Genomic DNA, 72,089 nt, shown 5'->3' on the forward strand with positions numbered 1-72,089 from the left:
ACTGAACAGCTAGGTACAGAGTGCACATGGTAGAGTGGGTTAGTCATTACAGATCATGTTAGCATGGGACTGCACTTAAAAACTAATCTGTGACCACTGTGTGCATAAAGGTGTTCAAAGAGCACGGGGAATGTGTACATGTGAACATGGCCAGTGTGTTACTGAAGGTGCTCCATTCCAGGCCTAGCTCAGCTCACCCAACCTGCCAAGGAAGGAGCAGAGCAGGTATAAACAATGTGAAAGCTGTAAAAAGACTAGATGTTTTTAGTAGATCAGTTGTTACATCACATTACCTAAAAAGTGTTCCACTACAAGAGAAATATGTATCATAATTTTTCTGGCTTACCAGCTTGTGTAAAAAAAAAAATTATAACCCACTCTCATAACATACATATGCTTACCTCAATCTAGGAGAAAAAAAATAGTAAAAGGTTATCTAATGGAATGTCATTGTCTGATAAATTATATTAAAACAACGCATAAGCCAGTATACATCATAAGAATCTCTTTTATTTGTTGCAATAGAAAGAAGCATACATCATTCCATTAAGTGCAACTCAAATTGTACACTAACAGAAAGATCAATTCAGACATCTATGAACATGTCACAACAGGTTTCATTACATTTTGCTTTGCTGGTATTGCACTTGGAATGGTTTTGAAGTAAGGCACAGTGAAAACAAAGTCATTTAGTGCTTCTACAGCAGATGTCTTTTTTTAAACACATGCTACATAACAAAAAAGTACTTCTATCTAATGTACATACACACAGAAAGAAGGAAGCATGCACTGCAGGATTTAGATTCAACATGTCTTGTTTCATAATATACAAATAAAGTAGGTAAAGATGTAAACAAATTGCATGCACATAAACTACAGCAAAATATTTAATACAGTATCTGAAAGCTATTATGCTTAAATAAAAAATATAACTTATTAGTACTCAGGTTTATGTGCCATTTTTGTCCTATAGAGATAAAAATTCTTGGGCTGGGGCAGGGATTTATGGGTGAGCAGGAAGGACTTTCCTGCTTTCAGTAGGTTTATTTTTTCACTTAACATATTGGCAGCAGTACATTGGCAAGACAAATATGGCTTTTGCAAAATAATATCTAATTAAAACATAAGAAGCACAATTGCTTTTGGGGTCCTGCATCCTGGTATTTTCCAATCAAGAATAAATCAGTATGATCCAAGCTTTGAACTGGGAAAGCTATGCACTCCAAAAGAACTTTGTAGAGACATTTCAACTCTACAAAAACCAGACACTTTCTCAAGCGTAAGCTCAAAAACTACACACAGATGAACTTGAATGACTCAAGCTTCGCTTTCCACTTCAAATGCTACTGAACAGGTTTCTCTCACAGCTGCAATAGCTGAAGTGCTGTTAGATTGTCTTCAGAATTAATTAGATGCCAAGAATGGGTTTGCTTATTTTCACACAAGCATATAAGAAACTAAATAAATTAACTGCATAATTTTTTGTTTCACTTTATCTTTGGCATAGGATAAGCCATTTTTCAAATCAAAACACAGGACATGTCCCACTCTATTTTCTATCTGAAAACGCACATTTGCTGCTGCCTGGGTGGCTAGGGAAAAATTATTTTGCAAAAGGCACAGTGTTTAGTGTGACATTCTTTCTGTATCCCCAAAAAAAGTGTTTAATTAGACCAGAAACAGTTCTACACAGTGGCTTCCCAGAAGCTGTCCTTTTTTCTCAGCCACTGCTTTCATTGCTAGATCCAGGCTTGGAAAATTCACGAGTGCCTCTCCTCTGGGCTGGCCACTAAAGTCGTGAAGCATGAGGATGGAATCTGGGTGGAGCTGCAGTGGTACAAGAAGACAAAAGAATAAAACCTGTTAAGACCAGAGATCACACCTGGAAACACAGCTGTTAATGCTGTGCATCTGGTTCACTCCACTGCTGTGTATATTGCATAAAAAAGAGATTGTCGATGTGAGAATGGGAAGAAAAGGGACCAAAGAATTCAATTTTCAGTTTGGCAAACAGCGACAGCTCTTACTCTGCTGCTGTGCTGAACACAATGTTGTAGACTTAATTCTATACAAAGGTTTTGCTAGAAAAGTAATTCAGATTAATGGTTGATAAGAAAGTAAAGACTTCATGTTAATAAAGAGTAAATGGAGCAAGAAAGTCCAGGCATTCCATGAAAAATTCTTGTACTATGCAGATTGCTGGCCAAGTGACAAAGACATGTGAATACTCACAAAGTTAAAAAAAAAATAAATTAAAAAATGACAAGACCTCTGTGTTAGAAGGATGAAGTGAACTTTACACAGCTATAGAGCACAAGAGAGATTGTTCTGCAAAACAAAGTAAAATTTGGTGCAGTCCAACTGAATTAAATAGGTCTTTACTGTAATTTTAACAAGGCTAAGAAAAAAACAGGATAGCAAATGAGATTATTTAGTATTTGGAGTCAATTTACTTTGAAGTGCATTTGCCCTCATGGATATTTAAAAGACAGTTCCAAAATGTTGGGTTTAAAGAAGACATCTGTCTACCCTATGGCACCAAGGTAGGCAGCCATTTCTTATAACATGCTGGAAGTCCCTCCAAGTTAAGTTTGGAAGCCCTATTTGTTGGATACAAATGAATCTCTGAAGTGTCAAAACCAAAGATTGAAGGATCAGAAGCTCAGAATACAAGGTTAGTTTGTTAGAGAAATCAGCACCAAACAAAACACATACTGAAAAACCAACCAGTTTTATGCGTAATAACCCAAACCAAGTTAAGTTCACATGACATATGTTTTCATGAGTTAAAAAATTTAAGGGTTAAACTTTTTATAGAATATGTGCATGCTAGGTATACTGCAAAGAAATATCAGACGACTTAGTTATTACCCATAGCACTTTCTGAGCAGCTTTACATTCAAAGATACAAAAGCAAAGCAAGTACATGCCGCCCAAGCACTTGTCAGGCATTAGGAGTATTCTTCAGATATAAGCAACAGTACACTTTAGAAACTAAAAGCAGGTATAAGAGTTAGTACAGATTTCCTATAATTTCTTCTCACAGAACCAAAGTTAGTCAGGAAATAGCGCGCAGAAAGAAATTCAGACACAAAAAACACCATGCCTAAAGCCCAGATCAGGTTTGGAATTAATCTTGGTTTATTTCAGAATAACACTGTGCTCATTAAGAAAGTTGTACACAGTTTGGGTTGAGCCACAAATCTGTGCTAAAATATGGTCTGCTTTCAACCAGCTCTTTGTTGTTAATCCATATTGGGTCATTTCCGTCAGTCCTGGACATAAGTTAAATATTGCAGTTTACAGTCAGCTGAAAACAGACATGGAGCACAGTTGGACCTGTAGGTGCAGAGGAGGGCTTTAAAAAGTAGTTCAAATAGCAGCACTGGTGTAATACCAATATCAGGATTTGGAAATTCACATCATAAGAGTTCCATAGAAAGTTAGTAGAGAAGCCTACATGTTCTGCAAGCAATATATTTAAAGTAAAATACAGCCCTGTGTGATACTACTGAGGACTGCTTAGAATTCAGGATGAGCTACTCTGTGAACTGTTTTCTAGTCAAAGATTGTTTTCATCTCATGCAGTGTACAATCTGCTATGCTGCTGATTTATTTTCCAGTTACTCTGAGTAAAACAAGAGAGCCAAACAGATTGCCCAAGGTCACATAAACATAGAGAATCTCAGAGTGATAATGGGTTTTCTGTATGAGACCAGATTATGCAGCCTGTGTATCTTCTCCCTAACAGATCTAATTGTACCATGAGAGAACAACTCATTTGAAAACAACAGAAGTGACGGAAGTGATGGTGAGTATATGAAGATAACTTTATCAAGGCCCAGTATCTGATTGCCATTTTTTGTACTGAAAGTTTTCTGTGGGGTTTTTTGTTGTTGTTTTGTTTCAGGTTGGGTTTTGTTTGTTTGTTTGGGGGGGGGAGTTTGGGTTTGGATTTTTTTTTTAAGAAAAAAAAAAAAGTAGTAGCTGGTCAGTAGCATTTTGAGTAGAATACAATAGTACTGGCACTTCACAAACTCCAAGTTCTCTTTTGAGAATTTTCATACTATAATTTTTTTAAAAATTATGTGTTAATACCAAAAATGCAGGTAAATCTATCATTAGCAAATTTAGTCAGTTGTATTAGAAAGCCACTATACGAAAGAAGCTTCTACTGAAAAAAAGAATGCAACAGTTTACATTGTATCAGAGAGACCAAGAAACAGCCAGCTACACCCTACAGGAAAGAAAGTCAGAGGTTTGGGGGCTTTTTACACACACACTTGTATGTGCTTTGTAGCCATACCCAGAGGAAAAAAAAAAAAAGTCGTCATCCGCTATGCTAAAAATAAAGTATTGCACTGAAAGCTTCACATACAAATCAAGGACTAATAAATCCTTACGGAAATTTAAACACATCATCTACGCAGAACCAGGCAATCACATTACTTCCACCACTACTAACCTATCACCTACAGATCACAATTGGCCTGTTTCCTTAGGTTAGTTGATTTTTTTAACAGGACAAAAGCAGAAAGATTAAAGCAAGAATCCCAATGCAAGCTAAGAAGGGGAATAAGCCATAAACAAGAACTTTACCACTAAGCCATTCTTTCCCTTCCCATTCAACACTGGAGAAGCAGCTTCTGTCAGATGATCTTACCTTCTTCAGAAGTTACAAACAGTTACAAACAGACCCACTCTTTCGGTGCTTGTAACACACTCCTTGCTTGATCGCTCAGCTGAATAAGGCCATTGTAGTCATCAGGTGCATACTACAGTACAAGTGCGACATATGATAATCAGCAAGAGAAGGAATAGTTCTGGTACAGCAAGCCACACAGATGATCATTTCCAACCATAATTAAGCACATCATCCGTAATAACTGGCAGGAGACAGCGAATCTGACAGATAACTATTTTTATATGCAAGATAAAAAAACCTCTGGTTTATGCAAGATATAAAACTTCTGGAATTACTGATTGTAAAAACAGATTTAAAGTAAACTCATACGGGGAATATTCTAAATTATGTATTTGAACTGTTCCTTATCAAGGAAAGGAAATAGCCCAGACCACAACATGCTCCTTTTTCCCCTTCTACTTTATGAGACAGAAGCATCAGTACCAAAACTCTTACGTTTGCATAACCATGCTTCCAGTAACAAGTCTCACTGGGACAGATGAGCACCTTCCAGACTGGGAACTGAAGTGGGGTGTTACAAATCTCATTCAGATCTTTCACGCAGTCATGGAAATAAACTGCAGCTTTCCTAGGGTAGAGTGATAAACACTCTAGCTGCATGTAATACTTGCATTACCTAGACTACACCTGCATACTTAAAGAAAATCCCAGCATGAATACACTTCAAGATAAAATAGCATTTATACTAATATAGGAAAAAGAAATAAACTATATAGTGCAACTGCATTGTGATAGATTTGTAGCAGAATATTAAGATACAGTGCAAAGTACAGTCACACCAGTAAATTAAAACAAAAACCCCACATGTGAATCAGGTCTAGGAAATATTTGATAACCTAAATCTGAACAGTAATGTATACTACAGGGCCTGGTACAAATATGAAATCTATAGCCAGAAAACAGATCTTGGGGAATATGAAATGTTGTTTTGCATCTATCTTGTAATCTTTCCAAATTACATATCCTGGAAAGTGACTGAGCATTCTTGCACATGGCACAAAGGCTACTGGAGTGGCTTCTGTGATCCAGAAGACAAATATTTAGCCTAATACAAGTTACAGAATATCATTTTGGTGGCAAGAAGTTTCCTGTCTCTCCCAGAGTAGCGTTTTAGAGGATTGACAAATGCACACAATGTAGGGATACCATGCTGTCTTTCTTTTCTATTTCTGTAATACAGAGTCTCCTGCCAGTTTAGGGAGAAGAAAGTATTATTCTGGTATACAAAACACATTTTATCTATACAAAGTGAAGTTGAAAGGAAAAAATACCAACCATCACAGTATACACCTTCCACAGAGACAATAACCAAGAGCCCAGAGAACATAAAAGAAAAGAACCTCCCAGAATTTTGCTACTGAATTCTAGCCACCTTCACATCTAGACCCATGCCATTAAGTAAAAGACAAATACAAGAAGTACCTTCTAGATAGTCTCTGCCAGGGCAACCAGGCCGTGCAAATATTAGATTTATCAGTTTCCAGACCTGCCCTTGAAACAAATCTACAAAATGCAAGTTTACTCTTTGAAGGAATGTCTCAAGATAGTACATACTTTAGATTATCAGTAGATGTATAGTAGGCAAAGATCTATAGTTTCTTGTGAGGGAGTATTTAAAAGGTTGTATTTGAAATGCACAAACAACATAGAGGGGAAGGGGGGAAGGAAAAAAAAAAATTAAAATACCCAGCAACAGAAGCAACTTCTAATCACAAGATTGGTAAAAGGCTGCAGTTAAATAAAATAGAAACTGTGGAAGAGTAAGTTCTTTAAACATACAGATTTTGAAAAGTAGTACTGCAAACCAAGCTAGAAAATAAGGTGGGGGAATTCTTATTCCCTGTGTAGGAAATGGAAACTACCCTAACTTGCCTAAGGAAGTACGTAATCATGAATACTTCTGATTCTGTCTGCATTTCAGAAACCTATGAGAACAAAACAGAACATCCAACTGTGCAGGACAAAGTGTACAGCCAAGGGTAAACCTATAAGCTCATTGCTCATAATAGAAATACAGTTTTGCTAGCTTCACCTCCAATGCAATAGGCCCAGTATAATCATCTGAAAGTTCGCTAAACTAGAATCTTGTACTTTCTTTCCCATCCAAGTGTGACAATACTGAGGTAATATAAAACTCCACATTGTATATTCAAATACCTACACTTATCACACAAACAGCTAGCAAAATGTTACCAAATACTGCAATAGTCCCCCTTAAATTTAAAGTGGAGTAAGATTAAAGCAGACCTCAATGTTAGTTTATCCACTACCCTCATCTTATCCCACTATCATCTCATTTCCACCTTCCTTTCTTCTCTGAACAGAAACACAGCCTCTTTCCTCAGAGCTGCTGCATTCTTCCCTCCTCCCTGTTAGCTCACAGCTCTTGGGGGGAGTTGGACTTCTGTTCCAACCTAGAAGTTTCTATTATTTCTCACTCAGAGGTTTCCTCTTACTCTCAGTATGTCAATAGTAGCATTAAAATATAGTAGTCTAGATGATAAAAAGAGGGAAGCTATTTTCTAGAATGACTGAAGAAGAATGCAGAAGTAAATTCAGACAATAAAGCAATTTCTTTTAACATTGAGTAGCCATCAAATAGTCTTGCTTAGTCTAGTAAAGAAAATTACACAAAACACCATTCAAATTGAGAGCTCCATCAGAAAAGTCAGCTGCAGAGTGAAGGTCATTAAGACATACCTCTCAGCATGCTCTCTGGTTCTCAGCATATGCTATAATAGCTTCTTCTAGTGATCAGAGATGAGAAATAGGATCCAAGAAAGCTGGAAACTAGGTATGGGATAGGATTGGCATTTAGAATCACAATTAGTAGACAGAAGCAAAACAGAACCTTTGCAAACAGTTACTAAATCTGGTGTCAGTGATCAGCTCTACAGCAGACTGAAAGATGACGAGAAGAGTATGCATACATATATATATATATATGTATGTATGTATGTGTATGTATATATATATATATACACACATACACATATATATGGGGGAAAAAAATCCCACAGCTGAATGGAACAGAGATTCCATCAAATAGTGAAGAATGGCGCTTTACGTTCCCTGCATTCTTCTTCGGTTATCTTGCTGTGACAATGGGGAGTTTCATAGCTGAAGACAAAGGCAAAATGTTGTTTCCCAAAGGGCATGTTGGTTCTTTACAGAATCAACACTTTGCCTTACAAGCATAAGATAAATACCTTTCTAGATATTAACATTTGAAGTGGCAGATATTTTAACTCATGTATATTAAATTATGTTGTAATATAGTCTATAATATTCAATAACATATGATAATAGTTGACAGTAGTGACAGATATATGTTAAATAACATCCCCCCCCCCCCAAGGAGATGAACATTTATGACTGTATCCAGTACAGTAGCATCTCCTAGGTAGACCACCTGCTATGCTTACTACAGAGCAAAATCATAGTTAAAAAACCAACCAACCAAAAAAAAAAAAAAGAAAACCAACCCACAAAACCAAAAACAAATAACCCAAACTAAAACAACAACAAATAAAAAAAAAAAAAAAAAAAGGAAAAAGGTAATAGGAATCAGAGACAGACCGGTTAAAAAAATAATAATTAGTATACTACACTCTCCTTATAACTGTTGTTTTCTTCTTTATCCATGCTATTTCTTTCAGTACTATCTGCTATGTTGAAAGGAATATGGGAATTTGTCCCTCACAGACTGTACACAGATTTAAACAGGACACCAAACAGAAAGACACCAATTTCCATTTCATTTCTGTATCTCCTAGAGTAGGCATTCAAGGATCAGTCTAAAAAGCATATGCAAAGCAACCTGGGGTAAAAAATAAAATAATAATAAAAAAAATCCATTGCTAAAATCAAAATAGAAAAGTATATTTAGATGTGACACAAATAGGGAAAAAAAAAAAAGAGGGAAGGAGGAGGAGAATGAAAGCTAAAAAGAAAAAATAATTATAATTATATATATATATATATATATCTATATCCACCTTGGAAGAGAAAACATCCCAGGCAAAATGGCATTTTCAGGATTGCAGTTGCAATTCTAACCTGAACTACCAATAAACTCTGTTCCCAAGGGAAGAAATCCATCTCTCAGACTTTGGAAGAAAGTTTAGATACTGTAAGCCTGGAACACAGAATCTGACCTAATGACCAGGTAATTAACATTTGACACAAGAGTGAGGAAAAACACCCTAACGTGGCTTGTACCCTAAGTGTGCCGACAGAATCACTGGCCACCACCTGAATGCTCTGTGGAACAGACAGTGAAATATGTAATACCTGTTCCCAAAAATACAGCTTGAAGATGGTGCCACTTAGTCTCTTACGTCAAGCATGGAAGGCAACAGAAGAAACAGTAACCACTAATTTACTACACTCAGTTCCACAGATGCTTTCCCCACACAAGTAACATTCCCAGGTGGGAGATAAATTTAGGAATAAAACAAATAAACCAGATACTCTATTACAAGTGCATGGCAAGAGCTTATAATAACATCTATATTGCCAGATGACTTCAAATACCAGTGAGTGGGCATTCATCCTCTACCACATTCTCTTTCTCTTCCTTAGTCAGATGGTGCTATGCCTGGAGCTGGCACACAGGCATGGGGTATCTATCCTTTTCAGATTATGAAGGGTCAGATTTCAAAAGGAACCCATAGAAAACAGAATACTCCTTTGTTTAAGCATGGAATTTGGGGGGAAAAAAAAAAAGAGCCCTAATCCTTAAAAAGTAAGGAACAATGAAGCCTGATGTCCTGATACAGGAGAAATGTTGCTAATGCCTTTGGAATTAAGCCATCCATCCACTCCCCTTCACTTCCTTATTACTGTTTTAAGCACAAGCCACCCTTCTTCCCCATCAACAATAAGCCTTGAATTCTGGGTCCCTGAAGACTTGAAGGATTAGTATATTGCACAAGCTCTTTTCAGCTGCAGATAAAAAGCACCTAAGCCCAGCACAGGTTTAAGGAACAGCATTTATTTTAAATTCCACCTACAAAAAAAAAAAAAAAAAACCCACGTACGCAAAGAAGTCCCTTCATTTCTGTCCTAGACTCTTTCAGCACATTCAGGAGGCTTTAAGTAATGCTCAGATGATGAACATAGCCCCTAAATCTTAGTATTCTCCTAGTTTATTTTTTTAGTACTTGAAGCACTACCATAATTACACACAACTTACCTAAATAGGAAGTCTGCTTTCTAAGAACTTATCCACACAGACTTTTTTAGGCAGACATGAGTTTACTTTACATGCTAGCCTCCAAAAAGTAGCCTACTGTTACTAAATGCATGCTGAATGCTAGCTAAAATGACAGATATGAATCAGCTTTTGGTCAGCTAGGACCATGGCCACAGTTGAATTGCACCTACCTGTACACAAACCTAACAGTTGTCAGAATACCATCTCTGTCAGTGTTCTGCATTCTCATAATCAGTAAAGAAAAAAAAATATATATATATAAAATCAGCACATTCTTTGGAGATTAGAAATATTTCTCATTGATTCATCTAAAGGTTGAAAAGTAAAATCCATGCAGGATTTAGCCAGTTGATAAAGAGAATGACTTTTTAGCACAGCATTTCATTCTGATTTGTACAAACAACTACTTGTAAATCCATCACTCAGCTACACCTGGTCCTTATTTAATTTCTCTCATTGTTTCTACATCTGTAGAGTGATGGCCTGAAGTAACAGAGCAGTGTGTTGCATGTAATTACTATTTTTGCACCAATTCTTTCTCAAAAGTTTCCCCAGAGAATCTGAAAGATTAATTATTTTTCTGAATTCTAGAAGGTTCTCTTCACAATCACTTTTTTTTTTTTTTATTATAATGGAAGTTTCCTGTAAACATCCACAAATCCCTTACTTTAGCATGATGCCCATAATGCTGAGTCACTTGTACTCAGTACCTGTCAGAGCAATGACTCATTGTGCTATTCAAACTGTATTTGTTGTTGTGGTGTTTTTGGCTGGTTTGGGGTTTGTCGTGGTGGCAATTTTGGTTGGTTTGGGGTTTGTTGTTAAGTATCTTTTATCTATGTATCCAGTATAAGATTGGAGTCAAATCAATAGCCCTGTTGCATTACAGTACAACTAAAAAGCAGTTTAACATGAATTACTAACTGAATCAGTGTACTAATATTAGATCTTTTGAAGATTACAGTACAATACTATACAGGAAGATGATGGGAAAAATTAACATCTCCAAGATTTACTACTAAATTCCTCACAGGTTTTTCAAGATTGTTTAATGCAAGATACATTAAACACATGCAAGCTGGAAGGAATTCTCTACAATAAAAATAAGAAAGCAGAACAACAAGAAGAAATCAAACTGCTGAACCACTAAACAAGAGGTTTTATACACTTATATGAAAATTAAAATGCTGATGTATAGAATTTTACATTATTTGTAAGAAGCATGTACTGATGTTGAGACCAGCTTTTTGAAGCCCATGATAAGTAAAGTCTATCTCTTAAGAGGCAGGTCTGGTATGAAAGATGCTTTCACTTCAAGTACCAACATGTGCATACATGCAATATACAAAGCCCATCAAGACTGAAGGAAGAAAACAGAAAAGAATAAAGCAAGAATTGAAACTTCAAACCTATTTCTTTCAGACAAGGACACAGAAAGACAAAAATCACCCTTCCATCTCAGCATCTCCGATCTGGTTCCCAGAATACCAATGCTGAAGCCCACTGAATACCAACATCAATTAGTTATACAGAGATTAAAACCATGCCCAAACCACTGATGATTACAAGGGGCTCACTTTATAAATGAGCAGGAGCATCATGCAATAAATCCTTGGCAGCAACAGAAAATGAAAAAATAATGTGGTAAGAGAGAAAGGGTGAAGAAAAAGAAAAAAGAAAAAAGAAAAAAAGAAAAAAAAAATCAGTTATTGCTCCAGAGCCATAATATTGCCCCAGTATAGTAAGTCACCACCTCTTTCTCCCCTAAAGGAATGAGCGAGTATAAAACTAGTATTACCACATGTGGGATTCCAAGAACAATGCAAAATAATTCCTTGGCTCCTTTCTAAGATACTGAACCCGCTCTCATTTGGACAACATCTTCTAAAGAAATCAAAGAGGTGACCAATGTAATAACAGTAAATGACGATAAGAGGTTGCAGCAGAAGTATATAGTTTCCACCTTGTAGCTAAATTTCTATTCATTTGAAACACTGAATAGTGCAATACGAACACTGTGAACTGCTCTCCAAAAGCAGAAACAAGGAAAATGGAACACTCAGCAGCAGACCCAAAGTCCACATTCACTAAACTGAGGATCTAGTAGAAGACAGAGTTACCAGACATTGTCGCTGACCTGTTCCATGCAAGGAGGTTCAGGTCACATTTTTCAATGGTGCTCTTACAGTTCTGGCTGAATTTCAATTCAGAAAATAGGCTTCTCCACTTTAGGTTTTAATACAACCACCATTCATCCACCAAAATTCCCAGTAAGTTAAAACAAAACAAAACCAAAAAGTAAAATATCAATGGATAAGCAACAGATGAATGATTACTACTGTTTGTCTGTAAACAATGAAAGCCACACGTAATTGCATTTGGTTTGAACTCTGGAAGTATCTGCTGAAGAAAAAGCTCTTAAATACAAGATTTTGTTTCTTTTTAACTACTATCAAAATTCAACACACTTTTCATCAGCTGACTTTCAAATTTTTCCACTGAAAAACCAAGTATGTGAAACTATTTGCAACCACCAATGTACCATTTGAAAAGAAGCCACAACAGGTGGAGCACCCAGTCTTCCAAAATTCAAACATGCATTTCTAAGCATTGGTTCTCAGTCTACCTTCATTTACATAGCAGACATACTGCTCTACTAATTAAAGCCCATTGTTCACTAAGAATCTTAAAGAAAAGACGTATCATGCCTGAATGTTTCACATTAACTCCTGCTATGCATTAAAAAAAAAAAAACCTCATCTGCATCTTAAGCTTTAGCAATATCACTGTTACACAACTTACAGAATTCTGAAGGACAAACATGAAAAAATTGTCTTTTCCCATACACATCACTTGAATGGGTCATTTGAGACCCACCCATTTGATGTTAAGTCAGGGCTTCGGCAGTAGTGCCAACAGGGTATTTTTTCTATTTGTGCAACTGCTTTTATGCACAGAAATTAAATACTCACCAGAATATAACCGTACTCAATTATCTTCCCTTTTAGCAAGCGTGATGACAAAACAAAGGTATAAGTACAATATCCTCTGAGCAAACAGGCAGAAGACATGGAAGGACCCATTCCATGAATTTAAAAAGTGCTGCTGGAGAAAACCATTTGTACATAGTGCTTTGCTTTCTTGCTTTTGTTTCTCTCTTCTTTTTTTTTTCTTTTTTTTTTTTTGATTTGTCTTCTTTTAAATGTTCCTCAAGTTTCTATGTGTTTGCTTACTCATAGAGTACTGAATCAGCACAGAGTGGATAAATTTGTCTATAGCACATAGAACATTTGCTATCAGTAGAAAATGGTCTGGTGAATACAGTTTTCCTTTAGGTTACAATGTAATGCAGTCTAAATGGAAAATGTTCCTGCCTGTAACCTAAATAATTAGTGCCCGAAAGAGCGTCTGACAGAGAGGTCTGTCCCTCTCCTTTTGCAAACAAGTCACCACACATATGCCCCATCCTTTTGTACTAAAACTTTGCCCCCAGCAGGATTTAACACCCAAGTGTTGAAGTTCAAACCTGCCCCTGCATAGGACTTTCATAAAAAATAGGCCAGAACTGAAAGCTCTTGGCAACCCCCACTTTCCTCTGGCAGGTCCACTCACCCTGGGGCTTTGTGCCTTCTGCCTCTCTAAGCTCAAGTCCTAACCCTTGGACACCAAACTACTGCTGTCAAATTAGTATATGTTTATTACATAAGAAATAAGGCAAATTGTGTAGACTTTTGTCTGCCAGTTAAATATACAACATTGACTTTTCACACTTGTTCAGTTGTTTCCGACAACACCCACTTGCTCAGTTTGATCCCCACTCAGGGGCCCAAATACAATACCAAGGAGAGGGACTGCATACTGACCTGGTACCCCTGGAAGAAACTGAGTATCTCCTTTATTCCTGTATTATATGGCAAGCCCTGCATACGGACTAATGCTCCAGGCTGGGGCAGAATCGGAGTGTGGGTGGCAGTGGCAGCAGCAGCTACAGCTCCTGGAGGAGCTGTAAGATACCCCACCGTGGTGGGGGATACTGGAGGACTGAAAGAGAAAGAGGCAAAATTGTTGTGAAAACTAAAACCTGGGTTTAGTACTTGAAATAGGCAAAGATGAAAATGAAAATTTAAATAACCCCAAAACCCACAGAAATCCAAGCAGCCCTGTTGTGGACTTTTAAAATTTCTCTTCAGCATCTGATAATTTATTTTTACATAAGGGAAGGAAAGGAACATTGCTAACATTTGTAGTTGAAGGCAAAGACTGGCATTTGTTAGTTGACAGGGGAGAAGAAAAATAGTAGCTGCAGGTGATTTGTTCTCAGGCTGTTAATAAAACCATGAGGAAAAAGAAAGTGGGGGAAAAGAGAGAAAGTCATAGTACAAAAAGCAGGCAAGGGCTCAAAACTGGGACTTCTTAGCCACAAAACATTAAGCAAAGTAGCAGCTGTGGTCAGGGCCCACCTAGCAGGTTACCAGATGCTCTGGCTAGTAAGTGTCAGAAGCCTAAGAGCTATCAATGAGCAAGCTATTTCCAGACTTTAGTGAGCAATGTTGATACCATCTGTGGGAAGGGAAAAAAGTGGAGATCTTCTACTCTGCTTACACATGTAAAGTGTTCTTTGGTCTCACTGATATAAGAAATCAAACCTAGTACACACCTATGATGAGTCTTCCAGTATGGAAACAGTATTTTAAGTACAAGAACAAACTCGAGGGTAGAGACACGTATTGACACAGCCTCTCGTTTGTCCAGGAAATAGAACCACCTTGATGACATTGCCTCAATGTCAAAAACACTGTTAAATATTAGACCAACATTATCATGAAACTCAAACAGAACCTACAGAAAAGCCAAACTCATTACAAGGCCACAGAGAATCAGGCAAAAATGGCTACTGCCTCTGTTGAAGAACATCAAGTTCCCAGGATTATCTATACCAGAAAAACAAGTTTAAGAGCTGTTCACAAGTGACCGCACACATTGTCTGTTCCACTGAGATGAAATGGGAGGAGAAGCAGCTAAGTCTAGTGGTTACCTGGGATAGTAAGTAGTGTAATTCATATAAAGCTGAGCAGCTTGAGCTGGATAGTAGGTAACAGTCTGAGGAGTAGCTGCAGAAGCCTGGGGAGTCCTGGTGGCTGGCAAAAGGGCTTGTGGCTGATAAATTGCTGCCTCTGCTGGGATCACAGCTGCTGCCTGGAAAGCAGCATAGGCTGGTGGAGAGAGACCTAAACAAACGAGGACAGAGCAACAAAAAAGGATCAGAATAGAGATCTCTTCAATACAAAAGGAATTATTCATCCCAATGTGATTAATATCATCTGGGTGTGAGCACTTGTGCAAAGACTGCTCTATAGCCTCTCCCCTGGAAACCCCTGCTACATCATCACAAATGACAATGGGGACATTTAAAAAAAAGCAATTCCTTAGAGTTCACCACTCCTAGAACTGAGCAACCTTGTCCGTATATAAATGGAAAGTAGGGAACTGCAGCGTTATTCAAAGAAAGCATAAAGCCATGTGCGTACAGAAAGCAGGCGTGCACACCAACACATCCTCTGTTCTTTCAAACAGAAGTTGTACTCTGTGGGACAAAAGTACTGTACAATTAGCTACACATGGGCATCCACAGTTGCTGACACCAGGAACCTCATGTGTAAGCCTCTTGCAACTTCAAGAAGTATTTTTGGGGATCTAGCAAATGGAAAAAGTAATACCCCACTAGATCACTAGTCTAATGTATTTTCATGAATGAACATTAAGTTTGGCTTGGTGTGCAGTCAAATTCTTTTTATATACTATATTTGGCAGTTTTTTACTATTTTACAAATGCATGTTAATATCTGCTTTGTTATTTGGTATTGAAATTAATAAAAATGGTAAAGTTCCATTATAGTGCCACAATAAGGCTCACTGTAATCTTGAGGGGGAAAAAAAAAAAATCAATACAACTTGACCACTATGATCTGTCAGTGTACCATCCCAGAGGGTGCTTTCTTTCAAAAGTAAGCCCAAAGAGTACCTTCTGAATGCTCTAAGGCAAGATAGCAAGAGCACTCATCGGCAGCTAGAATCTAGAATTTCTCCCCATTTTAATAATCCCTTTAATTCCAAGTAGGTTACACTACAGGCAAGTCTACTGCAGAGCTCAGAAGAGTACACCCACAAAAAGCAAAGTGTGCAACAGTTTCACTGGCAAGGCCTTGCTGCCCCCTACTCATCACCGAAAATACAATAAAAATGCCTCTGATCAGTCCCATTATTGACATTGGGAACAATATCAATCTCAGCATGTACACAGATGGATGATTATTGATCACGGCAAAACCCAAGTCAAAAGGTGAAAGGCCACAAAGCTTCAGCACCTACCACATATCAGCCTTTAGCAGCAAAGAGCAGAAGAATTGGAGACTTACATGGTAACTTACATGGCGGTGGGGATAAGCCACTACGATTTAAAGTGCCACCCATTAAAACAAAGTTCATCTCCTCTCCTGAACACTGGAATACTTCCACATAACGGTCCTTCATCATTTTTTTGTGACATTTTTGAGCTATCATGTAGGCTTTATCAGCAGATTTCATTTGGATAAAAGCATCACCTGATGGTCGTCCCTATGGGATGTGGAAATAATCTGTTATTAAAACAGCCAGGACACAAGAAATACAGAAAGAACAGAGACCAAATGTCTATTGAAAATCTGTATTGTTCTTTCTCATCTGGCACCAATCACTAATAACCCAACAATTATTTTTAGGAGCAGAAAGGCAAGACTCATATAATCAGCCAGTTAACAGAACTCTACTTCCACCTTCTGCAGGAAGAGAGTAATTTATCACAGAGACAGTCTTATGCATACATATATAGGAAGAAAAGTGTGTATGTAAAAGTGAAAGAGAAATGAGGAAAAGTCACAAACGACAGTATTTTCTCAAGGTTACAGAAGACAAAGCACAACTAATAACAGGTAAGCTACCCTGACTACTAACCCTGTTCAGTAATAGGAAAGTTAGCTCTTCTGTGCAAAATCCTGTTACCTGTTGATTGAAGACCATATGAACTCCATGGGGCTTGATATCCCCTGTGGCATCTCCCATGAATTCCAGGATGTCATCAATGCCAGCAGTGTAGGGAAGGCCTCTGAGCCGAACACAGTCACGTACGCTACCCGTGGCAATGGTGTATGGTGAGGGTATGACAGGAATGATGGGAGTTGGGAGAGTGGGAATAAGAGGTGTTGACATATATCGATTAAGTACCTGTTGGCAAAAAAGCACATAGAGATTAACACATCATCTTGCTGAATACAAATCAATTCTCACAATACTATTTCACATATTTAATTAAATCCACTTCCAACATCATAGGGGAAAAAAACAAAATAAAACCAAACCTTCTCAAACCAAGTGATTATAGATTGTTTCATTTTGGGCATCTAGTTTCAAAATCAGAAGGGGAGAGAGGAAGTATAAAAAATTTAATTTGCTAAACCCTAACAACAGACCTTCCTAATCTCTAATAATAAGTTAAAAGCAGATTACAGTTCATTTCAGAATATCCCAAAAAGGAACATCTGAAAAATCACATTTGTCCTAATAAACCAGTATTGTCACATGCAGTTCTTACTTAAATTCCGGTAAATTAAAACCAGTCGTTCTAGAAGAAGTAAGACCTTAAATAACTAACAAGTAAAAACAGCGGCTCTAAGTAATTAATAAAACTTGACCAGTTAGTGAGGGTGCTGGTTTTTTTAACTTGAGTGCTCATCTCCAAGTCCAGGGCGGGGAGGAAAAAATTAGGGATAATAAAAAAAACAGGGATAAAGAACTATAGGAGACCTTGATCTCAACATCTTATTTTCTCCTGACTCACTCCCAAGTGACATAGGGAAAATATCTTGCTGTTGGGATATAATGCTGAAAATCATATTTAGTGATGATTATCAGAAATAAAGAAAAGAGATTTCACTCTTTTGAAAGAGATGCTAAACAAGAAGTTTAGTTTTGTCAATACTGATTCAGTCTAGGGAGGTTGTCTCAACAGAAGCCTTTTTTCAGGAATTTATTTTCAGCACATTACAGGCCAGAAATCTTATCTCTTATTTGCAAATAGACTATTGTAATTACCTTGTACTAACACTAAATAGCTGGGAGCTGGCTTTACCTCTTGTAATGACTCAGACAAGGAGACTGTAATACCCTAAAAATCATCTCTTGCTTAAACAGCAGGAAAAAAGAAAACCCCGCAAAAACACAAAACCCAAACCAAAACTGTCATAGAGGAAGACGTAGCAGTAGAATAGAAACTTTATCCTGGTCTCCATAAAAAAAGTGAGAGCAGACTTGGTCACTGTGGCAAAAAAAATGCATCATGAGATGGTTTTCACAGGCTTGAGTTGCTGGTGCCAATACAAAATGGTTGTATCAGTTTCAGAAGGTGATGACAGGAACTGGTGAAGGACAAAAGTGAAATATATTATCTTAGTAAAGCAGGTATTTCACTTCCTTTCACCAAAAGTCAGATACATCCTGGTAATTCTTTGTTACCAACAAAGCAGTTGGAGCAAAAGCTGATTTAATGCATCCAGATTTGAATTTAATGTTAGAAATTCTGTACAGAGAGACCAGAATTTAAAGACAACGCTGCAGATTTTTGAGAAGCATTACTACAGTACTACCAATCTAGTACATTTTTAGAATTATTTGTGTAATTTCAATCAACCTTGAAGAAGTAGAAAAAAAAAAACCTATCGCATCATTTTTACTTCGGAATCTGAGGGATGTTAAAAAAAAAAAAGTGGGAGTAAAAAAGCTAACAGCAAAAACCAAAAACAATGTCATGCAATTTTCCACAGCAATCAGGAATCATATACTGCCCTTTCTAGAACTTGAGATCCTGGAGGTAATAGACTTTCATGGTTGTCTACAACACGTTTACGTGCAAGTGTTAGAAGAAAAGTTCTAACTGTTAAGTTTCAAGTCTCACTGCCAATAGCTACAACCTGCTGGACTTCTGCTGCTGTGCTCCTGAAGAGTTCAATGTAACGTTTTCCAAGTATTTCTTTGTGCTTTTTAAGTGCATTCTGTGCATATTCTTCACAGGAAAATAACACAAATGCGTCTCCTGTGGGCCTGCCGTCTGGGTATTTAACAAAGAGAAGTCCCTCTTTCCCTCCTGTGACTGGACACTCTGGCCCCAGGAACCCTAAGACATCCTCCTGAGTAGCAGTGAAGGGAAGGCCTCTCATCCGGATGATAACTTGATTCTCCTTAGATAAGAACTGGGCCACTTCATTGGAGGTGCCTGGTAGAAAGATAACAGTCAATTCCATAGGCTGCAGGAGCAGCAAATCATTAAGTAGAAAAAACAGGAGATTAGTATAGCTAGCAACAAACCCAGAGAAGACTTGAGATAATACTAACACCCAGCAATATATTTTGAAATGAAAATCCCTTACCCTGAAAGTATCTCATATTTTTATGAAATTGGAACAAAGACAGGGTGTGTGTGAACTTACACAAGATACAGAGATGCTTCTACTGCAAAGGCTCATCTTCCTCCCTAACAGCAAGATCTGGCTGTGAACATCACAACCCAAATGCTCACAACTCAAATTCAACCATGTGAAATCAGAACTTGACAGGGTCAAGTATTCTTGGAAGACAAAACAGGGAAAGCTACTTTATCATCTACTTGTGCCCTCAGCCAAGAGAAAAAAAAAAAAAAAGAAAAGGAAAATATCATAACTATTACTATACTCCTATGAACTTCAGTAATCACCCTGAACTCCAGCATCACTTACCTCCTGCAATTTTTAAGAATTCTTCCCCAGTTGCTTTGTAAACCTTAAAGAGAAAGAGATTTTAAAAAACTAACAGAAAAATTACAACATTCAACTCCAAAACACACCCTTCCACATATCAGAGATTTCTATTTTGCCCAAAGTACCAAAATGCAAGTGCAGTTTTTCCTCATTTACAGCTGTAGTCTAAAATATCCAGTTTGCTCCCCAGAGATTTATTTCAGGTCACCACTTCTTACCTCGATGTATCTGCTACCCATGTGGTGCTTATGTCTTTCCAGTGCGAGATCTCTCTGCTCGGAATTGACAAATCGAACTAATGCCTCCCCATTTCTCCTTCCTTGAGCATTCAGACAAAGAGCCACACCACCTCTGGAAGGTAAAGCCAACAAAAATAAACTTAATCTGAATCTTTAATATGTTTAATAAAAACTGTGTAAGAATAGTAAGGAAATCAGACTTTGACGTGGAATTTACTGATCACAAAAGAAAATGCTACTACATATAATTTAATTTCATTTTTTATGTAACACAATCATACTGCAGAATCCCCTTCAGTGAGATCCTGGATTTCATGCTGTTCACACTTTCTCAGCTTCCATGCAGATGTAAATTTGCAAGACCCTCCCATCATCTCAGAAATGCAGATTTGAATTTCCTTATACCTCTAAATAGAAGAAAAATAGGCTCTCTCAGTGTTAAGAAACTGGAATATATATTAATTGACAGGTATGCTAAATTAAACTCACTCTCTCTATATAACATATATATAAATACACACACATACATCAGTCATACGAAAATTTCTTCCAAACAACACTTGGATGTTTCTGAATCCAGCCTGTTTAGGAGGTATAACAAGTATCGAAGAGTTGACACAGAATTCAACCTTCTTTTATATCTTGGACTCTACCTTGATCAATGCAGTTGGAGTTTCTCCCTTTCAGTACCAGCAAAAAATGAAAGGATTTTGGTTTTCAACTAACAAGCCTCTTTTCTTCTTCACTCATAACTCTTTCTTACAAACCTAAGGCTGGTAAACCTGTTCAGTTATCATGACCATTGGGTGTGAAGGGGCCTTGCTGGTGAAAGATAAAAGCTAGGACTCTAGTGGGGGATGTGTGTTAAACAAATACTAAAAAATCTTGCTATAAAAACAAAGTGATAAAGCAAGACAAGTTCTTATTATCTTACTTGGCAATGTTGAGTCCTTTGAAAAACCGAGCAATATCTTGGTCTGAAGACTGCCATGGCAAACCCCTGGCACGTATTACTGTATCACTGTTCACTGTTTCAGATTTACTACTGCACAGAAAGGAGAAAGGAGCAAGCTTTAATCTATGTTTTCCTTACCTTAGCAGATTTCAGTTTGCTACTAGTTTAGCTTGCAAATCTGTGTATTTGCTGTTAAGACTCTTCTAATTCTGTTAATCATTTTAACAAAGAAAAGATAACTGGGGTAATCCTTTTATATACACAATGCCTAAGATACACTATGTTGTCAGCACATTGCAGTTCCTTAAAAAAAATAAAAAAATAAAAAAAATGAAGAAAAAACATCTCAAAGTGAAATAATAAGGAACTGGATTAATCTTATTCAGATAAACCAAACAATCCAATTATTATAAAGGCACTCCTAATTATGAATACACAGAATATCTATTATTTATGCTTAAAATGTTCCATTCTCAAATAACTAGTCTGTTTCTTCTCTCCATAAATCCAATTTGCAATACAAAGCATATTAGATCACTCTTCAGAAGTACCATGTAGTTCAGCAGTGTGCACTAGATATAACCCCTGTTGACTTAGGGAAAGTTCACAAATATTTCTTCACCACTGGGTAAGATAAGTCAGCCTCGCTGCCATGCTAAACAGAAACTAAAGAACAAAGAGCATTTAACTTGCAGTGACTTTAAAGAGATGGACTAAAGTACAGCATTAAACATAAAAGCCATAGTCTGTCTTCATAGGAGGCTGAATACCCTGTTATTGTTCTCAGGGCTAGCCTACTTTGATAGTGACTATGGGGAAATGTCCATAAGCTTTCCTGGCTGAAGACAAGTTTCATCTTTGGTTGTAAACAACCACTACAAACGTGCTTACCAAGGACCTGTTTCATACTTGTGTTTCACGTTTTCAGGCTCAGTAAATAAGTGACCTGCAACAAAACAGGAAGTTTAAATATAACCAGGGTCAGAGATTACTTAAGAATGACAGTACTACTGCCAATTCTTTGGGGGGGGGGGGGGGGGGGACAAACCCAAAAAAACCCACCAGCAGTCTGTATTAATAGTTCACTTACTACAGCTTTCAGAGAGCATGGTGAAAATTATGGCCACCATGGTTTTCACTTGCCACACACCGAAGTCTTCCTCTGCTTCGTCTGTTCCCAAGCCTAGATCTAAACAGGTGATTATAGAAAATAACAGACTTACACAATCATTTGTAAACAAGCCACAAGGCTTTCCTGATATTAACACAGAACTGGTAACCAAATTTACTGGTCTTAGCTGAGACACATGACCATTAGACATGCTACTCTGCTCATAAACCAGTTAATATTCACTTTAATGGTCAACAGTCTAAAAACTACTGATAGCTTTCATCATTTCAGCATTAACAGTTAAAAAAAAGAAAGACTGAGTTAAAAAGAAAAAAAAAGACTAAGTTCCTTTCACTTCAAACACAATTGAACTTTAACCACATTCAGCTGGGCCACAGCAATCCTCCTAAAATTTAAATGCAAGGTTTTTAGCTTATTTTATTGTTGCTGGTTTGAGTTTTGGGGCTTTTTTTAAGCATCATGCAAGAGAACTATTACTGTCTGCAAACAGTAGAAGCTTACAGGCAGCTGGTACTGAAAAGGCCCACTGACAGCTAGGCCCCTCTTTTAAGATCAACTATCAGTGTAAGTGATGTTTTTCCTTGGTAGATTTACTAAATATGGTTTAGAACCCAGTGCCAGACTCAAATTGAAAACAAAAATGTATTACAAGCAGAGCTGCTCCTCCCAACCCACACTTAAGTGAACATCCCTTCTATTTTACCTGTCAATTTTTAAAACCCATATCTTGGATCAGAAGAATAAAACCTGTGATGATCACAGAGGTAAAAACCTAAGGATGCAGAATTGAGTCTGGCATAGAAGCTGAAGCAAAAGGATACATTCTGCCATGGTCTTGATAGTCTGATCTTTCACGGCGGCTGAACTAGGGTAGCAAGTGTGAAATTCTTTGCGCAGATCATAAAAGGAATAGAAGCAGTCTGAGAGCACGAAGTTCTACAAGGAAGGCAAAAAGTTTGTTTTGTACACACCATTCCTTTAAATTCTGATTAATATTTTTTGACTGAATGGGGTAGTCTCAAAAATCACATAGTTGCATGTCACCAGCTTGTCTGTGATAGCCCAGTTTAGTTCCTTTGAGAGACAGTTCAAATTCCATAGCCTGACAGAATTAGAACTCTAGATGAGCTTCTTGGAGGCAGACCTATGCAAAACAGCTGGACAAGACAGCTGGGAAGATTAAAAAAAAAAAAAAAACCCCACTACATTGTGCTGTTTTATAACCACTCCCATTTAAGACACTGTATTTTCTCTTTTGTGGTTACCGTGAAAAGCCATAATGAACTGAAACATGATAACAGTGTACAAAATATCTTCCAGCAAGTTAAAGACATTTCTTCATTACTGTCTTATACTGGATAAGACCTTTAATTATCTGTTCTATATATTAGTAATTAAAGATACTTAACATTGTTCATCAAAATTTAAAACAGCACTTCACACCAACATTAGCTTGTTTTTCAAGGAATAAACCAGATAATTCCAGCTCAATTCACTACTTTCTCACTCTCCAACTATTTTACTACATGGAAGTTTGACTTCAGTTTGGTCAAACAGCACTCACCTTTGTAAATAAAGAATTAAGAAAAAGTCACAAGGTAATGCCTCTTATAACAGTAGGAAAAGCAAGAGCCAGGGTCTGAGGCTTATTAACATTTCTGGAGGAAGAAATACAATTTTGCAAATGAAAAAGTGTTGTAGGAGGGAAAAAAAGAAAAAAGAGAAAGAAATGTTCTAATAAGAGGCTCAGCTCTTGATCAGATCCATTCCTTGATCTGGTATGGACAATTATTTCTTCCACAGCATTACAATGTTAGTTTTGTTTTAGTTTATTTGATTCAATAGAGAAGTACAAAGTATTACCCACAAAAACCAGGACTATCATGTTTGAATGTTAAATATCATTCCTTTTTCCTTACTTGCTTCATCCCTACACAAACAGGTGCTTGGCATAAAAAGTCACTGTTATGTTTTAATATAACACAAATATGAAATGAATATTTGCAGAAACTCAGCATGAGCCAATACCCTTACATATATAGGAAAAGAAAAAAAAAAAAACTGGTCAGTCAACTCTTTCCATGTCAGCAGCTCCTATTCCTGTGGGGCTCCTGCAGACCCTGCCAAGCAGGTTAACTCACTAGCCACCACCCTGTGCAAAGATTCTTCTCCTTGTGCAAGACAGTCTGCTCTAAGCCCTTGCAGGAACATAGAGACTCCTGCTTCATGTGGGAGTAGCAAATAAGCTGTAGTAATACTTCCCACTGAATAAACATGGATGGGGAACCACTGCCATTCTCCAGGGCAAGTCACTGCCTGTGTGCTTACTCTCTACAGGACACTGACATATGGCGCCTACCAATTTCAGATCTCGGTAGAAACCCATGGCTCCACGCAGAACCTGTGGATTAACTCAAGCCTAAACAAGGCAGTAGCTCTCCATCACCATTGCTGAGGCTAACCCCTTACCTTTGCTTCCATTTCCTAAGACCCAAAATTTAAAGTACTTGTATTGTTCCTGTTTCTATCCTCTTTCCTAATTTTCCTCTTTATTACACTCATTGGGAGTCCTCAACTACTGTACCTGGCTTATAAGAGTAAATGCCAAGGACTACTTCTCTACTACTCATGTCTGAGACAGGGTGGGGATCATCTTAAATATTCTTGGAACACCACAGGTTGAATTGTGTTGCTTGTAAGTTATCTTCTTTGATGTCCTTAAAACACAGTACTGCCCTTCTACAGCAGGTCTCATCTCATACCTTCTTAGAAGTTTCTGGGTGAAGGACTTGTCGAATGAGTAACTGGCCATCACTGCAGAGTGTGTAATTGCTCCTTCCAAGTACTTTCAAATCACTGGATACCAGCTGATTAAACTGAAAAATAAAGCAATAAACTTTATTGTACTGACCAATACAGATAATTCCGTGAAATGAGCACTTAGCACTACTAAAACACCTATTTTTAAGAAAATAAAATAATTCAGCACTTCCCCCCACCCCCCACCTCTAAAAGCTGTTGCAAACATGCTGAAGAGCAAATGGGGCTCCTGAAAAAGGTAGGCAAATAAACTATATGCATTTGTGGAATAGAAAATAAGAACACCAACAGTATGGTAAAAAGAACCATTAGGACAATATGGAAGAATTACGAGCTCATATGAAAAGTCATGCTATTATACTGTTAATGTTCAACTCTGAACAATAATAAAATCTATAAAATATTTGAAAGAAAAATATTTCTAGATCAATCACAATACTGATTTTGCAATAGCCACTCATCAGCATTTATTAAAATTTTGAAAGTTATATACTAAGAAAATCCAAACAAATGTGGTCTGATACTTTCAAAAGTGTAATCATCATTTGTTTGGATCCAACTCGATTAAGTCATTGGTGGAGAAAAGTGTTACAAACACTAGCTAATAGCTAATAACTATCCTATTTCCTACTTGTAGGATGGATAACCCCCAATAGTTAATTCTCAAGAGGAAAGGACTCAATTTCTCTTGCTCAATGTTATTTTCCATCTTTTTATTACTCCATACTAGTGTCAAATTCTTTGCTCATAATAGTCAACTAATGTATTATAGTACCTACATGAATTGAATCAGTAAGTAGTAGCTTGTTAGCTAACTTTCCAGGGGACAGATATAATTATTCTAAGCTTCCCTCTTGATGCAACTCCCTCCCAGGAAAGCCTCACCTCACAAAGCAAGCAGTAATTAACCTCATGATGCAGAAGCCACCCACTGCTCTCAGCAGTAGTTTGCAACTCCAAAACAACCATCCCCAAAACCAAATTGCAAGTTGACTTGAAACTCAGACAATATCTTTATGCTGTCTTTTAACCTGTATTGAGGTAGAGAGGGTTAGTTTGATTTACCATCAACACTTTACAGTTACATTATCTGCTCAGAAAAGAGTATGTTGGAATGACCTGATCCTTCAGCTACACTGTATTCACTGTGTGAACAAATATTACAGATTTGTGTCACAAAGGTAAGGCTCCTCAAGTGAGAAATCCTTTATTGAACATAAGGAGCAGAGGCAAGACATGATTACCCACACTTTATTTCAAAACAATGTCTCAAATACAGTTCAAGCCCCTTTCTAGGCTTGGACAGCTAACCAGTGTTCCACCGCCATTAGAGTTCAGAAATGCTGTAGTAGTGGCTACTACATACCCAGGCAGAGAACTGAGACGCAGAGCAGGGTAAGGAGAGACACTTACATAAGCACCTTGCGCAAGTTGCTTAATTTGCAGATAAAAAATATATAGATGTAGATAGAAATCTATAAACCAAAGTTATTTTATATGAAGCAGAAGATAATTTAAACCTTAATAAGGGTGAAATATCCTTAAAAAAAAAAAAAAAAAAGGCCTCTACAATGCAATTCTTTGGTTCTGTGTGCTTTGGTAGTGTGCAAACACTAAAATCAAACAACCAATCCAAACTCTTGCAGATTCAGAAAGCCAGTTTCCTTCTGACTGCTAGGTTCAGGTTGTGTTCCTACCACAAGTTGAAGTCTTGAAGAACCTGAGCCTATGTGGCAAGTCTTTGTTTAAGGATAGCTGAAAGTCAGAAAATTGAGATCTGAGAGTGCTCAAAATACTTCTGCTGATGTGTAAACACCAGGAAAAGATGAAAATTCTAGAGGACTCAAAAGGAACCACTTCAGAATTGCAGTTCTGGGGACTGACACCACAGACCAACAACAAATGAGAATGTGAACAAATATTCACACCACAAACATGAGAATTGCCTTCTTACTAAATACAGGACCATCTTACTCTCTGTTTTAACTTCTGGACACAGTAAAGAGCAAATATTTGTAAATGGGGATTGAAAATGGTGATAGGAATTAACCTCCAGAAGGTGTACAGGGATTCGTGCCAAAAGGAAGCGGAGTCTTACTGATGGAACAGTAATAAAACACTCCCCAATCCTTCAACTTTGTACCCTGTGCTTCTTGTTTCAGAAAATGCACAAGAGCCTATATAAAGAGTGCAATTAGGGAGCTATTTTGATCAGCAACAAGAAGAAATCCAACACACACAATCTGAGGGAAGCAGCAAGTGTATGCAGGCACCTGCTTTAGAAATAAAACAGAAGAGCTGTAGTTTTAGAAAGTCTGCAAGTTAGAAAACAAGAGGGGAAAAATGTTTGGGCAAGGTAGAAAATACTCAGGCCAAAAGGTTTAAGTTATGTTGGTAAAAATCAGTTTTGTTGCACCGAAATAGCCACAATTTTCAGATGGTGTATTCCACACAATGTACAGCTGAAAAGACTGATAAACAACACAGCTATTTTCAGAAGACCCAGAGAAGATACCAAGAGGAGTGAAATACTGCATAAGGACACCAAAAAGCCAAATATTCCAAGTGTACTATGGTTTAAAGAAGGCATGAGAGGCAGCATTTGTTTTTATTTTCAACTGAACAAAAGAATTTGTACTGCGTATTTATTAAACATCAGTGATAGCATTCAACATTGCAAACTCCTTTCCAGTGGAAAAATCACCACATCAAAACCATTCTCTACTTTTCTTAGCAGAGGCTAGCAGCTTACAGTTGCCACATGGTTGGCAGGCCCTGTTCAGTGCTTATTTAGAAACTTCTATTTTAAAACCCAGCCTTTTTCAAATTTAGGAGCGTACTGCTCCAGAAGAGGGCAAAAGGAGTGTGGGAAGAATAGTCAGAAGACATAAACAACACTTCCTATCCAAAACAGCTTAACTATCACATGGGTTAACTGAGGAGAAGAATGGGGTAGAAGAGTGTGCATGGGAAGATACACCCAAAAGAAAAGCATGGGGCAAAATGGTGAGTAAAGCACCACCACATAGGTGGCATATAATTTGGGATTACCCCAAACTGGGTTCTTTCATCTACATGAGATATCTCCAAATTCTGGAAAGGTTAAGTATGAAAAGCTTGGCTGCTCTCATTACTGTAGATTACACTGGCCCTCAAAGTCTCTCAGGCAATAAATACTGCCTATCACGTATCAGAAGGAGTTAAAGCAACCAGTGCAGATATATTTCTGTGTGTTTATGAATGTAAGTTAAGCAATTCAGTGTTCCTGAGGAAAAGCCATCTTCAGCCTCCTTTTCCACCCCTATAAATTTCAGGCAGCATCTCAAAAATCAGCCTCAAACCAGCACACACCCAAATGTAGCAAGCTAAGGACAAGTTAAGACCAGTGTCAGATTTACATTACATTTTTCTTTCTCATATGTTGAACAACCTGTTCACAACTCTGTCATTTTGTAAATTCCATCCACATCTCCTTCACTCCACTAATAAAAAACATCTCATCTATTTACATCCTGTCATTCACCTTCATGCTACCTTCCATAGCACTCCCCCAATTTTAGCATGCAAGGCTGCCCCACCTTTAGACTTCCTCCACCAAGCTCACACATCCTGTGTCTCCCCTGTTAATCTACTCATTTCATAGCAACAGAGTTAGAGCGCATTATTTACCACTGTTTGCATCTTGCAACCAGCCCTCATTTCAACTGGAAGAACCACCATGTATTGGCATCACCCTCCACCTTTTATTGCTTATTACAGCAGATCAGTCTTTCTAGGAGAGCTCTGATGAATCATTCCATATTTAAAGGAATGTATTCAAAAATTCAGTACTGAGATTAAAAACTGAAGAAAGAGAAAAGGAAGAATCAAACAACCTGCTCTGTACATTTACTTCCATGAAACTCAAAAACAGTTCTTGGAGAAGAGGTGGTGAGAGGGAAGGAAAGAATTTGAGCACCAGTTTGAAAAACTGGCTGAACAGGATCTTGGTGGGGTAGCTGAGAGTACAAAGAGAATTAAGAGACATGTTTTGCCAGCAGCAAAGCTGGATGACAGCCAGCACAAGCTGATGTGTTGTCTGCAAATGAATCCCAAGTGGCTGAAATGATACAGTCCCCTTCGAGTTGCCTTAACTACAACTGAGCAAAGCTGTGGATCTTAGAGAAACAAGATGATTTCTCATTAAGTTCTTTATATAGTTATGATGCACAAAGCACTAAAATAAACCTCTGGCTATTTGGATATTCCCATTTCCCCAAATAAAAATAGCTTGCATCCTTGAGAAAGGCCACTGCATCTGTGCTGTATCTGTGCATAGCTTGGTAATGAAATACTAAGATAATCCAGTTACAGAATGCACCCACACTGTCAACTGAACCATTTCTAGAACACCAACATGCTCTGGGGGACAGTCTGTTTAGTTCACATCTGAGAAGTAACAGAAAATCTGACTGCTGCTTTCCCAGACCTCCAGCAGCTCCTAGTGTGTCTTCAAAATGGAATCCTTTCCTTTATCAGTACACAAAGCTTCTCTGTGTTGCCTCTTTTAGCCTTACTGACCTATCACAGCTAATGGCACAAAGCAAGACAAATTATTCATGTAACTTCAGAATTAAAGGCATCCTTGCAGTATAACCAGGTCTGGAATGTTATGGTAAAACATAATGTAAAAAACCAGAAAGAAACTTAGCTTGTAGTCCACATTTCAGCTAAACATTCATCTATTCTGGAATAGAAAGAGATAAGTTATAACAAATAATCTTTGAAAAAAGGATGGTCCTCACAGCATGGGGACCTGATTTCTAATCAGTGGTATTGACAAGTATGTTACTAAATTGCCAACAGGTAACAATTTAATGATTACACATGAATACACGAGCAAGTTTCTGCCAAATTAGCATATAAAAACCTGCCCATTTTGACTTCTATGCCATCTTTACACCTAGGTGGGAGGACAAATCACACCTGTTTCAGTCAAAAATTAAGAAATACAACAAAAATATGGTACTTGACTTGGAATAAAGAAAACATGTCAGAAGTATATGATCATGCTTAGCATTCTAGATCAGTATTTCGGAAAGAAAATAAACAAAAACCACGAAATCAAAAGACAACCTTATTCAGAGATGCCATGTTTTGGTTATTATTAAAATGAAAACTTTTAGAGATAACTTAGAAGAAAAGTTATTTCTGCTCACCTAGGCTTGCATATTCCAGTGTATTCCCCCAATCTTAAAGGATCTCTTATTATTAATAATACATAACTACCCTAGAGAAAGTGAAAATATACTCTACATATCTGTAAAATATATTGTTTGAGAATAAGATTTATCTGAGTCACATAAATGTGAGCTCAAACCTGGAAAATTAGCTACATGTGATCTTTTTTCCATAAATTTCCACTCTGACCAGCACACAAGTCCATGCAAAGCAGAAGCAGAAGCTAGATTTTAGATCTCTTTCACAAGTTATTTTACCTACATAGACTTCCTCCAGTAATGAATTATTAGAAGAAAGGTGGAGGGCAGCATAGAAACCTCTACAGGAGGTCAGATCTGACACACAGATACATATATCTCTATGTACATATGCATATGTTTTTTATGTATAAAATGATTTATTGTGACAGAAATTATAATGTTAAAAATCTCATCAGATCAGCTAAAATTTCATGTTTGCATAACTAACACAGTTTCTAAATTTAGAAGAATATTTCTAAATTTCACTTCATTATACCTCTGAATGTTTTAAGTCCTGAAATTCATTAACTTTTATTAACATAATGACTTGAAATAACTACATCTTTTATTCTATCAGATTATCTAACAATTTACCAAAACAAAACAGTAATACTGTAAGTTCTATATGGACTCACACACACAGTGCGAATTTTATGTTGTAGAAATAACTTAAACAGCAACCACATAGAGCACTTCTTTTTCAATCCAGAAATGTCAGAGTTCACTTTCATGCATACTTTCACACTACACCATATGTGAATTATCAATTCAAAACGGGATGTTAAGCTAATTGCAGCTTTTCTAGGAATAAGACCCCATACATACACATTAACATCACATTACCACTTTGCAACAAATATCACGTGTTTCGACTAAAGCCATGTGTGATATGAAGTTGTGTGTTTTAAAGAAGAAAAATCATTACTTATTAGACATTATTGTTATCCACTACACTAGTTTTAAACTGTCTTTTAAGCATTTGCTATGGGTCATTCTTTGCTGGTAACACAGAGAACGTAACAATGATCTGCCTTGTTTCAGCTAACAGAAACTAAAAACAGTCTCCAGAAAGGTGTCTCTGAATATTCTCTACTCCAAGTTTTGCTTCAACAGGCAAGGACATTTCAGTTCTTGCCTGAAATGCTGATTTCATGGAAAGTCTTCTACAATTTATTGACAAAACCCACCACAAAACAATTACACAGTTACAGGTGCAGATCCTGAAAGTAAATCTCCAGTGGTCAGACACTGAAACAGACCGCCCAGAGAAGTTGCAGAGTCTCCATCCTTGGAGATATTCGAGACCTAATTGGACATGGTCCTTGACAGCCAGCTCTGGCTGACCCTGCTTTCAGGGGTTGGACTAGATATCTATAGCTCCCTTCCAACCTCAGCTATTCTGTGATTCTTTGATCAATTTGGGCTCTGTTTCGCCTACTCTGCAGGTAGGGTAAAGATCACTACATCAATGCAATCGTGTTGTACACATGGGAGTGTGGATTTGTGTTTGGGGAAGGATGTGTTGTCTGCTGGGGGGAAAGGAAGGACAGAGGAGGAAATCAAAAGGTGAGATGCAGCCAAATTGTGCCACCTAGTTATAAACAAGGTTGGAGCACCAGTGGAAAGAAATACTCAGCAAATCTACTGTCTCCCTTAAGACTTTAAGGCACTAATGGAGCATGAGCAATCTCAAGAGTAACAAGCCACAGGTTTGGTACACAAAGCTTGGATACACACAACATACCATGACACACCAGCTTTGGGAAATATTTTCAACTGGACTTTGTACCTCAGTTTCTACATCCAATGAGGGTTTCACATTTATTTACAATACTCTTCATGGGCAGTTTTCTGCTCTTTCACTCTTCAAACCATGGTGATAATGTCAGCTTTATCCATGCTATGGAGGAATTCAAAGCATGTCAATGCTACTGGGAGGTGCACAGCCTGCATTTGAGCAGTATTTACAAATATGATAACCCTTTATTGTGCTAAGTAACTTTTTAAACAGAGAATCCCATAGCAAGCACTTGCTTTTGTTCACTGCTTAACTTCACTGTTACCTGCTATTCCACATGGCTGGTAACGGTTACACAGTGACCTTGTACTGAAACTGCTAAAAGGAAAAAAAATTAAGTGCAAGCCACAGTGCAGCCACAAGCTGCAGCTATTTTTTCCCCCCTTCTAGCAAAATAGGAAAAATTACTATATTTAAATACTATTTGGACACCAACATGAAAAAAAAATTGACCCTTTGTTTTATTCTTTGCCGGGGAAACTTACAGAAGATGACAGAGGGAGATCAGGCCCACTCACTAAGAATATTCAAAACCAATATTGCCAGTCTGATTTGTCCTATTAAGAGGAAAGCAGGTTTTTTCTCTTCTGAACACTGATGCCCAAAACTTTTAGGGACTGAAGATTAGCCTGAACAAAAACATGGTTTTTATTTCTGGCACACCGCAGACGTTACAACTGTGCTCAATATCACCTTACGCCTCTTAAGGTACTATAAGCCATATTAAATAACTGAGCAATCAGCCACATTGGCCACCAAAAGTGTCTGTGAGATAAACATACATATTACCCCAAACCAGTTATTTGCATCGAACTTTGTAATTTGCAAGTATAAGAGCAGGTTTGTTCTCCTCAGTCTCCAAGAGATGCAGGATGTGGCCCTGAGCTTCAAACACTGTAGACTGTCTTCTCCCCAGGTATGCTACGTTGCTTATTACTACTACCAATCTTGCCATTTTGTATTCTTTCCTGAACAGAGGTCCAACAACAGCAAAGCAGGTACCACACATCCTGCTGGTGTTCCAAAACAGCTTCACCTGAACTGTGTGTCTACATAGACATAAACTCATGCTCTTAGCTCTCATAGAAAGAAACTTATTCTTCTCCACCCATGGCATGAGCTAACAAAGGTAACAGGGTTAAGGTCTCAACTACCCCATGCTCTGCATTCTGTCGTAAAATTCCAGTCATCATGAATCTTCAAAGAAGTAGTAGCTAAAAAAAAAATAGAGTAGTTTAAAAAGAATGTATTTTTTAAAGCTACTTTAGATACCCACTTTTATCTTCTACTTTGTTGGGAAGCTGAACTACCAGGAAGGAATATCACCCTATCCTCTTCCTCACTGTCATCACACAGGTCACACAGAGCTCTCAAGTCAGGAAGATGCACTGCCTGCATATACCTTTTATATTGACTGCAAGAGGTCAAGGGAGAAAAAAAAAATTAAAAAAATAATGGAAGTTTATGACATCCTTCCATTCCACAAAACATACTCCTTCAGAATTACACAGATGCCCTGAAAACTTTCAGCTTACATGAGGGTAGACTACAGCTAACTTTCTGCATTAAAATAGGTTTGTTTAGCACAGTTCAGAAACAGGTAGAATATGAAATACAGAAATGGAACAACAGTCATTGTGCTTTGTCCACTAACAGTTTGTAGAGCATAGAAAACAGACCATTGTGATTCAGGACTGTGATATACCATCTTATGGGTTAAACTTCCTCATAATTTCTTTCTCTGGCTCTTTTTAATTGGGCTTGGGTCTCTATGACAAAGTAAACAATAGCTAACTGAAAGTAGTAATTCTTCCTAGGAAAGAATACAAACATCTAACCTGCCAAGACAAAAATCTGTCCAACCCATGCCATTTGAGCATTATATGCCAATTTTTGATTAATTATTTCTTAGATGGAAATTGCAACCCCAGATTATTTGCAAGCTTTCCAGCTATGGTATCTACAGCATCAAATTTAGGTAATGCATTAGGCATAAAAGGTAAGACTATGGTTCAGGCCATCTAAATGTCACGGCAATCAGATCACAACTTTTCTCTTCAAAAGCACAATCTGTTTTAATAAAAGAGTGTTGAAATATGCACAGCATTCCACAAATAAGCTACTTGAAGTTAGCTTTGTAAAAGATAAAGCAACCTGTTCCAGCAACATAAGAATTTCACAGTTCTTGGGACTTACTTTACTACTACATTATGTGTCAGGAAACTGCTGAATAAGGAAACACTGTGATAAAATACATTTTCATCTTTAAATTAACCTGCATGAAAAGGCCATTAGCTATCAAGTACAAAAAAGTAATGCAGAATAGATATATATACCTTGCAGTATGCCTTGGCATTTTTCAACATAGATTATTTATGAGTCTGTCTTTAAGCAAAAGGAAACTCTGAATATTAGTAGTGCAAAAAATCCATACTGTCAACCTTTTACCTACATTTCAAGCAGGATTACATGGTGCCTCACACTCCTCACAGGCTGCTTGCTATCAGCTCAACTCACAGAGCAAGTCATTACAGCCTGAAATACAAGGTTGAACATACTTTCTAAACCCTATGTTTTGATAAATGCCATGGCTGCAATGTTTCCTAAAACCTCGATTTAAGCACAGGCTCCCCCTCACAGTGTTCTTTCTATAGCTCCCCCATTTCCACTTACCTCTGTTTCAAGAACAAACTTTCACTAGCAATGTGATCTTTAGCACTGGCTCTATCGACTGTAATGCATGGTACTGCTATATTTACTCAACACTACTTCATTGTTTGCAGTGCAAGCATAACCACTTGTAGGAGAACAGCCAATACCTGCAAAATTACAACATTTTTTTTTTTCTATTGGGTTCTTTTTCAAGTTGCTTTTGTATTAACATCCAGGGAAAGTAAAAAGAAGTAGAGACACATAAAGAAAGAAGACATATATATTATCCACAATTCAGTGTTTCCTTAAAGATTCTCTCATATTCCTGCCTCTCCTTTAAATTTACACTACAAATAAGAATATCACAGACATGGATATTCCTGAATAACAGCTGAGATCCATGAAGAATCAGAGCAATTTTTGTTAAAACCCATACAAACATGATAAAAAAGTAGAACTTTTATTAACTCACTCTTCTCTGCTTCAGAAATGTGTAGTTCCCCCTTTTTTGTTCAACATGCTTTCACAAAAACATAATGTAGAAGTGGAAGTAGATGCCTAAACCAGTTTGCCTTTAATTTCTGAAATTTTAAAGTCAGAGATTAGGGCAGCAACCTCAAGCATCAAAAATTAATTATGTTTGATTGTTATAAAGTAAAAATGAGAATAAGAGATTATTACCTCCTAACTTCTTTCTAGCAGTTCATAACTGAGTAAGATCGGAAATTATATTTGGCCTTCCAAGTGATTCAGACCTGCCCAATACAGACCAAGGACATTAATGATGACATTATAATGGTGACATTATTTAGACGTTGCTTCCTCTTACAGCTTCTTGTTTAGGCAGCTTCTTGTTTCCAAAGTGAAAGACTTGGCATGAGTTGTCTGGAATATGAAACAAGTCACACAGATTCCTGTGATCAGTTCTCAATGTCTGAGACTTATTGGGAGAGGGGAACTGATTTATGCTTTCTTTTGTTTCTTTAAGCATACCATGAGATAAGCAGTTTTCTTCTCCTGCACTTGATGTTTACATGGTGCTATTTTATGTGATTTACATCTAAACAAGTTCATCCTGTACTGATTTGATTCTGCTATAAGAAATAACACTGGCTAATACACTCAAATAATCAACCAAGCATACCCCAAAACTCTATCATAGTCGTACTTTTGTGACTGCTATATATTTTCCAGTTCTCAGTCTCTTGCATTCCCCTCCAATCCAATAATTATTTTATTAAAGAGGTTTGATATGTTACACACTGTTTTGTGTCTCTCTTCAGCTGCAAAGGATTCCTGAATCAACTCTTAGGCACACAGCTACAATAAGATCTACTCCCAAAGCATAGTGGTTTTTGCACTTTTATGTTCCAAGTTGCATACTATAGCTCTACTTTAGACTTAGTGCAATTCACTGCAACAGATCCACTTATCAGGAAAGGCATTCTACCACAATTTCTGTAAATGCATTTAATTTTACACACTGCCAACCTCTACACAGTCTATTATAATGTTAAAGCACATACTTAAATTTCAGGTGTCCAAAATCATTAGAGGAGTCAAGTTTTTGCAAAAGAGACTAGAACTGTTTCTTAATCTTCAGGTTAAGTTTCTTTCCCATGTTTTAGTTCTAACCCAGTATCTATTTCTCAACACGTTTTGTCCCTCTGTGCCCACTGTAGCTCTACAAAGAAAGGTAGTTAGGGGAAAGAGAACTGAAAATATTTTTAAATGGAAGTTTGGGAAAAGTGGCAGGACTGGGTTTTTTTGTTTTGTCACTCATCACAAGTGGTGAGCATTTAAATTTCAATTGCCAATGCCTTTTGCATAATATGTATCTTAAAACTCACATCTACCTTCAGAGCACGTGGATTTAATGTATGAGGGACAGATTAGTAAAGCAGCTGTTTATAAACAAAGCAACAACAGAGGTTATTGTATAAAAGTCTACTGGAGTAAGTTGTGAACAGTTTAAAGAACACCACACATGTTTATCAGAACAACACACTAAAGTTTTACAGGGCAAACATGACCTCCGATTCAGTAGCTCCTTATGACACACAGATGAAGATGCCTTTCAGAGTGTCATTATTGCCCTAATTTCCTGAAATAAGGTTATAGCTAACAGAAATTGATCATGAAGGAAAACAGCATGATATTTTTGCACTTTTGAAGTGAAGCAGCAGCTATTATAAAGAAAAAGAAAGCTTTTACAGAGCAGACAAGGGATGGCAAAGACAAGGATGTGAAGAAAAATTACTGTTTATGTTTCTAATTGAGACATAAAAATTCCAATTTTAACCACATAAACTACAAAACAGGGCTGACACAATGCCAAAAAAAAAAAAAAAAAAAAGAGAGAGAGAAAAGAAAAAATTCTTCAATCAGCATTTATGCTTTTTGGCCACCACACTACTTTGCTGGCAGGAGCTATTCCAACACCTGTGCATCAATCTTTAACCTAACTGTTCAGCAACAAGTGCTGCAACATGTTGACAGAGATGTTGCTCTTGCTTGGCAACACTTGGCTACCCAAGACCTTTTGCAGAAACAACTGCAGAACTTGAGTGTGGTGATTTTCGGATGGGGGTTTTTTGGTTGGTTGTTTTTTTTTTTTATTTGTTTTCTTGGGTTTGTGGGGTTTTTTTTTTTTGTTTCTGGGGGGTTGTTGTTTTGGATCTGTGGTTGTTTGGTTTTTGTGGGTTTGTTTTTTGGGTGTTTTTTTTTGGGGGGGTTGTTTTGGTTTTTTTTAAATCCAAGCAAACCAACACACAGATGCAACAGCTACAAACCCTTTCAAAAGCTGCAATGAGAACAAGATAAAATGCTACCAGAGGAAGAAACAGCGGAGGTTTGCAGATGAACCAGAGTACCCACACAGAGTTTTCTAAGCTACTTCTATGTTAACATGTGAGAACTGATAGAAGCACTAAATTTATTGTCACCTGCAATTCCTCATTTATTATTCTTCAGCCACTTTTGAGGACACCAACAATTGTTCATTAACACATTCCAAGTGACTTTTTCAGTAGCTACTTACAGCAAGTTAGAGAAAAGAACAGTCTTTGAGGACGTGTAATCCAGTAATCTCTGCACTAAAAGGCTTCTGCCCTGTTCTACTGTCTTTCTATGACTTGTTTAAAAGCCACAAGTACACTTTCAAGAGAAACTCAAGTATTCAGATATATTACAGCTGAGTGAGGACAGGTATTTCAAGTTATTCCAGAGAAGTCATTGTAAAGTCATACGCCTCCATCTACTCCTGCGAGACCCCATTTGGAGCACTGTGTGCAGTTCTGGTGTCCTCAGCATAAGAAGCACATGGAGCTGCTGCAGCAAGTCCGGAGGACACCTCAAGGATGATCAGGGGCAGGAGCACCTCCTGTACGAAGATGTGCTGGGAAAACTGGGGCTGTTCAGCCTGGAAAAGCTGTGTGGAGACCTCATAGCAGCCTTCCAGTAACTGAAGGGGGCCTACAAGAATGCTGGAGAGGGACTCTTCATCAGGGACTGTAGTGATAGGACAAGGAGCAAAGGATTTAAACTGAAACACAGGAAGTTCAGGTTAGATAAAAGGAAGAAATTCTTCCCTGTGAGGGTGGCAAGGCACTGAGCAAGTTGCCTAAAAAAAAAAAATGGTAAATGCTCCATCCCTGGCAGTGCTCAAGGCCAGGCTGGACAGAGCCTTGGGCAACATGGTCTAGTGTGAGGTGTCCCTACCCATGGCAGGGGGTTGGAACTGGATGAGCTTTAAGGTCCTTTCCAACCCAAACCATTCTGTGATTCTATAGTTTATTTTTCTATAAATGCTAATCCACCCAGGTGTGGTAAGAGATCGAATGTTACTGTTTAACTTCACCAGAACAAGTCACAGCATCTGCTGTCATAGAAAGCCTGCTCAGGCTCATTCTCAAAACACTGGGTTAAATTATTCACTTCTACTGAATATTGGCACTTACAGCTTGAAGAGAAGAGAGTCCAGACAGCCGGGACTACCACATTTTTATGCTTGCAAAGATAAGTATATGTAGCTCTGGACAAATTCCTTTATCTAATTCTCTGCTCATTTTGAACTGAAATGTACTTAAAATGTAGAAACAAAGCAAGTTGAACCATTGAGGAATTCAGATGAAAGTATTGCAGCCTTCAGAAAAGCTATGGTTATTTCTTTTCCACAGAAGCTAGCAGAACATAAATGCTGCCAACAATAAATACATTCACATGATCCACATATGTATACATACATACATAAAACAGATGAACTCTTTCTGCCATTAACTATTCTCTGGTTTTGAGGGAACAGATTTGAGTGTTTCAGTAATAACGTAATGGGAGCTGGTAGCACAATGGATTTGTAAAGGAAAAATTTTTCATGTATACTGTCAGCAAGAGAATAACAGCTAGGGTTCTGAAACAAAAGTTAGCCATCCATTTTCACTAAGGGAAAAAAATTCCACTCTAACAGCCTGCAGCTACAGGAAGCATTAGCACACCCTTACTTCCCCACAGCAAAGACAGGATATTTCAGTTTTAGGTAACAAACACAAATTAACCAATGCACATTAAAGTTTACCAATGGAAATAAAGAGCTAGTAGATGACAATGTATACTAAGAACCCTGCATAAGGCTACATGCAAACAGTACATTCTGTCCTCCTGCAAAAGCAGGATTTTATCACTGACCTGCTCTGACAACCTGAAGGTCACTTTGTACATATCAGGGAATCCTTCCCACTCACTGCAGATCCCAAACCAAGGCCACAGTTTCACAATACAAACTGCTTGCTGGTCAGCCTGTCTTAAAACATTTCTCTGCTTTCACCCACACTGCTTGTCCATAGCACAGCACCGTGGGTGCCCTGAGAAAAGCTTCCACACTGTACATCAGACAGAACTACCCCAGACCAGAACTCTATTTCACTCAGAACATTGCTCCACTCCAGTTCAATATGCAGCCCCCAAAACCTTAGTATTGGCAGAATAAAATTGTTGAGGGAGGTCCATGTAGCAGCACCTGCTTAAGTAAATGGTGCCACTAAAAAGTTTTCCTTCAACTGCAGCTTGAGAACGTGATGCGGGGGCAGAAATACCTTAAGCAGGTATCACCATCAAACATGTTGGATCATGAAAATACAACCAAAGGGTGTAGTTTCATGGGACGTAAGCTTGGACAGCAAAGCATCTCAGAAGTTCCCACTCTACCTGCTTATTTCAGTGATCCTGTTTACAGCACAGCTTCACAAAGAGTTTTACTGTCATAACAAAGAAATATGGCAGAGTATGGTGCAGGGCAAGAAAGGAGCTGGCTTCACTGCTGAAGCCAAATCTTGTGAAACTACACCCTAAGTATCTGTTGTGGAGAGAACAGCTTGCTCAGTAACACTTGCCAAATGTTTGCCAAACACCTGCTCCAAAACTTCTGAACTCAGATCCAATAAATATTCCAAAACCCAGACTCTGTTAGGAGGTTTACTGAGGTGACGCAGTCACCAAATAATCTGAAATGGTAAGACTCAAAACCGAACAAAAAAATATCATCATGCATTTTCAGGCTTGTTTTCTGCAGACTGAAGGTTCAGAGGTGCATTAAAAATAATTTTTTTAGAAATCTTTTATCCAAAATGCATTTGTGACAGCTGGCAAGTGAGCCAAGAAACCTTCTAGCTGGTGCTTTGTGAAGAAGAGACTGCAGAACAAGTTTCTCTAAAAAATAAAAGAAAAAAAAAAGTTGTAACCGGTTTATCAGGTTAGAGGAATTTACCGGCTCTTCAGCATCTCCTCACATCCCATTTGTTTCCAACTGCTAATCTAACAAGCTTGTTTCTTGCTGTATTTGTTCATATGTGAGAAAATAAATTGTGCCTGCAGCTCAGCTGGATGATCAATAGGCATCCAAACATGCTCCAGAGAACCAACCACCTGATGAAGTGGCAGCCCCTCAAGATTTTCAATTTGTGCATAGTTTTTTAGAAGACTGGGGAGAAAAAGGCCCAGCTTTGTCTTTCTGTGTTTAAGAATATGAATTGAATCTGTCATTGATGTACTTGACTCAATGCAGCAAACTTTTAGCAAGACTCAGACAGTTTTTCAAACCATTTTTTAATACTTAAATGTCAATCCATAGATGAAATGCGGATGCTTTCAACAGGTCCAAAAGCAGACTCAGTTCTCATGAGAACCTCTCCCTTTTAATGTATATCGTTCAAAGTATGATGGTAATTACAGCTAAATACTGCAAACAGCTCTTTAAAATTATTAGGTCTTCTTAAGACATATTCTTTGTCAGGGAGACATGCAAATATTGCCTTGCAAAAGTAAAGCAACATGTCTTAAGGCAAATCATGCTGATTCAGCCAGGTTTTTTGTATGGGAAGGATTAAGAAATCCACACCACTTTTAAATTAGTATTCAATCTTCAACTTAAAACCCCGATGGCTAGAATCAGAGAAGCATATTAAGATGTCAGCTTTTTGATGATCAAGTAAAGGGGCTGAGAGAAAGGCGAACTTCATTTTGGTTTGGCTCTTGAAAAGCAACCTTCCACTCCCGCAAGGTTTCAAAGAGCAACCTGAAAATAATTCTCTCCCTTAAAAGCTTAAAAGTGAAAAACCATAAAATTCCAGCAGTTATTTAGAAAAATATAATATGCTAAATAAGCCAGTTCTGTGATTTGAGGATGTGAACAATAAAACCTAGCAAGAATGTCCCAGAAGTGCAGGAAGAAACTGTTCCCTTTAGCAAGCAGTGTAGGTAATGGATATTTAGAGGCTTGCATCACAGGTTCAAGACAGCTCCAGATACACACTTGACTAAGAGAACACAGACTTTCCTTGTTAAAAAAAACTAATCAACCAAACAAACAGAAAACACGTATTTTTCTACTCAGTAGCATTCTGCAACTATAACAACATACCTCAGTCAGCACCTGCAAGTTACTGGTCCAACAACAGGTAAGTTATTAATGTCATTATGAACTAAATACATCAAGGAGGCTGTTCCAAAGGGCACACATTTTATGACTTCAAGTAACTATTCGTACTTTACCAGGATCTCTCTACCTTCCCCATCTCAAGTATAGCTATTGGAACATTGCACATCACCTGTCAGAAAACACAGCTGGATCCCATAAATGCAGTAGCATCTGTGAAATCAAATGCTTGTTACCCTGCACAAACATAGTACTTAACAACTTGAAGCAAAATGTGTGGAGCAGACACTGCAGCAAACAGCTTGGTTATTCAGGAGCACTGTGCTTCAGAACCTCACTTTGTAAAATTACTCAGCAAAAAACACACCAGTGGGGAACTGTATTTTAGACTATTTCTTAAGACAAACTCAGGTAGTATGTTGTGTGATATGTAACACTAAGGATATGAAGTCAAACTGAAATGATGCATCATTTGTTTAAGTGCCTTGTGACAAGCAGAGTAAATACTTCACCACAAACTTCTGGTAGACCCTATCATTGCTGGAAAGGGAATTAAACAGTAAGAGAAGGAGGCTTTCTGTGGTGAGTGGAAAAACTCCAGACCCACAGTAGATGATCTACTGCTTAACAATTACAAATCTCAGAATCAGAATCACAGAACAGCTGAGGCTGGGAGAAACCTCTGAAGCACAGGTAAAAATTACAGTGGATTTGTGTTTAGAGATTCTTACTTCCTTCTGTGTGTACAGACTGAGTACTCAAGGCAAAAGCCAGAAGCAGGCACTGAAACTTTCATTTAGATGATTGAGATGTGCGTTAAAGTGAGCAATTTTCAGCTGCATCATCAGATTTTCTACCACCATTCAACAGGGTGTGGAAGGCTAATTTCACATACTCTATGACACTATCTCCAATCAAGGTACAAGTTTACTTCCTTTTCCTCCTTTTCCAAATAACCACTTCTTCATCCAGGTCTGCTTTTGCTAATCAAAACATTTAATCGAGGAAAAGAATGCGCTAGCAAACACCTGAATCACCCTTAAAATACACGACAATTGAAATATTTGATGGACTTATATTTTAAGGTGCAGAAAATTATCTACTATTAGAGAATATAGAATTTTGGTTTTTTGCTACCATTGTGAGAGGATGAATTAATTCTCACCTAACTCCCATGGTGTTAGGACACATAGAGGGGAAAAGAGGTGAGCTTAGGTAAAGTGTGCTCCAGAAAACCTATGACAGAACTGGCCACATCACAACTGCCACCCAGCAATCAACTGCAAAATCATTATTTAGTTGCATAGATATGCCAAACAAAAAAGGAAAAAAAAAAAAAAAAGTTGTTTTTCAAGAGTCTCTACCCACCTACGCAGAAAGGTAGTATTTCCTTTTATTTGCTAAAGCAGACCCACCTACAGTGCAATTTACGGCAATAAGATACAATCTCTCATAAAGTATTGAGTATAATTAGAGTGTGTCTGTTACAAAGGTAAACAGAGCGTACTAGGCTAAGCTGATGTCTTTAGTTCAAGATCTGGGACAAGATCAAACCTGCAGCTGCACATTTTCTCAGGGGTTATTTTGAAGCTTTTTTAAAAAAAAGAAATCACTCTTGGTCTTGGACTCTAAGAAAACTAGCACAGGTACGGTAAATGCCATCTGCTGTTCGTGTTGACAAATTTTAAGACACATAAAAGTGATATGTTTCTATTTTCCAAGATACTAACCCAAGTGAAGTGTTAACTAGTCAGTATCAAAGAGGGTTAGGACCTAGTCTGCCAAGTTATCTGTGTCACCAGAAGTCAGAGCAACATGAACCTGTTCTACTGCCTAAGCAAGTTTCTTGCTGAAACACACCTACGAATGATTCAGACAAGGTGTGGAAAACCAGTTTTATATGTCACACAAAAATGCACCATTGTATTTTTCCATTAAGTACATTTCATATATAGAAGACACAGTGAAGGCAAGCAAACTTTCAGGAACTACATAGGTGTACACTATTTTCATTAAAATATTTTAGGTAATCTAGGACTCTTGAATGGCAAGGATCAAATAAATTTACAGAATTATGGTCTTAGTGTAATATTAAATGAGCCAAAAAGCAAAATACAGAAGTTGCAGGGGAAAGAAAACCCAAACCAAACCAATCACTTTATAATCCACTAAACTAATTAAGCTCATCTGGAAATGAGTGAGATACAACAAATACCGCTGATGTTTTGTGAAAGCATAAAGTTTTCACCTCACTTTTAGAATAACAAATAAGGACAAGGTCTTTAACAGACATTAGATCATTGAACCTGTAGATTAAAATAGACTGAATTTTGAAAGCTTTATTAGCACTGCTAAATAAAATAGTGCAGTTGTCACCCTACCCTTTTTAAGGTTTGAGTAAGAGAAAACTGGATTAAAAGTAGACCTATTGAAATAATCAGAAGCCAGATCTTCCAAGGACTAGTGCACCAGCTCAAATACTCTGGTATTGTATGTAACTGTTTCAGAATTACAGGGTTCCCATTTCAAATGGTTAAGGTCTCTTTTGGGTTGGCTTTAAAATCAGCACAAATCCTGCCAGTTGTTTCAAAGTGAAAGGCAAAATAAAGTCCATTAATTTCACCAAATCAATTGAATCTCATCCCCAGGCTTAACCCTGAGCAGCCCCTGCTCCCAAGAGCAGGGCCTCACCTGCTGAAGAACCCGGTCCAGTGGTTCGGCTTTGTCCAATCCCTCTGGTGTTAAGCCACTCACTTCACGACACTGGTCACTTAAATCCAAATTGTCTGCTTTCACCAGGGATTTATGTAGAGTCCCTACCTAAAATCATTTAAGAAAGTGTGGACAACAGTGAGGAACAATTGAATTAGCTATTTTTAACAACACATTGAGGCTGCAGAAAAATCAGCGAGTTGCACTATCACCATCCCTATAACAACCGCAATGAGGAGAAGCATTTGTTGATCAAAACCTTGCACCTGGGTTTCCTCCCCTCCCACCAGGAGGGCCACACTCTCAGCTTCCCTAAATCGGAGCCGGTTTTCACGCAACACCTTTTGCAGTTAGCACCGATTTTTGCGAGATTTGTTAACTGCAAAGGGAAAAATCACATAATACTAAGGCAGCTTGCTGAATCTATTAATGAAATTGATAGCGGTGTTTGTTTTAGCAATGCCCTTCATCTCTAGGGGCATTGTTTATGGCAGGACTTCCAGAAAGAAAAATTAGAGTGTATTTTCAGGTTATTTTAAAAATTAAATGGGGTCAGTATTCTCTTTAAGCTTATCCAAACAGTGGCTGGGAAAAATCCCAGTCTCCCAAAGTAGGCCGCAGAGGATCCAACGCTTATCCTGAGCCAGCTCAGGGAAAGCATGCTCACATGGAGCTCACAGAGGCAGCTTTATGTTTCAAACCTTCAAAAGCCCGTAGCCATCTTCAGATTTGAAGCTACAGACGTTTTACAGAGGACGGGACGGGACAGGGGGGTGAAAGCGTCTAAACTTTCTTAAAAAGTTACTTTTCTTCCCTCTGAAAGAGAAATAAAACAGACGCTTCTCGAGGGAGTGACCCCGCGGGAGGGTCCCGCTTCCCCCGTTCCCTCCCCTCAGTACTTTCGGAGATGAAGAACCGGCTCCGGGGAGGCGGCGAGCGGCCGGGCGCCTGCCCGCCCCGCGCCTGGGGAACGCGCCCTCTGCCCGGGGGTCGAAGCCATACCTTCTTGCTGTGTAGGTCCACAACTTGCCACACCAACAGAATTAGCTCCCTCTCATCCGAACCCAGTTTAGCCCCATATGCACCAGCGGTTGCCCCAAACAACACCACCAAAGAGTCACTGCGCGAAGCCGTCATGACCACAGGGGGAAACAACTACAATCAAAAGCAGAGGTCAAAAAAAAAAAAAAAAAAAAAAAAAAAGAAGAAGAAGAAGAAAAAAAAAAAGACAGAAAAAGACAACAAAAAAAGACACGCTAACAAACAAGAACAAAAAAATCCCACGAGGCTCACCCCCTACCGTTAAGTAATCACAGGAGAAAGGAGCAAAGGAAGAGTCACAATATCGAAAGGGAAGAGCTAGCTAGGATGTTGGGAGCCAACAACAATGGAGAAAGAGCCCATTTCTACCTGTTCCCGGTGATCTCCTTCCCGGGGCTGATTAGGAGGTGAAATTACCAAGCTGTGGGTTGCTTCCCTCCTGACATCATGGCAGAAATCCAGCCTGGGCTGGAGCAGTTTTCTTTTTTTTTTCCCCATTCCCTTCCCCTCGTCCAAGTTACCTGCTCGGGGTGCAGCTCACGTGACTCTAGTCAATCTCCCAGGGGACCAAGGCCATTGGGCCTTTGAGAAAGGTGTAGGAGGGACAGACAGAGAATAGGCTCCCAGCTGAGCTGGCCTGATTGGGTTTTGAAGGAGATCAAAGGGAAACTCCCTTCCCCTCCCTTTCATCTTGCCTGCAGGAAGTGCCTCTACCTGTGTTCAGTTCTGTGGTGTCCCGCCCGGCGCGGCCGCGGACCGTGCGAGCTCCGGTGCTCGCCCGTGAGGGGACGGGGGGGGGTTGTCTGTGCACTCACACCGGGATCCTTCTTTTGATAATGTGAAGAATACACTCGAACAGTTGCTAAAACACCCTCTAAAACTTTGCTTTCAACAGTGTTTACCTGCTGGTGACCGATCGTCCTTTGTGCCGGGGTAACTGTGCAGTAACAGCGCTGGAGTACAGGGGGATGTTTAAGGGCTACGCAGGCAGAAAGTACTTTGTTCAGGCTCTGTAAGGCACCTGGTTTGCAAAGGTGGATATTAGCAACACAATTTTCGTTTTGGAGAAAGGGTGTATGTAGGATGTCTTGCAAAACAGAAATGTTAAGCCCTGTATTTTCTACTAACTGCTCAGTTAAAGAGCTGTCTCCTGGACATTAACTGCAGTCCAAGGTCTGCAGTTTCTCTCTACCTCTTCTATTTCACAGGTGAGACTCCACAATGGGAAAACAGCATCTAATTTAGCTACTACAAAAATACTCCTCTAAGCATTTCTGCTTGATGGGAGCAGCACTAATATTTGGAACACCGAAGGGGCTGAGACCATTTCTGTAGACACTGTCAAACTCACCTTTACTTTAAAACAAAAATGAAAATCAAAAAGCATCTAAGCTGTTTTGCCCAAGTTACTATTTTTCATATTGCCACCACTGTTAAGTTACTAATGATTGTCAAATGCTGCAAGTTAGATTAGTCATGATTTTTCTTTTGCTTAATTTCATCTTCAGTTTGTACTCCAGTATTAGAGTGGTATTGAAATACATTTTTCACTGAATGAAAAACAGTGCTGCTATTTCACTGCTGATGTCTATCACAGAAGAATGCAGAGCTGGACATTTAACCGAATATCTAGTGGGTTTAAATATTAACAGCACATTTTCTCCTCTTCTTTAAACATGCTAGTTCTGTAATTGGTTAATTTTAGCAGTTTTTGTGGAGCTCATTCAGCAAACACCAACTCACATGCTAACACCATCACCAAGACTATTTCCATTTATTTCAGTGAAAATAAACTGCAGTTCAAGGATGCTGTCTTAGAATTCATGTATTGCACTTATGTATCTGTGTAGGCCATGCAGAGAACTGTGCAGGGCACATGTGTATCTCACTGAACATTACAAGGTAATTGTGAAATGCTTCTCAGCTGTTGTCTCTGCTGCTCACACGTGCAACTGCCTGAAAAGCAGTCCAGAAGATAGATAATTGTTACAGAAAGGGCACATTCCTAGACACTCAGAGATGAAAACTTTAATTGGTAACATACACATAATTGCATGCTCAAAATGTTTTCAGCAGTATATTATCTGGCATTGCTGAATTTACCCAGCAACTGTATTTTCCTCTGTCAATACAAGTCTAGAAGTCCTTGGTAGAATAAAAATCCATTCATGTTCTTTTTGTTTGGCTATGTCTTTTGGATATGGTGGTAACAGCCTGTTCATTGTGTATGGGATAATTTTGAGCTCTTAAATCTGTAATAAGAACCATAAAAATAAACTGACTTCAAGTGAGGGCTGCTGCTCTTGTCCCAGTGTATTCCCTTTCCTCCTGAATACACATGTATCATAGGGATGTTTGGGGAGAGGATGTATCTATGCACATAAATGGACATATTTAACCTTCAGCTATGTTCACAGAAAAAAGTCTGCTACAATTTGTCTGCCATTTCATAGCCCTAATATGTAACCATTTCATACAAAATGGGGTTATAATTAGCACATTTCTAGAGAAGATCACACACATGATATATTCTTGCCTAGCTTCGCATATAGACTCACAGGCTTTAGTGAATTGGCACAGAGAATGCCAATGCAAATGTAATTGGCTTTTAGAATCTAATGAGAAAGAAAGCAATAGTGTAAATCACTTACAGCATGTCAAATTAAAGCAGACCTATTCATGTCAATGCCAAAGACCCTTGAAAACTTCCTTGAATCACAGAGGCTAGTGAGCCCAAATGCTCATCTGCTTTTCACAATTATATTAGCTCAGCTAATAAAACCTAGTATCACTCCCAAGAAAAATAATCTGGTTTCTACTCTTAGACTATCTTGACTCATATAGTTCTACTGTTACTAAGTTGTCTAAACTGTTCTAGCTAAATGGACTTCAAAGATATTATAAAATGGTGGTTTTTTTGGTTTGGTTTTTTTTTTTTTTTAATTTAAACAAATGCTGGCCTTCCTAAGATTTCAGGCATTTTCAATATCGGATTATGCAACTGGTTTCCCATTCACCTTCTATCCACAACCCTCTTTCTCTCTGCATACAACCCTTAATTATAGCAGTCTCTGCAATGTTATTGATCTAAAAAAGTTAAATGAATGACATGTCATGTTTCCACAGAACACCAACAGCATCGATCCACTTCCTGAAACAACATGTAGGACAAGCCTTTGTACACTAACCATTAGCAAAGTTAATTTGTAACCAACATCTTGATGAAGAATTACCGCTCTCCCTCAGCTTTTATCCTGGCAGGCATATTTGTAGATTCTTGTTTGTAGGATCCATACAAGGATAACGTCTCATAAATGTAACTGAGTGGAAAATAAAGTTTTAAAGATGGATGTTTATCGTTATGCAAGTTCTGTACTGTGGTGATTTTGTTTGTTTCTCTTTAGTCAAACAAGCAAAAGTGGAAAATAGAATGGGTTTACAGTTAGATCACATGAGAACACTGAAATTGCTCATTAAATGCATTGTGCTTGCAATGGACAAATACATATTGACAATTTTACTCTCACTATGCACACTATACAGTTTAATGAATCTAGGAAAAAAAAAGAAGAAAATTAAAAAACACTCCTCTTTTTACCTTTACTACATTGTTATTAAAAATCACAATCACAAGTCCTTTTGCTATAGCCTTATAAAGGGAGTATGAAACTTGGAGACATGAGATCTGTAGTAATTATGCTGACCACATTCAGATCTACGGCAATACTTCAATTACCTTTCAGGGAAGCTAAAAGTCAATCCTCTGTTCCAAACTTGTATGATACTGAAAAGTTATTTGTCTTCCTTATGAGTATTTTACTCATCAGTTAAAAGGAAGACAATTATGATGATGTTTACCCTTGTAAAATGGTTTGAAATGCCCTGAGAAAAGTGAACTAACTTTGAAGTTGAGTCTAACTTCAAAACTGGCCATGTTGGTGGGGCAGGGAGTTCAGATCAAATGACCACCAGAAGTCTCTCCAGCTCAAATTATTCTGTGGTTCTGAGAAACAGCTGTTAAGTATGGATGGAGCCTTGGGTTCTGTATACACTATAAGGATACTAGTAAATTCTGTGTGTGCCTTGGCATCTCCAAACTGCACTGGCACAGGAAGTAAAAGACACAGCTACAGCTTGGGTGGAGTAGTGATTCAGAGCAGCCCTGTGGGGAAGGACTTAGGGGTGTTGATTGATGAGAAAATGAACATGAGCCGGCTTCAGTGGGTGCTCACAGCCCAGAAAGCCAACCGTATCCTGGGCTGCATGAAAAGGAGCATGACAGCAGGTCAAAGGAGGTGATCCTGCCCCTCTACTCTGCTCTTGTGGGACCTCACCTGGAGTATTGTGTGCAGTTCTGGTGTTGTCAACATAAGAAGCACATGGAGCTGTTGGAACAAGTCCAGAGGAGGCCACAAGGGTGATCAGGGGTTGGAGCACCTCCCGTATGAAGACAGGCTGAGGAAGTTGGGGCTGTTCAGCCTGAAGAAGAGAAGGCTGCGTGGGGACTTCATAGCAGCCTTCCAGTGTCTGATGGAGGCCTACAAGAATGCTGGAGAGGGACTCTTCATGAGGGACGGTAGCAATAGGACGAGGGGTAATGGATTTAAACTTGAACAGGGGAAATTCAGGTTAGATATAAGGAAGAAGTTCATTACTGTGAGTGTGGTGAGGCACTGAACAGATTACCCAAAGAAGTGGTAAATGCTCCATCGCTGGCAGTGTTCAAGGCCAGGCTGGACAGAGCCTTGAGCAGCATGGTCTAGTGGGAGGTGTCCCTGCTCATGGCAGGGGGTTGGAACTAAATGATCTTAAGGTCCTTTCCAACCTAAAGTGTGCTGTGATTCTATGATTCTAGGTAAGTGATTCATAAGTAAATGTGGAAAAACATTCAGATTTTATACCCATTCAGTCCTTGGCTACCAGGTGGGATTTTAAGTAACTGTAACAATGTTTTCTGAAGGAGGAGCTTTTGTAATTCCTGAAACATAAACTCATACGTAAAACATTTTCTGGCATCCTTTAACAGAAAATGAGAGGGAAAGGGCATGGGAAAAACTGCTTACCAGTGTTCTTTGATTGCTGTCCAGATGTTTGGAGAGATCTGATTTTTTTGGTCTGCCAGGTAGGTCTGCCATGATTACAATGCAGTATAAAAGTCTTGAAATAATTTCCAGTGGGATATTCACAAAAGCTCTGCAATATGCAAAAGCACTTCAGAACAGTGGTTTCCTATGGATCGTTCCCATGCAGACACTAGCCCCATCAAGCCACACTGAAAGCATTCTCTTAGAATCCCCTATCAGTTGGAATTCAATTTCTATTGGCTGAAAGATAAACTAAAGCATAAAATTGGTAACTAAGCAAGAAAAATAAGAAATGAAATTACTTTCCCAATTATTTTACATAGGTTCTTTCCTTTATGATGACAACTAATCCAGTGTGTTAATCCTACACAAACTCCCAATGAAGTATAGGTGTATGCTGTTTAGGCAAATTTATCCAGATTATAGGTATCAAGCTTTTGATCTATGTCTTTACTTTTCTGCCAAATGTATGGCCAGATCAAACATTCATGCATAGTAATGTCTTTCATTGATATTACTGTAGATTTGCAGTTAACAGTTTACAACAAATATATAGTGAATTTAGATTTTTCTTTCATTGGAAATAATGCATTCCTTCAATTAATTTATTAAATAGTTCACTGGAATTAGAATCATTGAACTGTTTGCTGGTGGGGACCTCTGGAAGCCCCCTTGTCCAGCTTTGAGACCACAACTGGACTGCAGCCAACACAAGATTGAACCAGCTAATGCTTTGCTTAGCAGTGCTGTGAAAACCTCCATGCCTAACCTGCTCCAGTGTTACACTATCTTGCTGATGAGAAATTTTCTCCTAGTGGCCAATCTGATCTCACTGCTGAATTTTTAAATAACTCACTGCAACTGGTTCAGACAGGACCTTTAAGCTGTGGTAAGTTAAACAAGCCATGTGATATGATTTCTCTTACCTAATGAGATGAATATGCAAGTACTTCCTGAACCTTTCAATCTACCTTACCCGTGAATGTGAAGTTTTATTGTCACTAGAATCTGTCTAAATAAACTTCCACTGTAATTGGCATTTTTTACTAGTCTCAAATATAATATGAAAATGGAAATTCAATAGAAAATATTACTTCTGTGGCAGGGTTTTAAGAAAATTGATGTTCAGCCTCAGATTACAACACTTCCATTACTCACCCATCCTCTCTTTGCCCGTTGAAAGGATATAGAAGTTTGCAAGTGTGTCAGTGTGACTGCATATCCAACAGTAAAAAATTGCTTTTTAGTGATGAGATTTAATATAGTAAGTCATTTGTTGCATCAGCTATACGGGACCACCCCCTCCCCCCCCAAAAAAAAAACCACTAGAACCATCCTTGCTACCACCACTACCATGCTTTGGTGAAAAGAGTAAATACACCGACTGATAACAAAATTCACTGCAATAGCTAAAAGCCAAAATGCTGGCTTTCACTCACCACTATTTAAATGAAATTTAAAAGAATAATCTTATTCATATATAACAATAAAATCTAAATCACTTTCCAGGTTTGCAATTCAAAAGGGTAAACCTTATATCCTCTTGTACAAAGATCAGTTGGTTAACTCCTCATAACAGAAAATGGGGGTGACCTGAAGTCAATATAAAGCATTTAGTTTGGGCCATTTTATACTTTATATACTTTGTATTTAACAGACCAACTCAGAGACTTCTAGCCACTGGAACAGCAAAACAGGAAATGAAACCCAGAAGCCTTTTAACTTTTGCAGAACAATTTTTGTATTCACTCCTTCAATGAATTGATGATATTCTGCCCACCGTATTCCTACACATAAATGCATCCACACCTTAGATCTAGAAAATTCTCCGAAGTTCACTGAAACACAAAATCACTGATGTTTCAAAGTGAGACAGCAAGAGCCACATGCAATTTTAGGTACCCAACCCAAGTCACCTTGCATGCAAACATAAAAAACAATTAGGCAACATAAGAAAGGTAAATGTCACTACATACATCAGAAAGTCTGCATGCTATACTCTACTCTCACTCACTGAGAGCTGATAATTCTGCAATATTGCAGTGATGAAAGTACTGATCATTGAGTGAATATGGAGACTGTGTACTGGAAGTTCAAATTGCTCAATGAAAAAAAACTGTACGAATTACATAATTAATGAGGAATTTATGTAAGTTATATTTTCTCAAGCTTTACTGACATCTGGCTGATACTGGCCTCCTGAGAGTATCTTGGCAGTAATTATTAAGTTCTTGCTTTTTATTTAGATTGTACCACAAGCTCCCAGCTGACTTAAAAACCCTGATAAGAAAGGAGGGTGTGTTCCTACAATACTTCTTTCCCATTTGATTTAGCTACTCTGCTATTTAACCTGTTTCTTCATTATAATTTAATTAAATGTATTCCACACACAGATATGCTAACACACATAATTTTCTCACCACAGTATAAACAGAATTAAAATATAAAAGCAAAACTTAAGCAAAACTTAACAACCTGTTGCAGTACTTAGGCTTTAAAAACATTTCATTGAAATATTTTGTATAATAAACTGATGGATGCAATTCTGTGCATCCAAAATAGACATTAAGGGAGACCTATCATTCAATGGTTTCTTTTTCTTTCATCTTGATTACTTTGCTGCAGTTCATTTCTAACACCAATTATTACATCCGTAGTATCTGCTGGGGAATCTCAAACATGCTCTGTGTCCTATTCTATCCAATTACAAGGATGGAAAAATTTCCCCAAAGGATCAGGACTATCACACAATGTTTTTGGTTTTAGCACCTTTATTTTGAAAGTACATGGCCTTTAAAAAGTGTTGTCTGACTTGTTGCTACCAGACTCTAGCAGAATTGATATGTCAATTTCTAGGAAGCTTAGATGAGTTTATTTTCTACACTGTCATTTCTAACTTGGTAAGATAACTGCAGGTTTTGGAAAGAGACCTCATTTTTTTTTTTTTTTTACAGCACCTCTATATACAATTGCTTGCACGGAATACTCTAGTTTACACAGAATTACATTATACAAAGTTGAAGTTAAGTCAGTAGAGTCATCAGATTCTCAACTCTAATAAATTGCCTTGTTTCTATTCAACAAATCCTCTCTTCACTTTAACCTCTGAGTCTGGTTGAGTAAATATTCTTCCTCCTTTGGCCAGATGATGTTTTTATATATTGTTGAATATATATATATATATTTATATGAATATATTATTTATATTATAAATGAATATATATATTTATATAACAGTTTTATATACTGTTGAATATACAGTGGAGGATAGAAGTAGTGTCCTTACTGATACACCTGGCTGAAACTAGAGAGTGATCTGAATTCCTGAGAAGAAACATTCTCAAAGAAACACATTGCACAGCCTACCAATGTATTCAAGAAAAAAATAAAAATAGCACACACACAAAAAGAGGAGAGCTTTACCTAGATTCTCCCCTTTGGCATTCTGCAGAAATTTTAAACCTGAGATGCTGTATGATGCAATTCAGTGCATTTTATTACTTAATAGCCACTTTATAAACACAGATAATAACTAAGCACATGGCAAGCAGGTACAATGAGTTCTGCCTTTTCCCTTTCCAGTAAGTTGGACTTGTGATAACGTACCATGACAGAGCTGTTTTACAAGTGCCAGTACTACCACACCTCATTTCCACAACCCTCTGCTAATACAGCACACCCTTGTTTGACAGGAAATGTCACCTTGTGTTCAGTCATGTATTGGTTTTCTAAAGTAATTATTTCTATCAGTGTGACACAGTTAACATACCTTAAAATTTTGTCTTTTCTACACTGAAGTATATGCTGGTCAGAAAAGAAAATGAGCCTTGGGGCATACACAAGAGAAAGTTGCCTATCACATCCCAGGAGTAGCTACACAGTGACTACAGCAAATGTACTGATGACGCTCGGGGTGAAGCAGGTGTCTAGGACATAACTAACTTTCAACCACTCATTTCCATTCTCTAGTGCTTTCTTTGTGTGAGCAGGGAGGCAGTGAAGTCCAATCTATCCCTTCATTATTTTTTTTCAGGCAGATTAAATCGTAGTATGCACTATAAACAAACATACCCCCAGTGATGAAACAGGAATAGTAAGGAGTTGGTTGGGTCTGCCACATATGACAAACTGTGTTCTTAAGTTGTGTGTTTCACAATCAGGTATTTTTGACATAAATATACATTTCAGGCATAGCTTGTTTATCCGACCTCAGCTATTCATGCCCATCCCACATTCTGCTCATTGTCCTTTGAGGGTCCTTTTAAAGCTAAACTATTCTATGATTGTCCCCTCTGATACTTCAGCACTATTGTTTGTGGGGCTACACTGTAATCAGCTTTGAAGTAATGATCCAGTTTTGGAAAATCTGGATCTGATTCAGTTAAAACCAAACAGAACACCACGCCACCTCATTTTGATAGTGTTTGTTAAGATAGATCCATTTTCTCATTTGGTTCAAAGGTTGGTCCCACAAACAGTTATCCTGGAAAACCAAAACAGTAACTCACGGGAATGGGAAAACAAGAAGGGTACTGCTGCTGTATCATGAATGAATGGCTTTAGGGCACATCAAGCTTTTCTATGGCCAGTTACTACTGAACACCTCAAACTGTCACTGCAGCAATCAGGGTGGCTATCACTGTTACATGTAAGTCATGTTCGGTAGCCTTTTACACCTACTTCGTACAGATGCAAGTGGTAAGACTGTGAAGATTGGATCTTCTTGTTTCTTCAGATCTTTAGACTATTTTCCATATATGCAGGAATTCATGTCTGAGGGTGTAGCTACAGTAGGAAAAAAGTGCTTTTGCCATGTAGATTCCTGAAGAAGGGAACCCTGTTCTATAAATTCAATTCTTGCCAGCCAGATGAAAGTACAAGCAATTTGTTTTGCCTTGTGTAATAGTTGAACTTGTGTTGGTCAACTTTTGGCAGGAGTACATAATTTCCCTTGGGGAAGACAAGGCGAAAAGTCTCAGTAGCAAAGGATTGAGACTTTTTTTCAGTATTACAGGTTCTGCTCTGTACCTCTCAGTGTAAGATGAACACTCTGTACAAGGTGATGAGATTTTTAATATATGATACCAGGCTTTTCCTCTTACTTAACATTATGTTTGTGATAAAATAACGTATATATTTAATCTTTTATTCTCACAATACATCTTGCAAAAATTACTTTTAAAACATTCATTTGCACTGGCATTGAAAGCAAAAGGTTTAATCTATCCAACCCTTGTGACCCTGTTGGGTGTAGGGAAACAAGGTAGATCCTACCACCTTCAATCAAAGATTAGCTGCTTTAATCAGAGATGTGAACAGCTTGCATTCTCAACTTTTGATTTCCACAAAGCCTGTTTGTTTTACTTAAGGGTAGTTTACTACGCCCACAGAACTGCTAGGGGGCTAAGCCACACCCTTATGAACATACTTGGCTCTTCCTGCACAGTGCAGCCTTAAGAGCAGTCTCCTGTTCTTCAGAGAGATAAGTGGAGGTAAAAATGCATGAACAGCTACTTCTTAAGATCTTGGCTGGCTGGCAAAGCCAGTGCACGTCACCTGTCTTTGTGCTCCTATTAAATAGTTCACACAAGGTCTGGGACAAGTGTTTACCACAAGATGCATTTTTCTTTTCTTTCTTTTTTTTTTTCTTTTTCTTTTTCTTTCTTTTTTTTTTTTTTTTTTTTTTAAGCATTTGTTGCTTAGAATACTGTTAATATGTTTCTTACCCTTTCATCAGTTGAAATCCAGCTCTTCCATTGTTGGTGGCTTTGTGACTAGAAGCAAATGAATTGGTGGGTTCCTCTTAAATCCCTCTGGGCTGCTACATACGCTGTATTAGAGTAATGGTACCCTGAGCGGTAGTCATGGCAGACAAGGATAGGGGTTCATTTCATGTAAACAACCCTTTCAGTGCTCTGAGGCAGCAGCTTGGTATAATTGCCAGATCAGTTGCATCCTTTTTTTCTGATTCATCTGTAAATTAAATTATTATATAAAAATATTTGTCAGTCCTGTAGATGCTCAGTATTTATACAAATCTGTGACTGGTTTTTTTTGTTTATTTTGTTCATTGCTGTTTTAGGGGGTTTTTACCCATAGTATACTTAAAGAATCAATCTTTAAACACACATGCTTAGTAATATTAAAAAAACAATCAAAGCACAGAACTCTCTGCTGAAACTTAAGCTGCCTAAAAATGCCTAAAGCATACAGAACATTTGTATTAGAAAATTTCTTACTGATGAATCATTCCTGTAGTTTCACAGACTTCCTCCATTACTCTTTCTCCTGATTCAGGGTATAAAACTATCTTTTGTTTTATTGCCACTGCATACTACAATCAGAACTTCAGGTTACCACTAGAGTATTCCCTAGAGTTTTTGTGACATGTTACAAATTGTAATAGCTTCTAAGGCTTGGATGGATAGTAATGATCATTAATATGATACAGTTACTAGCACAGCAATAAGGCAGAGTAGGTGTGAGTAATTGTGCTCTGTGGGAACTTAACCAGAATCCTCCAGCTCATGGACATGAAAATATTTTGTAACCACAACCATTAAAAGAAAGGACAGAAAATCAACGTGCATGTTTCCTTCAGGATTTCTTTAAAGCGGAAAATATTTAAAGGCAGACAGCTACAGGAAAGTAAAAATTGGGAATCACTTTCTTTATTGTTACTTATGCTTTTCTGAGAATGAAACCTGAAGTACACATGACAATGATGTAGGCTCAAATGCAATGGGAAAGAACTCATACTTTAAGGGTTATGATCTGGTTGCACAAGCCTGAAAACAGTAGAAGAGACAGACAATGCATTTGAGGGTGTATCTGCATTATTTCAGAAGAACAACTGTAGCCATATACTCACCATATACTGAGAGAGGGAAAAGGAGATTGTGAGCATATACATAATGAAGTAGATCTACTGGGTGTTAAACAACAGCCAGTTTCATTTATTTGAACAGTTTATCTATAGCAGCAACCAAAGCCCCAGTGTGCAAACAGCCTGGGCAATCAGGGTGGAAGAATGTATTCCACAGCTCTGCAAAGATTTCATATGAAGCAATACCTTTTTACTGGGATTAGTTGCCTTTGTCAATAATAGGCTCAAAGGGATTTACAAAACCACCAGATACACACAGGGTCACACAGTAACTTCTTCATTGTTATATGGACAATGTGTTGCCTAAGATAGACTTGCTTTTTCTCCCATGTAGAAAGGAAAACATCTTTTTCTTTAAAGAATCTTAAGGGACTGGCAATACATGGGTTATGTAGGCAGGATTATACAGTCTCAGCTGAAAAAAAATAATTGTATGACCACTGACAAGAAGTGTTGTCTGTTTCAGGTACAGAGATACTTAAGCAAGCAGTTCTTCAAGTCCATAGTTCCAGCTTCTTTGGCAACAAGTATTTGTTGTCAAGTGCTGCTATTTAATATAAAATTTGCTCTTCAGTCTTCATTTGTCTTGAACACAATCAAGACTAGATGACATAAAACATTTGTCACATTTCAACAGGGAACTGGGCTTGGCAATGGGCATGATGGTTTGTGCAATGCTTGAGAAACAGAGGCAAAGGAAGTTTATTGGAATGCTCTCAAACTTATAAAGCATCAGAAGCTCCCTTCATTTTTAATGTGAAATAAAATCTTCAGTATGTGGGTGAAGCAGCCAGGAATCTATCTGATCCACTGTCCATGACTAATTTCAAGAGCATTGTGTATACACAAAGGAAAATCCAAGTTCAGGGATCTATTTGTTTGATTTCTTTAGCCCTTTGGAGGATAATGAGATCCAGGGTTTGAACCACTTCCATGAACTCAATATCTAATTTTAAGTAATAAAAATATGACAGTTCAGTTTCCTAATCTATTTCCTAGATCAAAACACATCTTATTTCAACCAAGGTAACATCAATGTTTGGATAGCAAGCTCACTGAAATGCATGATCTCATATTTTCATTCCTCACCTTTCTGCTCCCTCAAAGTTTTTAAGTGTAGGCTGAAGGCTGCCACTTTATCTGTTCCCTTAAAGCATTTCTGGCTTCCTCTTCCTTTACCTCATATTTCTCTATACTTTCTCTCAGTTATCTGAAAATGCAGATATTAGCTGAGCATATAGCAACACAGAATGCTCAAATGTCTGTAGAGATCACAGGTTCCTCACAATAGTTTACAAGTATAAATTGAATGCATATTTTACATGTCATTCATGACATATAATTATTACTGTCTCCCCCTTACTCCAAATGAAAGAAAGTGACACTTTAAAGAAAAAACAGCTTTAACAGGGTGAAATTCACACCTGCCATAATGCCATTATACACTTAATATTTTTACATTTGATTTGAATGTGACTCACATTTCTACCAGCATTATATAGGACCCTTTTCTAGAATGACTGCCTGGGAGAGACATGCTTCTTTATGATATCATTCCTCCAGCCCTCCCAGAAATGCCTTCATGTTTCATGAAGCACCCTCAGTCTGAAGTTACTATATCTATGCAACTGTTGTTCCTTGTGCAGCCCTTCATAATTGCTTTCCATCTGGATTATGTGTTGTCATGTAGTCTGCATAAAGCTGCACATTAAAAACCTAATAAAATGAAGTTCATGTCAGTACAGCAAGGACTTCAGAACTGCTTGACTCTTAGCATTTACTTTTTTATATATATGTCAGTTATGAACTACAAATATTTCGTAGAATAAGTGTATAATCTCATCTTTTTCTAATTATTCCTTTCTGTGTTTACACACATGCCAACACCTGGCCACAGTTGCAATCCATATGCCCCAATTTGATATCCTTGATATGGCATGACTGGCAGAATGCATATGACTAAAAGGCATGACCAGCAGAATTCTATGTGAGGATTCAGAAACTCAGGATATCTGCTCCTATTTGGAAACAGCGTGAAACTATATTTTAGCTACAACTCAAAAGGCTGGACAGGGCCTTTGGAGGGTGATGAGGATATGCTTCCATCAACTAAGAATGCAGAAAAGAACTCTGAGTCAACTCCAATGGCAGGCTCCAATGGCTTAACTCCAATGACTGAGTTTTTCCTAGTTTCCATGCAAAGGACCCAGATGTGATGTAAACCATACTCCCGCAAAAGATCTCTTATTTCTTACCATTTATACAGTTAGCACAGATGGCAGTTGTGAAGGCAGCATTCAGGACACAGCTGATCTATTGCATTCAACTATTGCTTCTTCCTAAGCAGACTCAATAGAAGTTAGCAGATAAAAGACTCCATCAGGCCCTGTAAAAATTAATTTACTAGTCCTGAGTAGTACATGGGTTAATTCCTCTTGGAATTTAAAGCAAAGAAGTAAATGCTTTATTGGCATTATTTTTATGTAAATCAGATATACTTCCTGGACTCTGGATCAATTCGGAATAAAGAATGCATTGCCAGTATCATGTTTAGTACTTTGTATTACTACATAGATGCATTTTATTCCATCATGGTAAGATATGCAGTGAATGCAGGTTTTAAGGTTATTTGTGATACTTGCCTTTATTTCCATTCTGAAAATTCCGAGACTGTGTCCTTTGCACATGGCTAATTATATTAACAGAAGACAACTATCATTCAATTTCTGCAACACCAGACACTGGCTTAGTGTGGAAAATTGGTGTGGGAGGCCTTTAAGTTGAAATAATACCTTGATGCATTTGTGTTCAGTCCTGAAACTCTGAACTTTTTATAAGAAATGTTCTGGAAGATAGTAGCTGCACAGTATCCCATACCAGTGCTCTACAGTGACTGTCTTACCTTCAAATCAGATGTTAAGTGCTATCAACTGAACCAACGTCTCATAATGGATTTTCACCTATGGACTCATTCAAATAATAATCCATACTAATTTGTATGTTTTCAGGAAATAGTAGAAGGATGAATATTAAGCTGTACCCAGACTACTTTCATAGTTGGCTGTACCCAGAGTACTTTCATGGTTGGATCACTGTGCTGATAAACACCATTCAGATTTGCAAATTCATATATTGACTGACTTCACATGAAGAGATTCTTGCTTTTGTTTGTTTTGCAAAACATTATAGAAGAAATCTCTGCTTAACAGTTGCATATCTTTTGCCTTCTCCTTCTCTTTGCTTCCTTCAACTTAACTCTAATAATTCTCCTTAACGTCTTGGGAAGATGACAGTCAAATTCTACCCAGTGATTAGAACTTTCCCCCAGGGTTGTGTGTTCTCTGGACCAATTTGAATTTTTTACCCTGAAGAAGAGTATCAAAAGAAGTAGATGTATCTAAAAAATATAGAATGCATGCTCAAACAGTAGAAAGTCTCACCCTTCATATGCACTACAAAGGAAACCACAGGATAATAGACACATCCAATTTTAAATATAAAATACATTTATATACATATAATAATGACATGTGGGAATCAGATAGGAGACATTCATAATACAGAGGTGATAGAAGCCTTGAAGAATCCATGGGTATTCTTTTCCTTTTTCAACTGGCATTTTTCTTCATATACCACCCAGAACTAGGTCACCTTCGAAAATGTTCTTAGGCAGTGACTGCTCAACACACCCAAGGCAAGAGGACAAAGGTACTGCTGTTGCAATTGCACTGCTGTACAATTTGTCTCAGGGAGGGAGAAGGAGAAAAGGAGTATTTCAACTTGTTAGAAAAATAGAAATCTGAGTCTTTTGTTTTGCACTGTGTCTCAAAAAAGCTGAGAAGAAAATATGCAGTCCATAGGAACATTCAGCAGTAGCAGTGTTTGTTAATAGAACCACTACTTCACACATGTTGAATAGTAAATGTCCACTTACTTGCTCAGTTTAGCTTTCATCATTACTGCATTAACTCTTACAGCCTTACATGCAGCATCCTCTGCTTGAACATTACTATTATGCAGGTTAGGGTAATCAAGCTATGATCTAGAAGGTAAACACAATCAATTCAGCTCTCATATGGCCTACAGCCAATTATTTTTCATATTCTGTATGAATTTTAACTAGTTAATACAGAGGTATACACTGATAGCTGGCCTGCCAAAAGCATTTCAAAGATATGTTCAGTCTCAGATCAAGAAAAATGTTTCCAGACAGGAAACAAAAAAATCCCAGTTTGTGTCTGATAGAACATATAACAGTGCCAGCAGCATTGTTAAAAGAATGGTGGATTAGAGTTTAAGAAACTTCTAAAATCACAGCAAACTGATACGTTGCTCTGCCACTTTTCATTTTAGTGACCATGGTAAGATTACTGCAAAACTGACTGAGGGTATTTAAGTCTCTGTGTTTTGTTGTATTGTATTGTATTACAAATGGAAGGTTTTAAAACTGCAATATAGAGATGATACCGAAGTGTAAAATTTTAATAGTTTGAACAGTTAGTAGACAACACAATCATATGACCACCTTCAAATTTGAACCGAATTCTGAACTTAAACTCTGTTCAGAAAAATCCTTCATTCAACACTTGGTTTTCAAGCAAAACTTCTCAACACAATTTTTGAAGTTAAATAGTACAGCTAAGCTGGTTTGACAGCTTGCCATTGCCAGAAGTGGGAGGTCCTTCTTGTTTCCCCACTCTTTTCTGTCCCAGCCTCATGTATCCCATCCCTTTGTACCTGCTGTGGTTGTGGTCAGACTCTATCTGAGCCAATGCAGCTTGTTAATTCACCAGTAAAACACCTTTTAATCAGCAGGTTTTGTTCTACACAGTCTGTTACAGCCAGAGCCTTCATAAATAGAGGGCCTACAGTCATCAGGGAGAGTAGAGTCTCCCCCTTTCAGCAAACCGTGAGACCTGGCCAAAGCCATGATGCAACATCCCTCTCATTATGTGCACACTGTAAAAAGCTGATTTTGTATTTGTAACCAGGAGTTTAAAACTTGTTTTGGCAAGTAAATTTTTCAGGGAACCTTCAGGAGCCTTAACTCCCTAACTATTCTTTAGCTAAATTAAGTCGCAGTTTCGCAACCTTTTTGTTTTCAGGGGTTGGCTAGGGCTGGAAATAATGTTTTGACTACAAGTTGCTGCCTTGTATTCCTTTAAATCTGTCTCTAGATTCTGACAAATGCAATGAATTCCTACCATGTAGTTAATTTCGATTATCAGAACTCATGAAACTCATGACATCTCTGTGTAGTGTTTGCTTCAGCTGGAAAGGTCTTAGCTAAAGTTTTTGAAGTTTAGTGATTCAGGGTTTAGTACAATACCTCCAGTGATTCATTGTGTAATCTTATCAAACATCAAAATAAAATATTCTGTTGGTAGAGCCCCTGAAGAGATGGCAGTGCCAGTGAATAGAAGACAATTTCTTTTTTCATCTGAGCTTAAAAGGAAACTCCAGAGGATGATGGAAACAAGACAACAGATCAGTGGATTTGTTAGGAACCCTCTCGTCAATACCATGCACATGTATTTATATATACACACTTATCTAAAAGGTATATTATAAAAGTTTATATACACACACACTTTTTCCCCAAACACTTCTTCAGAAGGATGACCAACCGTGAAATTCCATGGTGTTTTCGCTCGAGTTTTACATTGTTCTTGTGCATACATTTTTTTGTTTTCCCCTCAACTTCATCAAGCAGAATGCCCTATATGTCACAGAAATAGCATCAGCCAGCAAGATCTTGTCTTCAACTGTTAAAGCTTATAACCAGCAAATAAAATGAGAAAAGGAACTCTCCGCGTTTTCTTTTACATAACTGCTCTAGTGCTCTAGTCATGTTTTACTTCAGTCGCACACATGATCTCATCCACCATCCTCAAGGGGCAAGGCTGTGGGAGGTATTTACTGAGCAGCCTCTAGTAGTTCTCCATAGGAGCTACCTGAGGCTACAACTCCACGTGTTGCAGTTGCAGCAGGTACTTATTCATACCTTACACAGTACTATCCAGGATGCTCTTGACCACATGCTGGCCTATGAATAGGGATAAAGAAAGACAGTAGAAAGACAATAAACCAGTAACATTGATCTTTGTGCATAGAAGTTGATTTGATTTTGAAACATTTATGTTCTGGTAATGGCTTACATTGAATACATAAAAAAAAAAGCAAAGAAAGAATAAATAGCCACAGGATGTTCGATTTGTCCCAAGTGCAGTATACAAGGGGAATAGAAAAGTAAATTTTTGACAATTATATTTATCTTGGACCATATGCATTCACTCTTCTAGGATAATACAAATTTCCCATACCAAATAGATGCAAAATTTCCAAGGTATCTCATACCTTCTAGGAATTCCTATTCCATTCAAAACTTCAAACATCAATGATTTGTGCTCCTCCAGTGATCTGGGGCTTCGAGGTAACACCCCCTAGGTTATATACTGGGCATGACCCGCTGTGGTATGGTCATGTATGGTCAACTACCATACTACTGTGGTATGGTCAACTACCCTCTGGCTAGTTTGGGTCAGGTGTCCTGTCTCTGCTTCCTCCTGGCTTCCACTCCTCTCTGGCAGAGCATGAGACTCAGAAAGTCCTTGGTTGGAGTAAACATTACTTAGCCACAACTGAAAACATCAGTGCTATCAGCACTGTTCCCAGGCTGAAAGTCAAAAACACAGCACTGCACCAACTACTAAGAAGGAGGTATCAGAGACCTCCAGAGCTCCCTCCCAACCTATACTATCCTATAATGTTTCTATTAGTAAAATTCATAAGAATGATTATATGCAATAATCTCTGAAGACTGCCACTTGGTTAACATTAAATTAAAACAGAAAGTAACATACATATCCATTTTCCTGAAACACTTTGGTGGTTATCTTTTTAATTCCAAAATATAAGAGAAATATTATTTATGCATATAATCTTCTGGATTCTCAATGAAACTGAAACTTGCATTTACAAGGTACAGAAAAAAAAAAAAAATCTTCCAATATGCAATTGGTGCTGCTCTCTTACGCGGTAGGAGATTACCAGAATTCATCATCTGGCTTCAGCTTTACCAGTGTAACTGGTTTACCCAGTATTTCTGGTTTTAGTTCATATGTAGCACTACACAGAGGTCAAGGGTAACAATCAATGTGATTATTTCCAGCAGGCACAAATGACTTGATTGTGCTGGCATATGAGAATAAAACTTGAGAGAAGTTAAAGATGACTGCTACATTTTATGGTGAAAATATCAGTTTATTTTTCTGTCTTCTCTTCTGTGAGGGAGCGAGGTAAATTTCAACAGAAGTCTTGGACAACTTTTGTCACAGGCACTCAGACTCTGAAATAAATGATAAGCCGCAAGAAAAAAGTAAGATGAAGGCTTCATAGAGATGAGCTTTTTTTTCCCACTTTCCGAAACTTCAGGATTCCTCTTTAACAGATGTCACTGAAGCATCAAGATACAGGGAATCAAAACCAGTCAGACCTTGCTTTTAGTTGAGGCCAAGCTTGGAAACGCTAAGTCAGTAACTTTTCTACTTTGGGGAACCTTTTGTAAATCTTGGCTTCTGTTTACATGTTTGGAATGTACAAACAAAATGAGAAAAAAAACCACATTTTTTGGGGGGCTGAGGAGGTAAAGAGGGGGACATCATTAAATATACCAACTGCTTCAGACCCAAGTTTAGTTCTCATGAGGAAGCCACAGTTCTTACTTTGTTTCTGTATGTCAAACATGTCATGAACCACGCATACTCTTTATGTCACAGAAAGTAATCCTGAGACTCTCTTGCTACTATAAAAAGCCTGCTAGTGTAACTCTGTTACTATATTGTATTTATACTGTGCAAATTTGAGCGAGCTGCATGGGGGAATATATTTTAAGTGTCTTTACCTAAAGTTTCCTTGAACTTCAGCGAAATTACAGAAGGGATTAATTCAAATTTCCCTTATCTGATTAGGAAAGGAAAGGAAAGAAACAAGACAATCTGCATATACCCCAAATACCAGCACAGCGATCACTCTGTTTACCTTTGAGATTCCTAAAAACATTGGAACTACTTTTACCCTCCTTCCTGTCTTACTCCTCTCTTCTCTTAAACAGGATCCCTCTACCTTTTCCTTCATGGGCCTAAGGACAGAGCTACTTCCTGTATTGGCGCTAGCGGAATAAGCCCTCTGGGTATCCAGATAGGTGACGGTTCAGTAATCGGGGTGGGGTGGGGGGGTGGGGGGGTGGAGGGGGTTAGGCGGGAGAGGTCGGGGTTGGGGGGAGGTGCGGAGACAAGGCCATGCGAAAGGAAGGCAGTGCTGCTCACTCATTGATAACAGCACTGGCCAAACTTATCTCATCTAATCACCAGGTTTTAATTGAGCTGTATAGGAAAAATGCTTCCAGGTGATTTCAGATTCTCCAGAAACATTGATTAGTACAGAAGAACAGAGAGAGACACAGTCTGAAGTACTCATCTATATATCTTTTGAGTATAATAAGATTAGTGTAATCAAGTGTGATATTTGGTCCTTTGTTATAGGTAAGAACTGAATTACTTTGTAATTACCTTTGTCGCCTTCCTGATGCTGGTTTAGAACCCTGAACCCTGATAGAGCAGCTGTGTGTACACATAGATAGTCCTCTGTTAATTGGAATTACATCTATTTATTTTGTCCTGATCTTCTGAGATTCTTCCATCTTAAGTCTGTGATGTAAAAAGAAAGAACTTATTTCTTCTCAGATTATTATCCAGTATAACTGAGTGTAATATAGACTGCTTTTTAAAATTCCCCATAATTCAGTGTGTACGTTCACCCACACTTCAACAAAGTTGGAAACTATCCTCTTCTACCTCAGCATATTTTACATGTTGCCTTGTTTCCTGGTTAATCTCTCAACTAATGGTTCATCACACCCCAAAAATTCTGTACTCCAAATTTTGGTCAAAGAAACCAATAAAAATAAAAAACGGACTCTTTGTTTTTCCCCACCATTGCAACTCTCACGGACTTCTTATAGGACCATTTTTCTCCCTAAAATCTTATGTTGCACATGAGTTTTACATTTAAACAGATGGTAAGGCTGGAAACCTGGAACGCTTTCATCAGAAGACTGATCTAATAGTGTAAGAAAGATTTTTTTTCTCCAAACTAGAATTTACATTCAAATAGAAACACAAAGCAATTGAGTTTTCTTCATAAAAATACAAATTGAAAAAATAAGTCTATTTAATTCTATCAAAGCCATTTTTACAAAGTTTACAAACCATCTATGGTTTGTTTTTTACTTTGCTTTTACATAAAGCTAAAGTAGTTTAGAATAGTTCTTTCTCCAAAATGTTTTGGTAAAAAAATTATTTTCATTACCATTCTTTTAAAATGCTTGTAAGACTTGATTGGCTTTAACAGAGCTTAACACTTGAATAAATTTCTATTTCTTGTATATTACAAGAAAAGAGCCTCTAACTGTTCCTCAAGCTTCCCTTTCTACAACATCTGCTATAGTTCCCTTTCCATTTAGTAGATCACAACATGACTGGAAACTACTTTAATACCAGTCACTGAAACTCTTTCTCCAGAAAACCACTGTTATATAAAAAGATTACTTGGATATTTGAAGTAAGAATGCCCAAGTCAATGATAAAAATGTGAGAAAATCTGACTCAGCTGACTTTGGCAGGCTCAGATAAGAGCAAATATTATCCCCGAATCGGCTAATGAACAGTTGTTGATGGGGAGAGGATGTCCTGGAGACAGAAATATCAATTAGCATCCTACAGAAAACTAGGTCAGACACTTTACGCAGCAGAATAATAGCATGCATATGATATTCAACATATGAAAGATTGAGTACATATTAATAACATAAAAATATAATTATAAAATTCATTATGGGGCCTTTTAATTGTTGTCACTGTTTATGTTTACATATGTAAACTTGGTGCTCTAACTTCTTAATATTAACTTGGAAATTTAATATAAAGGATTTCAGGTTTACACAGAAATGTTGGTTCCTGAAAGTTAAAAGAACCATTATTTTGTGATGATAGACTGTTGTAAATGAATATGACTGGACAATTTTATTTTTTTTACCATGATTTTTTTCCACCAATGGTTAAAATAACAAAGCAAGAGTCAGGCAGCAGGGGTTTGGACTCAAGGACAGGCTTTACATTCTGTCCTGCATGGCTTAGGGATGTATGGATCCCCGTGTATGGCTGAAAGAACAGGGATCTTGTCTTTTAGTGCTGTATGTAAGATGTCATTTGCTTAGGGAAAAATATCAGTTATGTAGAGAACATTTTTATTTGGGAATTTTCTCTGAACATCCCACTAATATTTTGTGACCCCGGTACCATGTCAGTGTGACAATGAGGCCATGAAACCCAGCACCACCACAGAATTAGGATTATCTCTCCAGTCTTCTTTTCTAAACTGAGATTACTTGACACGTGTTTCTTTCCTAAACCCATGTCACATATGAGACACTTGAAGTTAATTGAATTGACAGACGGCAACTAAATAGTCAGAGGGATGCACAAGCTCAGGATGCTGATGAAAATACTGTTCCTAGGTATATACCTCATTTCTGCTGCATGGAGTTTCATCTGTTTATAGATAAGCCCCTAACATACCATAGTTTCAGAACACCTTGCTACAAACTGCAGTCTAGGAGGTGATCTGGAAGTGGCTTTTCAGTTCTGACTAACAAAGAAGCTAAGCTTGATGTGCGTCTGCCTCTATATCCTTTGTAGAGGTTCATCACAGTTGCTTGTGAAGCAGTTGTGAAGATTGTGAAGCAGTAGCTATACTTCTACAATTTACAGTCCAACACACTGAAGATAACGCCAATTTTGGTGGTTTTCCAAATGACTGGCTGTAAAATGCAGAAAAATATGTTCAAAAATATGTAAAAGTTCAGTAACCACTGTGTGAATGGCTGCAGCATCCCTGAAAGTGGGGACTACAGGCTTGAAGAACTGCAACCATGCAACTCAAAGTGTCTCTGCTTGTGAATCTGAGCTCTCAGTCATCCTAAGTGGAGACAATAGCAGATACATAGGTCTAGAGATACCATGAGCCAGCTGAAGCTGGACAGGACCAGATCCTTAAACCAAGTCTTAAGGCAAAGCGAAAAACAGAACCAAGTAGTTTTCTTCTCATTGTATGTCCATATGCTCTAGTTCACATGTAAAAACTAGTGATAATCACAGCGAGAAAGGAAAGCTGTATTTAAAGTATCTACTTATAATCCCTTTGGCAACCTGAAACTTAAAACTCTCAAAACCTCCAACCGTTTTGTTCAGTCTGGTTAGGATTCTGACAAAAGATTTTTCAGCTGATTCTCTTAATTTACATCCTAAATTGACACAAAGGGAAGAACCAGCTTCATTGCTAGCCTGGTTAAAACTACTGTTGAAGCAAGCACTTCCCAGCTGCAATTACTCACTGACAAGGACATGTTTTTACTTACAACCTAAGGTCCACCAACCCTGCCCCAAGGGGAAAACAGCTACCCCACCTGTCAGCATGCAAATATGTGTGGTATGTGCAGTCACATTCACTGGAAAGCATGTGATCCCACTAAAAAAAAGATGAAGGTTTCCTATTATTTTGAGACACATTTTCAGGAGATCAAGACAGTGGACCAAAGAGACATTCTAAAACTGGGAAACCAAAGTTGCAAGATCTTACACTTCTATAAAAAATCTGAGGAAGCTGTATTAATAAAAAAAACAAAAGAAAAGAAAACAAAAAACAAACCAAAACAAACAAACAAACAAAAAAAAACAAACCAAAACTCTTTTGAGCTTCTGAAATCCGCTGTGACCTCAGGCTGTTAACTCAGTCTCATTGAAAATACAAAATTGCTTTCAAGTGACACAAGTTTCAGGTTCTTAGATTATTTCATAACGTTCTGAAATAATCTCTCATCAATCCAGAATTATTAAATATCTTCAAAAATTGTATTTGTGCTAAGTGAAAGAGCATTTCTGTTGTCATTGTTTTGTTCTTCTTATTTCTTGATGTCCCAAGCTAGTAGGGTGGGATATTCTCCCAAGCTAGGAAGTGATAGGAAAGTTGGCCATCCAAGATCTGGGAAACAAAACTATTAAATATCTGGACTTTCATGAAATTGTGGAATGCAAATTGGATCATAGAACAGAAAACTGTTCAACAGTCTTTTCTGCAGAGTGACGTTACCACATGTTTGCATCCTTCTAATTTAGGAAATACAAGACTTCACCCACCAGACCTGTGTGCTCTGGAAGAGGAATCCAATGAGCTCACCTCCATTCTTCTCCCTTTCTTCCCCAATAAAGATGAGGGGGTACAGTGGTGGTGTTAAATAACACGTGCTGTGACTGTAAACATTAGCTTTGTTCTTACTATCATACAGTAATAGTGCCTCCCAACTATAGCAAAGATTGGTTGGTGTATCAGAAGAAAACAACTATCAAAAGAATACAACATAACTTTATTATACATATTTTTGATCCTACCTTGGAGACCTAAATAAGGATGTTATTTTAAAAGGCACAAAATTTTCGAGGCTGAATGTGTATACAGAGGAAATAAAACAGAATCTGTAACAGTCCAGGCCAGATTTAAATTCCACGTACTTAAAGCTACACCTCTCTCTGCTGATGCTGAAAATCGAAGGGCCGGTTAGGAAAGATTTCAATTTGCAGCATGAACATGTAAGGATAAGCATTATTTACTAAAAACTTCTAGCAACACAAACCAGATTGTAGTCTACTTCCTATTTGAAGACTGACCAACAAATTTCCAGTTAGTGAAACTCTCTCACTAGCAATGATTTGCTCTTGCAGAAAAGAGCACCATGCCTTTCAAACTGGTGAATTGCTCTTTATGATGACGGTTAAGCACTTGCTTAAATTTGTGAATGGAATAGATGTATTTTTGAAGGTCACTAAAAAGAAATAACCTGTAAAAGTACATGTGAAAATGTGTACTGTCTATTTGCAATCGTACCAAGAAACAAGGCAAGTCATGTCCTAGTTCTACATTTTTACTATAATTACCTGACTGATCATCTTGGTGTCAATTTACCAGTCACATTTACAACTGACCACTCTCTAAATAATTGCTGTAGCCAAGTCTGTTTAAAGAGTTCCCTACCCTACTCTGGTGTTTGGTACAGTGGTTCATACCACTGTGGGGCTGCGTGATGAAATGTACCAAGTAACTGATCCGTGTTAAAAATAACCCTTTTCCTTAGAATGTCGAGGGTTAAGACAACCCTGGAAAAAGGGGTTATTTTTAACATGGATAATTTCCCTGATCTGCTTAACCATGTAGGCTCACAAACAGTTGTACTATCAGCACCAAGGACCACACATAAGGACAGAGATTCAAGGTGAGAAAACTTTGTAAACTGTCACTGAGAGATGTGTATCCACGGTCCCAAATCCCAGTTTCTTAAACATTGCTACACAATGACTGTGCACAATCAGCTCTTGCTTTGGCAATGACCAGACCACCACCAAACCTAATCAGAATGCATGCAAACCAAATTTATACCCTAGTCTTACATGTATTATGTTTTAAATTAAATCTTTTATAAATGCTTTTAAAATCAGTCCAAGGTTCTGCTAACATCTTCCTTTTTTGCCCCCACCTGATCCTTACATTTACAGGCCTCAGTCAGGTTGGTCCTCCAGTTGTTTTCACCTATCCACCCAGTATTTCCAGCTAGACTCCAGTTTTTGATGCTTGTTTATTTACTTATTCTAAAACCCACCTTTCTCACTAACCCTTAAACCTAGAAAGGCCCTTGCTCAAATTAATTAGTTTTCAGGTTAAAATCTGACCTCAAAACATGTATTTACTTTGATGCTTACAGTAAACTGTCAGTTAAGAGTGGAAAGGAAGATTGCATGCAGGGAATTTTGATACCATAAACACTGTTTACTTTCAGCTTTAGAAGTCTACTAAGTATGCAAATAACTAGACTTGTTGGTATGCGTTGTTTCTTATTTCTTCCAATAAACTAGATTGCTACAGTTATTGCAGCATACTAAATGAAATAAATCTTCAGGCATTGTATTAAGAACATGAGACAGAAAGTTGGATATTGTTGTATCTCTTCTGGTTGATACTGTGGTTGTATTAAGTAATACCCATGTGCCAGGAGCAGTTACCTAACATACATTCAAAGCCATGGTAATTTCTTTTAGAGCCACACTGATTTTACCTATATTTGGAAGCAAAGTTGTTGTTTCCTTAAACCTGTTAGTGAGGTACAGCAAATTTTACTTTTATCTGCCTCCCTTTGGGAAAGGAGTTGAAGAACCAAAGTCTGCCCTCTTACTTCAGTCCTCACTCTATACCCCAAGGGGAAAATTCACTCATCTGTAAAACAGGAAAGGAAATGTAATAGACCAAACTTTATCAGATCAACTAAGCTTCACCATAATAAACTAAACTGATTCTATATTACACTGTACAAGAAAGAAAATCACCAATCCCTGAATTTTATAAGCAGAACTCAGTTTATTCCTGATTTCTGATATATTTTCTGTGCAAACAAATACGTACACACACTGGGAAAGGACTGCTCCTTATCCTGTGAATGTATGCCATTTTTGCATGTTTCCAGGGGAATCTATAGCCTTGCAGAGCCTGGCATGTTAGCAGATGAAAACTGTTCTGAATGGTCAGAGATCAAAACAATTCTTTTAGCACTACTCTGTTAAAGATTAACAATGTAAGCATTACCTATGTACAGGTAACACTGGCCCCTAAGGGAAGGTAACTATGGCTAGTTAAATGAATAATACCTTGATAAATAGCCTGTTGAGAAATTTTTTGGAATTCCTGTCTTAGTA

At 37.9% G+C, this 72,089-nt stretch overlaps 1 protein-coding gene across 6 annotated transcripts; it reads right to left on the minus strand.

The window, feature by feature from the left end:
- Positions 1 to 490: 490 nt before the first annotated feature.
- On the minus strand, positions 491 to 45,873 carry ESRP2 (epithelial splicing regulatory protein 2). 6 transcript variants are annotated; one of them, XM_065662184.1, is made up of 17 exons: positions 45,634 to 45,775; positions 45,226 to 45,378; positions 44,203 to 44,331; positions 24,836 to 24,949; positions 22,895 to 23,009; positions 22,032 to 22,130; positions 21,833 to 21,887; positions 20,921 to 21,031; positions 19,966 to 20,098; positions 19,727 to 19,769; positions 18,926 to 19,227; positions 16,962 to 17,183; positions 16,352 to 16,538; positions 14,959 to 15,151; positions 13,787 to 13,964; positions 4,664 to 4,775; positions 1,740 to 1,827 (listed from the first exon to the last, which is right to left on the minus strand). In XM_065662184.1, the coding sequence occupies exons 1-16, from the start codon at positions 45,760 to 45,762 to the stop codon at positions 4,686 to 4,688; spliced, it is 2,253 nt and encodes a 750-aa protein (XP_065518256.1). In that variant the 5' UTR covers positions 45,763 to 45,775; the 3' UTR covers positions 1,740 to 1,827; positions 4,664 to 4,685. The 6 variants fall into 6 exon arrangements, 5 of the variants coding, with proteins under 5 accessions (XP_065518257.1, XP_065518253.1, XP_065518252.1 ...); XM_065662183.1 differs by having other exon boundaries at positions 16,340 to 16,538; positions 45,634 to 45,774; XR_010608674.1 differs by lacking the exon at positions 1,740 to 1,827 and adding an exon at positions 11,722 to 11,807 and having other exon boundaries at positions 4,687 to 4,775; positions 16,340 to 16,538; positions 45,634 to 45,774.
- Positions 45,874 to 72,089: the final 26,216 nt, after the last annotated feature.

Source organism: Lathamus discolor, chromosome Z (assembly GCF_037157495.1).
Source record: "Lathamus discolor isolate bLatDis1 chromosome Z, bLatDis1.hap1, whole genome shotgun sequence".
Classification (NCBI taxonomy): domain Eukaryota; kingdom Metazoa; phylum Chordata; class Aves; order Psittaciformes; family Psittacidae; genus Lathamus; species Lathamus discolor.

What these genes read in the sequence shown, in the direction of transcription:
- ESRP2 (XM_065662180.1), bottom strand. Translation starts at nt 45,762, where the DNA reads ATGGGGAAAAAAAAAAGAAAACTGCTCCAGCCCAGGCTGGATTTCTGC. An exon ending in CATGCTCTCTGAAAGCTGTA is followed by an intron (nt 21,888 to 22,031) that starts GTAAGTGAACTA and finishes GTTTTGTTGCAG; the next exon opens with GTCACTTATTTACTGAGCCT. An exon ending in ACCGCCATGTAAGTTACCAT is followed by an intron (nt 15,152 to 16,339) that starts GTAAGTCTCCAA and finishes TCGTTTGTTTAG; the next exon opens with GTCTCTCTCCACCAGCCTAT.